Consider the following 72,089-nt stretch of genomic DNA (forward strand, 5'->3'; position numbering starts at 1 on the left):
AAATGAGTGACAAAAGAGGAGGAAGGAAGGACTATGTTGCAAATGAATGACAGTCCTTTGAAATCAGGGACAGTTGGGAGCTATGAATTATTCCTGTATTGAGGGGAGCCCCTGTGTTTCCAGTCTAGGATTGGTAAATTGTGCAGTGACACATCCCTGGGAAATCATTCAGGTTTATGTTGGGCATGCTGGGACTTGTAGTTCTGTGACACTCCCAGCAGTAGTGTGGGATGTGCAGGCAGCTGGGCTCAGACATCCTTGTTGTAGCAGGTTGGTGAGGAGCCGCCCACACAGACAGCCCAGGCTCCTTCCGTGTCAGCTGTCTTCCTGGGTCACCTCCTCCTCCACCTGCCTGACACCATGGAGAGACTTCACTTCCAGGGGGCCGCAGCGGCCATAGACGACTACATAGAGTACAGGAGGTAAGTACTGCACACCGTGCACTGTATGATGTATGGAGGGGGAGGGGAGGGAGCTCGTTCTGTCTCACTGTCTAATTCATTTCATAAACGACATTGGTTGCTAGGATACGACAACTACAACTCCAGTCACTCGGGGTTCAGGTCTTCAGCTGATGTGTCCTTCATTGTGCTCAGTCCCAGCAGTGTCTGGCCTCTCTGCATTGCTCTGTTACTGATTACATAGAAATCTAGGGGGGGGGGGGGGTCATTGGGGTGATTTATTGATGACAGAGTTATACCTTTATGACACACTCTAATCACCCTGTGTGGCACAGATTCTCCATTTTTAACCACTTAAGCCCCGGAAGATTTTACCCCCTTCCTGACCAGGGCCTATTTTGTGATTCGGTACTGCGTGACTTTAACGGACAATTGCACGGTCGTGCGACGCTGTACCTAAACGAATTTGACGTCCTTTTTTTCCCACAAACAGAGCTTTCTTTTGGTGGTATTTGATCACCTGTGCGTTTTTTTTTTTGATCATGCACTATAAACAAAAAAATAGCGTAAATTTTGCAAAAATAACAATATTTTTCACATTTTTTTTTATGAAATTCCCCAAAAAAAATGTAAAAATCAAAATTTTTTAACATTTTAGGCCAATTTGTTTTCTGCTACATATGTTTGCAAAAAGCGTATTTTGATTGGTTTGCACAAAAGTTATTGCGTTTACTAACTAAGGGAAAGATTTTTGTCATTTTTGTTGTTTTTTTTTAACGCGTAATGGCGGCGATCTGCGATTTTTTTTTTTTTTTTTTTGCGGGACTGCGACATAGCGGCGGACAGATTGGACCCTTGACTGCCATTTTTGACACTTTTGGGGTTACCAGTGACATTACTACAGTAATCAGTGCTACATATATGTTACTGTAAAATGACACTGGCAGTGAAGGGGTTAACTTTTTTGAGAGGGAGGGGTTAAGTGTGTCCCTAGGGGCGTGATTCTAACTGTGATTGGCTGTGGCTTGAGGTGTAAGAACAGAGATCAACGGTCCTACATAGTAGAACCGTATGATCACTATTCTTACACAGGGGAGAATGACAGGCGGCTTGTTTACATTAGCCGCCTGCCTTTCTCCCAGTGTAACGGACGATCGTGAGTGCCCGGCGGACATCGGGTCCGCCGGGCACACGCGCGGGGGGGTCCGTGACCGAGCAGGAGCGTGGATCCGGCGGCGCGCTCGCTCCCCAGAGCCTCACAGGCTAGTGACGTAACGATACATCACTTTGCCTGTGAGGGGCTGACCGCCGCAGTATATGTACTTGCGGCGGTCGGCAAGTGGTTAAATCCCTGATATTTTACCAAAGGGTCTCCTAAAAATGTGTAAAAAAAGAAAACTAATAAACAAAAAAAATTGTAAAAAATAAATATAGAAAGCACTGACACCATCCACTGCCCTACTGACACCAATACTCACCCTACTGACCCGCCAGTATAAATACACATGCACACACATATATGGAAAGGGAAAGGATTGGACGGCTGCACATGCATATGATGCATACAAACATTTATTGAAAAAACATCAATAAAAACATGGCACAATTGGCATATCGGCAGGGAAAAAGGGAGGTTGATGCGTCTCACACGTTAAACGTGCTTTGTCAAAACCATTTGACATATAATGGTTTTGACAAAGCACGTTTAACATGTGAAACGCGTCAGCCTCCCTTCTTCCCTGCCAATATGCCAATTGTGCCATGTTTTTATTGATGTTTTTTCAATCAACTTTTGTATGCATCATATGGGTGTGTAGCCATCCAATCCTTTCCCTTTTCATATGGCCCCTTTTACACAGGATTTCTGATCAGGTCCACCTGTCAGTTTTTCAGGCGGACCTGATCGGATGCTCCATGCACCCCTATGGAGCAGGGGATGTCAGCAGTGACATCTCCGCTGACACCCGCTGCTATCCGATCCGATGTGGTCCATGAAATCCAGGCGGATGGAAACCCTATTTTTCATCCGTCTGGAGGATCGGATTGGATGTCCGTTTTCAACTCCCATAGAGGAGAGCCAGGATCTGACAGGTCTGAATAATAAGCGGAGACGGAGCTGTCATCCGCCTGCTCAATCCCCGCTGAGCAAAACGGAGTACGCTGGGCAGAAAGCCCGTGTGAAAGGACCCTATGTGTCTGCAGCAGTGACAGGGCATGCACCCCATACTACAGGCATGGAAGTAGACACCACAGCTGTGTTCATTTACCTGGGGCAGCAGGACTTGTTTTTTTTTCAAATTGGACCCACACACATGTGTTTGAGCTTTAAAAATGAAGTATGGGATTTTTTTTTTTCCAGAATCATACTTGCCTAGGTGGATGAAGCATCAGTCCCCCGCCAGCTCTAACACTGAGAACTGAGAGATCAAACACCCCTGATCGCTCAGTTCTCAGAGCTCTATGCGGTCTATGTGAAACAAGCTTTGGCTGTACTTCTCCTTTAGGTTGCACACCTTAATGCAATTGGCTGTGCACACCTATGATGCCCCTGGACTACTTTTGGACACCACAGTTTACCACGACGCACAGAGCTTTTAGGGCTCATTCACGCAGCTCTATAAAACACTACATTTAGATCAGCACAGTTTTGTACACATCTGTCAGAATCGACGGGCGGTACACACAGCTGGTTCTGCAAAGGAAAATGTACACTATATAAAAGAAGTAGGGCACAGCTGCGTCCAGGGCCAGCAGAATTTACAAGTGTAAACGCATATACATGCATGAAGTCATTGGAAGAACACATCTAAGACCTTGTTCACACGAGGCCCATGTATGCTGTTATTAATAGGCTGTTTTTTCTGCTTCCCTGTCCAGCAGGTGCTATGTGCAAGAATCCTAGTCGGGTCTGTTAGGACGCAGCTGCTGCACAGTAGTGATTGGCTTGGGTGTGATCGGATCGTACCCGCCAGGAAGCCATCACTGAATACCAACAATCATAGGCAGTGAGACATTTCCCGTCCCACAGCTGCACATATACACACTGCCTATTATTGTCGGTGTGCCGTGACGGCTTCTTGGTGGGTACAATCTGAACACGCTACACGCCTGAGCCCATCATTATTGCACAGACTCAGCCTCTTAATGTGATAATGTACAGGTCAGTGGTTCCAAATCAGAGAGTGTGCCTTTGGGGCCACTCACCTGCATCCACACATCTGTCACATTAGGGTGAGTGGTTGAGTCCATGCAGTTACAGCGTCTTAATAGCTGCTTGCACGTAGCACTTGCTGGCTAGGAACACCCACAAAAATGGCCCGTTCACAATCTATGGGCCTTGTGAACGAAGCATAAACACAAGTACTTTAGGTGCGTATCTAAAGCCCCGTACACACGTACCGATGGTCGGCTTACAAATGTTCCTCTTTTCTCCCCGGGATGTCGGTGTCTGCTGAAAAGTGCAAAGACAGCACAAGGACAGCACAAGAATTTTGTCCGCCGACTGCAGAAGTGATGTCATGTAATGGTTAACTTTCCCTGTGTTTTCTATTTTCTGAGCATGCCCAGTCTTGCAAATCTGCGGTCTGTCGGCCGAATTGTGTACTGACAGGCGAACAATCGTCCGTTCTGGTGTCGGCATACAAATATTTTCATGTTTGCACGAAAGACTTTTGTCCGCGGATTGTGCGCAGACATCTGTCGGAGGCACCATACTAACACACGTACAATCGGCAGATCCTTCGTCCACCGACGTTTGTATGCCGACGATCGGTACGTGTGTACGGGCCTTTACACAGAGTCTTCTGCTAGATCTGCATTCCAAGCAGACTGAAGCCTTAGGCAGGCCATAGGTTATGCAATTTTCTTTCCTTCAACCGTGCACTGACTGTGTTGATGGGGGAATCCCTCCTGCAGCGCTTATTGTGTTATGACAGCAGGGAGCCTTCCTCACCTGCAGAATGCAATGATCACTATTGGCAACTATAGCCATCAGCCATGATCGGGCTAAAAAAACAAATACTCTGGATCATTGGATTGACTTACAGTGATTTTAAAGGACAAATTTTTATTAAAAAAAACAAATATGTTATACCCACCTGCTCTGAGCAGCCCCTGATTCTCCTCTTCTCTGATCCCTTGCTGGCGTTACGTGCCCCTCCCCCTTGCCGAATGCCCCTATACCAAGCCACTTGCTGTGGGGGCACTTGTGCATGCTCGCTCCCGAGCCGGCTCTCTGTGTCCATAAGCTCCCAGCCCACTGGCTGTGATTGACAGCAGCGGGAGCCAATGGCTCCTACTGCTTCATCTAGGCAAATAAAGAGGGAGAGACCCAGGAGAGCCTCAGGTCTCGTACACATCGCTGGATCAAGTTCGGGCTTAGGTAAGTATTAGGGGGGGCTGAGGGGGGAGCTGCACACTGAAGGTTTTTACCTTCATGCATAGAATGCATGAAGGTAAAAACCCTTAGCCTTTGCAACCACTTTAAATACAACCAGCCTGCCCATAGACAGATGAATATTTGGCTGGTTCAGCAGCATCCGTCTATGAATGTCTTTACATCTGTCCACTGAAAAGCTTTGTAGCAGAGGTGCATTGAATTTACTGTATATAACCTCATTCACATGGATGCAAAGAATGGCACGCTCAGATCCATACAACTTTTTTTTTCTTAATAGATGTAAATGCAGATCTCATTATAGCTAATATGCCCATGCACTTGACAGTGTTTAGCTACCTATTCTAGATTTAAGAAAAAAATAAATCCCAAATCCTGCCTTTAGAGACAAACCTATTCACATATTTTACACGTATACACATGTATGGCCCTGAGCCCATGCAACATAAGTTTCAGCATCTTTCCTCTGCTGGAAAGGCCCAGTTGCTGTGTAAAGCCTCCTATAGTGCCTTGAAAAAGTATTCATACCCCTTGACTTTTTCCCTATTTTGTCATGTTAACTTACAACCAAAAATATAAATGTATTTTATTGGGATTTTATGTGATAGACCAACACAAAGTGGCACATAATTGTAAAGTAGAAGGAAAATAATAAATGGTTTTCAACATTTTTTACTAATAAATATGTGAAAAGTCAATACTTTGTAGAACCACCTTTCACTGCAATTACAGCTGCAATTCCTTTTGGGGATGTCTCTACCAGCTTTGCACGTCTAGGGAGTTAGGGTCCTTTCACACGAGCTATCCTATCAGATCCGCCTGTCAGTTTTTTTAGGCGGATCTGATCGGATCCTCCATGCATCCCTATGGGGCAGTCAGCGGAGATATGTCCGCTGACACCGGCTGCCATCCGCATCCGATCCTGTCCGTGAAATCCGGACGGATGGAAACCCTATTTTCCATCCGTCCAGGTGATCGGATGGGATCAGATGAGAGCGGGCAGGCGGTCCGCTCTCATCCGATTCCCCCATAGAGATGCATGGGGCTCTGACACCTCCCTCTCCGCACACAGAGCGGAGGGGGAGGTGTCACCTGCCTGCTCAGCGGGGATCAGTGTATCGAATCCCCCACTGAGCAGCATGGATCCGCCTACGGAGGCGAACCGTGTGAAAGAAGCCTTACATTTTTGCCCATTCTTCTTTGTAAAATAGCTCAAGCTCTATCAGATTGGATGGAGAGTGCCTGTGAGCAGCATTTTTCAAGTCTTGCCACAGATTCTCAATTGGATTTAGTTCTGGACTTTGACTCAAAATCATGTGTTTTGTATTGCAACTTTACAGTGCGACTTGATGCGATTTTGTTATGAATTTGGCTATGATCAATGATCTATGTGATCGTTTTGTTTGTGCTCTACAAACTCACTAGACGTGCAGAATGGAAATGTGTTAAGTTTCTTCCTTTTTTAACAAATTCCAAATTTTCAGCTTCAAATTCTGTATGAAGAATAGTTGTTTGTTTAGGGGCAGACTGAGAAGCCGGCCGCTGCATCCTTAGGCTACATTCACACCTGAGCGTAGCGTTTTTCGCGCGTTTTTTACCGCGATTTTACCGCGATTTTTGCGGCGTTTTTTACCGCGATTTTACCGCGATTTTTACCGCGATTTTTGTGCAGGCGTTTTTAGATTGAATAGAGATCAATGGAAAACGCCTGTAATCTGCCCAAAAAGAAGCTCATGTACTTTTTTGAGCGTTGGGCGTTTTGTATACAGCGTCAAAACGCTCAGATGTGAACAGGGGCCATTGAAATGAATAGGATTTGTCTTGTTGGGCGTTTTGAGAGCTGATCCTAGAGCAGAAAAACGCCCCAAAAACGCCCCAAAACGCCTAGATGTGAACGGAGCCTTAATCAACAGGTTTCCCCACTGACGGCTGAATGTAAACAAACGAATGCCTGCAATGAAAAATATAGGAAAACAACAACCAAATTAAAAAAAAAAAATAGTGCGGGGGTCCCCCCCAAAACCCATACCAAACCCTTATCCAAACATGCAGCCCCGGCAGGTCAGAAAAGGGGGAACGAGCGACAGCCTCCCCCGAACAATACCAGGCCACATGCCCTCAACATGGGGGGGGGGGGGTTACTTTAGGGCAGGCGTTTTTTTGGCGTGGGGTTCCCCTTAAAATATATATCAGACCCCAGGGCTGTTTTTTTCATTTATTTTTTATTGCTGGCATTCTTTTCACAAGTTGCATGTATATCATGCAGGTGCAGCTTTTGAAGGTTTACATTGAAGTCTATGGCCCTCAAAACGCATAAAAGTCAGGAACTACTTTAAAGTCACTGGGACTTGAAGTCACACAGATATTAACGGTACTCATTGGGAAAAATGGGGTGCGACTTGTCATGCGACTTTGTGGTCCAAAGTCGCGTGACAGGTTGCACGAGTGTGAATGGAGCCCAAGGCACGTTAAGAAGGAATGATGATGCCTTGTCTAAAGCTCTGCTGGCTTTGTACACTCACCCGGTGCAGCAATATTACAACAAGCATTCAGACAAAGCCTTAGGGGAGATTTACTAAAACTGGTGTACACAGAATCTGGTGCAGCGGTGCATAGTAACCAATCAGCTGTTAACTTCAGCTTGTTCAATTAGGCTTTGAAATAAAAGCTAGAAGCTGATTGGTTACCATACAGAGCTGCACCAGATTCTGTGTGCACCAGTTTTAGTAAATCTCCCTCTTTGTGTTTTCCCCTGAATAATGTTCGAGGCCAGATACAGCGGCCATCGTAATCTGTGACTCTATTCTTTGTTCAGCAGCAATGAGCACTACTGTAAACTGTTTTCTTTTCAGTGCAGTCAATCCTGAGTTCTGCCAAAGTCTCCCAAGCTGTATTGGTTTTTTCTCCCTGTTTTTTCTTGTTTTTTTTATTTCTGTTAAAAGCTCACTCAAGTAAAAGTAGAAATGTTATGAAGCATTACATTTAACTGCACAGTATAAAAAAAGGTTTCATGTAAATTATTTTTTAAACTTATTTTCAGCCAGAACATTTTGTTTTGGATAGAGTAAAGGAGGTTAGAACCTCTTCCAGGCTTTTATTGTTGTATGCATCCCCGTAGGTAGACCCCTGCTCACTTTGTGTCTCAGGAACAGAAAATGATGGGAAACTTCCTCAATGGGGACAGTGAGAAAATCAAAAATATTTTTATTAGTAAGGTTGGGAAAGGTTAGAACCTCAATTTGGTTTTTTTTTTTAAACTGCTGCCTGTGTTTCCTTTCATTGAAACAACCCTTCTAATGCTCAAAGCCAAAAAAAGTTTTTTTTCTGGAGTTGGGATTTTAATAGTGAATAACATGCACATACTGTATATCACATGATCCTCTTATTTTATTTTGCTCTCATTGTGACTAATGTAGGACTTTTATGTTAATTGTTGTTTTTTTTTTTTTTTTTTTTTCAAGAATTGTTGGTGAAGATGATGGAGGAAAACTTTTTACTCCAGAAGAATATGAGGAATACAAGAAAACAGTACTTCCAATTCGAATACAAAACAGATTATTTGTCAGCTGGAGATCACCAACCGGAATCGACTGTAAACTGGTGGGACCTGAGACCCCCTGCTTTTGCACACACAGGTAAAGGTATCCAGTATCTAGTTCAGCCTTTCTCAACCTTTTTACCCCAGGGAAACCCTTGAAATAATTTTCAGGGCATGGGAAACCCCTGCTAAAACCAATTAGTGGGAAAATGGCTCTTACATTGGGGGTCAGTAAGAAGAATGCCCCCCCCCCCCCAGAGACAGTGAAAAAGATCCTGGATATCATAGTGCTTGCTCTGCCAACTGTCATTGACTTTGGAACTGTGCAGGCACAATTAAATGGGAGGTCAATCAGCCACAGCTAAAGGAACGCCTGAGAAACTCTAGAGGAACCCTAGGATTCCACAGAACTTCGCTTTAGAATGGCTGATTTAGATATTATATTGGGTTATAAAGCCGGAAATACATTGAGTGATTTTACTTCCTGCAACCACGGGTTGCAGGAAAAAAAATCGCTCAGTTCCCTCTTCAACACAGTCAGTGTTGATACGTAATCCCTCCAGTGGAGCTATTGTGTTCTCCTGGCGGAGGAGGGGAGCTGTTCCCGCTGGAACTATAACAGCCGCTAGCAATAATCGCATGTAAAATCCAACAGGCTGACTGTACCTAAGTTGATTGATCAATCAACTTGAGCCTGCCCATGCATGGTTCGAATCTCAGCTGAACCCCCCTAGATTCGAACTGTCTATGGCTGGCTTACATCTGGCCCGATTGACACACATGTTTGCTGTTTAGTTTATTTGAATTTACATCATGCATAGGACTGCAGAAACTTTCTTTGAAAAGTTTAGGATCATTTCTGGAGCACCCCTTTAGTATTAATGACTGTATAAAGTGCATATTTTACAAAGGTAAGACAAATCAAATCAATGAAATATATGGAAAAACATGATAACGACCCCAAACACACTACCAAGACACTGCCTTACTGAAGAAGCTGAGGGTAAAGGTGATGCACTGGCCAAGCATCTGTCCAGACCTAAACACCCTATCGAGCATCTGTGGGGCATCCTTAAACGGAAGGTGGAGGAGCGCAGGGTGATGTTGTCATGGGGGAGTGGAAGAGGACTCCAGTGGCAACCTGTGAAGCTCTGGTGAACTCCATGCCCAAGAGGGTTAAGGCAATGCTGGAAAATAATGGTGGCCACACAAAATATTGATACTTTGGGCCCAATTTGGACATTTTCACTTAAGGGTGTACTCACTTTTGTTGCCAGCGGTTTAGACATTAATGGCTGTGTGTTGAGTTATTTTGAGGGGACACTTATACAAGCTGTATACTCACTACTTTACATTGTAGCAAAGTGTCATTTCTTCATGTTGTCACATGAAAAAATACGATAAAATATTTTCAAAAATGTGAGGGGTGCACTCACTTTTGTGAGATACTGTAGGTTTTTCTTATTGCTCAGCTATATACTACAGTAAAATACCCACCGTTCTACCCCCACCAATAATCACATAAATATCACACACATCAAAATTGATATCAAATATTTACTGATAAACTGTGCAACCCAAAATCAATGTGCAGCAAATCAATGTGACCACACACCTTAGTAACAACATGTAAATATCATGTATTTGTATTGATTTATATATTACAATTCACATCAATAAAATTAAAATAAAACTCAAAAGCAGTCTCTCTAATTTGTGTCTCCCATATGACAAAACACCAAAGTGATTAATTGAATGTGCCTTTTCTTTTCCAAATCTTCACCTCCTCAGTGTCAAAGTGCTCAATCCAGCGTACTCTCCACTATTTGGAGGTGGAATGGCACAGTGAATGAATCACTTTAGTTATGTGATTACTGGCGAGGGTAATCATTAATCAGTAATGTCATTTCTGGTGGGGGATAGCGCTGAGTATTTTGATGCAATTTCTTCTGATTATCCAGGGGGGATGATTCAACCTAGCAGCTTTGCGGATTTGTATAGGGAATTCGGGTAGCGCAGGGTGATTTTTTGATATATTAAATATATAAAACAGTACATGCCGTCAGTTTGTGTGGGAGAGTAGATGCTATTGTACAGTGAATGCATACTACTAGCACACTGCTATTCATGAGATGTAACTTCATATCCTTTCCATTTTATAGCTAGGCAATATCGATGAGGCAGAGAGCTGCCCAGGGACGCTGATAGGGGTGTATAGCCAGTCCTCCTATATGGGTCTGGGCCCAGCAGTCATGTGGCAAGCAAAGGAAGAAGTTGGGATGTCAGTGAAGTTGGCAGAAGGAAAATGGAGCGGGATGATGCTGGTGAGGTTGGCTGGGGAGGTGGATCGGCAGGAGTGGACAGGGAGAAGGAAGGAGGACTCAACCCTTCCTACACTGATCACACACTGAGCAGGAAGACTGGTGAGTGCGGGACATGATCAGCGCATTATTTGGAATCTTTATCACATTGCCTGGGACTGATTACCAGTGCCAGGACAAGGTCATCTAGAGCCCAGAGCGAACATTCCAAACTGCGCCCCCCCCCAAGATGTATGAGCATTATGCGTCAGCAAAAATTCCCCCCACCCCAAAAAAAAATGAAAGATTGAACACAAATCTGCATGCCTAAGCATAGATTCCACCCCCCTGCTGAAATACCCCCTCCCAGCTCAAATCTTTGCACCTCATTCCTCAACCCCCCAACACAAATGCCCCCCACCCCTCATAGTACAAATAAACTCTCCCTCAAATTTTCCCTCCGAGTATACATCCTCTCCTCCTTTCTACTCCAAATCCCCACTACAGCACAAATTCCCCCTCCTAGTTTAAATACTCTCCCCCCCCCCCAAAATGTTTCCTTCCTAGCACTCCCCAATCATCCTTAATAGCACAAGTTCTTCCCCCCCCCAACAAAAAAATTCCCCGCCCCCCCACCATATCCACTCTAGCACAAACCCCCCAAATCCCCCCCTACTACCACAAATCCTCTTCTCTTACCCCAACACAAATCCCCCTAAATCACCACTCCCAGCACTTACACTCAAATTTCCCCTCGTAGAACAATTCTTACCCGCTGACGCCCCCCCAAATTACACCTCCAAACACAAATACCCTCCCCCATCTCCTCACAGTGCCCCCCACCTCACATGATGCCACAGTGCCCAGGGCAGCCACCCCTCCTCCCCACCCTTTGTCCCGGCCCTGTGAATCACTATGGGGTAAACTCATGTGGCAGACAGAAGAAGAAGCTGGGTTGTCACTTTAGTTGGCAGAGGGGAGGATTCTGAGGTGTGATGGAGGGAATGGCAGAGGTGAGCAGGGAGAAGCCTGGAGGACTGCATTGATCACATGCTGCGTAGAAAGACTGTTGAGCGCAGGACATGATCAGTATATATGGGATCTCCATCACATTGCCATTGTGATCTCCATGACATTATTGGGAAACCTAAGAAGGGAACCCATCTTTCCTTCCTCTTTCCTTCATTTTCCTTCCTCTTCACCTCTTATTTCCCACTCATCTTTCTTCTTCTGTAGTAACTGTACATACAACTACTAGCTGCTATATAGTTGAGAATCCCCTTGAACCACTTGATTCACCTTGTTAGGCTTTTATGGAGTCCTTGAATCATCAGTTCTGTTTGCATTTGTTTCATTAAAACCTGGTTTGCAGTTTTTCACTGTCTAATATGAAGAAGAAGAAGAGGGCGTCCCTCGAGGTCCAGGGTGTGCCTTCTTGGACTTGTTGAACGCACTCGGGTCTTGCAAATTTTATGGCCCTTCCTACCGCATTTTATCCTTTTGTCCTACTTATTCTTATGTAATATACAGCGCTGCATCCCTAATAACATGTTTTCATCCCGTTGGCTCTGTTCATTATTTCCCTGAAAAAAATAAACATTTTATGTGTGAAAAAATAGTTCTGATCAGCCAATAACCTTTATTGTGTTAAACCATAAATGCTTGATTTCTCTGTGCTTTAAAGCTGCTGCTTGTCTTTTAGGTACAAACAACATAAGACAGATTTTAAGGAGCTTCCTAAAGAGCACCCCATTCACTTGCCTTGTAAAGTCAGTAAATGCCAGTGCAAGTCTTATCACTATGTCCCTCTGAATGGGACGCAGCCTATTCGCTGCAGGTGCAAGCACTATGCTGATGACCACAGTCCGGCCGGATCCTACCACTGCACCAAATGTAAGTGTTTTATTCCTGTTATCTAATCTTATCCAAAGCCTTCATGGGGTTATGTAGTTCTGTCCATTTCTTTTTTTCCATAAGATGGAAAATCACTTTATAGGTATGCCAGCTTTTCTGTGTGTAAAATGAAAAAGACAAAAAATAATTCTCTTCCCTTCCTGATTATAGCAGGTTAGTAGGTTTCATGTTTTGTAACTATAACAATTTGTCAGAAAATCATTTATTTGTTTTTAAGTCTGCCTGTCTGAACTCCATATTTTTGAAATACAAAGAGGGATTTTTTTCTACTTTTGCAGTCAAATTTGAGAAAACCTCACTATGTTTGTAATGTGTTCTCATTTAGCATACCTAAAACATATATAACTTTTATTAAAAAAATGCTTTTTAGTTGTTCGTTTAAAGCAGGCCTTTGGGACCAACTGTAAGCTACTGTATTAATATACAATTACCATACAATACAAGCCCTGAGATCTTTAACCTATTGTTAGGACAGATAGTGCTCAGACCTAGTTTACAAATGATAATGAGATCTGGCAGGCCAGTGCAGACAGGGATATTTTTGGTAAACCTTAACTCCTCCCTAATATTACATAGTAGAGGGAAACTACAACTACAGTTTTACTGTTTGCAGAAAAGAGCATTTTTTTAAAGCCTGACTCCATGCAAAAAAAAAATGTTCCCCATGCAGTGGGGCTGTGGCCACGCTGCACAGGTCAAGTGGTCATTTTGTCTAGAGGTGAGCAGAAAGCTTATACTCACCCGATCCTCCGGAAAACAGTGCTCCCCAGCTGTCCAACTGTTTGTGGTCTATTGAATCCGCTTTGGGCATGATGACGTCAGGAACAGCCCACTGCACAAGACCGCTAGACTGTGTGGGGCAGGAGCCGCAGGGATCAGTCTTGTGCTCGGAAGATTGGAGATTCAGGTAAGAATATCTCTGCTCCTCTATCCCCTAGAAAAAAAAAGAGCCGTTAACCCATGCAGTGCAGGCACAGCCCCACTGCATGGGGAAAACATTTTTTGGCTGGAGGTGGGCTTTAAATATTTTAATTTTTACTGTGTGCTTTGTGAGTGTAACAAGTATATAGTGTAGGTGTTATCCCAATTTGGCTGCAAAACTGGAAATATACTTTAAAGTGGCAATAGACATTAGATTTGGTGATTACAGCCTCATGTGGTGACAGATCTCACGTCTGTAGACACTGACAGAGTATGCCAGACCACCTCAGCTCTCTGCTATTCAACAAAATAAGGAGGGACCTTGTTGGATAGTTGTCGCTTATTCATATTATTATTCCTTAAGATAAGCTAAAAGTCAGGGGCATCTGGGAGCGTCCTGGTCTTTATACACATACATGCTTCAGACATCTGATTGTGTGTGTTCACGTTACAGTCTGAAAATCATTTTCTGAACAACAGCTCTAAGGGCTGGTTCACACTGATGCGATGCGGGAACCCTTCGAACCACTGCGGGTTCCCGCATCGCACCTGACTTGCAGGCAGTTCACACTGCCATATGTGAACTGCTGGGAGTGTCAATACAAAGTTAATGACACCCCCAAATTAGTTTGCATATCGCAGTGTGAACTGTCAACTTGGACAGTAATCGGATCGTATGGGTGTGAACACCTTTGCAATCTGATTCTGATGTGGACCAAAAAAAGGGTTCTGCACGACTTTGGTCCAAATGCGATGCGAATTCAGCCATAAATCTGTATGGCTGACATCGCATTGCAAAGACATTGCATGTCATATGCACAGCAGTGCAGTGCGAATCACATACAATGTCTTCTATCGTACCAGTGTGAACCGGCCCTTAACTGGACATCCAACCAAACTTTACCAGACATGCTTTGTTTTTTATCTGATTGATGTGCAATTCAATCACAACAACCAAATCCACAAACGAATAGCCATAACTTTCCTTCTGATCGATTTGGGCTCAATTTAGATTGGCGTTGATTAAATTGAGTTCATTGGCTAAAGTGGAAAATGATTGATCGTTTTTCAGCGATGGGCAGCACTTAGATACTATGTTTATGAATTTGTATTTCGATCAATCAGATTACATGAAGGAAACAGAAATGCGTTCAATAACTTATGATCGTAAGTTACGGACCTATCTTAAAGTGGAACTATACTCACCTTGGCTCCACAATACGGCATCCCCGAGCTCCACGCTTGGCTGCAGACATTTTCGATTGGCCGGCTTCTAGGTCTCGATTGCCGACTGCTTTCAGTGGCCGGGTGGGGATGATGCATGCACGGGAGTTTAATCATATTCAGGCATTGGCAGATTTGTACATGCGGACAGGCAGGTAAGTAACTTTAATGCAGAAATGCTAAATTCCTGCCTCTTCGTCCATTTTTAATTTCGGCATAAAATTTCACTTTATCTACCTTTCTGAATCCACTCCCCCTTGTGTCATATTGATCAAATGGGTTGTTGACTATAGATCGGATGTTCTTATTGGCAAGATTTATCAGAAAATAAATATATTATTTATTGTCATGTTATTAGAAAATCTACCCTTCAAAGTTTCTATTCTATTTATTTATTTTTTTTCAAACAAATTTTATTCGAAGTAAGCATAATGTACAATGCAATAGGTTTCTATTTCTACTTAATGTTTAAAACGTGGTGATTCTACCAGTATTTCTGGCTGACCATGAGAAGCATGGAAGCAGATCTGTGCTGCCGTGGTCATTTTTCATCCCTGCGATCACGACTGGAAGTTACAGGACGCTGTGCCGAGGCAAAGCATGCCTGTATCTCTCATGGTCAATTGTTAAGCCATGGCCCTTCATTTTAGAAAGAGTGAACTCTTCCTTTCACATACACAGTGGGTAAGATCCCCTTCTCATCTGTAGATTACATCATGGACAGTGGGTGGGCGGGCGATGGGTGAAATTATGTCACACTGCAGGCTGACTGGTGAGTGGTTTAACAATAAACAGCAGGTGGTCAGGATTATGTGACGGCTAGATGGGTTTACATCATACACAGTGGGAAATAACTTCCCCGTCTGTGTGTGCGATGTTCCACAACCTGCAGCATTTTTGACAGAGGGGCTCCAAAAAAAGTGGATTGGCTATACTCATGCTCAGGTTAAAAAAACTGGGATTTATCATGTAAAATCTGAAATAGTGATTCTAATTTTAACCCATATAAAGCCTAGTACACACTAGTAGTTTATTTTTCTTTCTGTTCAACCCAGCAGGGCTGAACAAAAATAAACTGACAGCTCCAGAGGAGCCGCTGTACTAACGATCCGTTAGTACAGCGATCCCCCCTGCTGTGCTATTGTGTTCTGACAGGGGGACGGCCCCCCTGCTAGAACACTCCTGTCAGTGCTCTTAGTCATTTGCTGGTCGGCAGACTTTTTTTTGGTCATGCCCCATCGGCATGGGCTGGCTTTTGTTGGACTGGCTGCAGGACACATAGTTCCGGCATTCAGCCTGTGTGTACTAGGCTAAAGGAGCACAGATTTATGGAATTTATTTGGTTACTTTGGTTAACAAGAAGCATATCGATTATTTTGCCCACCAATATACAGTGCCTTGCAAAAGTATTCACCCCCGTGGCATTTTTAAATGAGTTTTGCTGTTGTGCTATGTTCTTTCCATTTGGTTATGATAGATTTGATGGTGCTCCTGGGGATCATCAAAAAAGGTGTGTGTATATGTAATGACAGATCGTGTGACACTTAAATTGCACACACGTGGACATCATTTCACTAATTATGTGATTTCTGAAGGTAATTGGTTGCACCAGAGCTTTTTATGGGCTTCATAACAAAGGGGATTTCTAATTTCTAATTTTATGTTTATATTTTTCTCATTTCACTTCACCAACTTAGACTATTGTGTTCTGATCCATCACATAAAATTCAGATTAACAAAACATTGAACTTAAGGCTGTAATGTAACAAAATAGGTAAGAAGTCAAGGGGTTGAATACTTTTACAAGGCACTGTATACCCTTAACAAAAATGCAGTATTAGGAGCATATGACCAAGGACATTCTGAAGGTCGTCTTTGACTCAAGAAAGTGTATAACTCTATTCTTGCATGACCTTACTTATCTGGGAGAAAGCCAAATGTATATGATACATTCAGTTGTGTATGGTTATTAACCACTTAACGCAAACTGACGTAGGCCTACGTCGGCTGACTTTAAGTGGTTGTACCGGGATGATGCCTGTAGCTAGAGATAGCTAGAGGCATCATCCCGGTACCGTTGTTTACCGTTGTCCGGCGGTAAGGACCGATGCGGCTCGGGAGCCCCTCGATCGTTACCACAGCGAGCGGGAGGGGATGCCCCCCTCCCCTCCCGCTATCTTCTGCAGCTCTGCCCAGGTCCCCCGTCCCACCGGGAGACCCGAGCAACCAGCCGGCGCGTCCGCCAGCTGGATGGAGTCCCGATCTAAGTTGGATATGGCTTCGATCAGGTCTCCGATGACGTAACCCGGAGGCGGTGTCCATGACGTTGCATCCGGGTTACTCAGCTGCTAAAGGCGGCAGTTTCAAAAAGTGAATGTATTAAAAAATGCCGTTTTCGATGTTTTGAATACATGAAAGTGCAGTGGAGGGGTCTGGGGTCTTTTAGACCCTCGATTCCTCCATAAAGAGTACCTGTCACTGCATATTGCTGTCACAAGGGATGTTTACATTGCTTGTGACAGCAATAAAGTGATCAGATTTTTTATTTTTTAAAAACCTGTGTTAAAATTAAAAAAAAAAATAAAACAAATAGGAAAAAAAAAAAAAAATTTTAGCCACCCCCGTCGCCGTGAGCTCGCGCATGAAAGAAAACGTATATGGAAGTCGCGCCGCAAATGAAATGGCTGTTGCCGCGATTGCCAGAGCATGAGCAATAATTTAAAAAAAAAGAGCTACACTCTAACACTAAACTGGTAACCGTTAAAAATTTTTAAAGCGTTGCCTATGGAGATTTTTATTGACTGTAGTTTGTCGCCATTCCACGGGTGTGCGCAATTTTAACCGTAACATGTTGGGTATCTATTTACTCGATGTGACATCATCTTTTACAATATACAAAAAAAATGGGCTAACTTTATTGTTATGTTTTTTTAAATGCAGTGAAATGTGATTTTTCGTAACTTTTCCAAAAAAATGGCGTTTGAAAGACCGCTGTGCAAATACAGCGTGACAAAAAATATTGCAATGACCGCCATTTTATTCTCGAGAGTCTTTGCTAAAAAATATATATAATGTTTGGGGGTTCTAAGTAGTTTTCTAGCAAAAAATACTGATTTTAACTTGTAAACAAAAAGTGTCAAAAATAGGCTCAGTCTTGAAGTGGTTAAGGTGTGGAAGTGCTTACAGCTCTGATCTCTTCACACAGGCTCGGGCTGCGCAGGATTTCACAGTTCTTTCACATGTGGTTGTTCCCAGCCAGCATTTGCTCATGACACTGTGGTGGAGACAAAAGAAGAACGTCTAGCTCAGGGAAAACCCATTGGCCAAGATGTCCCTTACGCTGCTATGGGCGGCCTGACTGGCTTTAGCTCTCTTGCTGAAGGATACATGAGACTAGATGAAAGTGGGGTCGGTAAGTAAAGATTTATTTGAGGTTAGGATACATTTGAATTCTAAGTGTGATGGGACTACAGGTCACTTTGAATGAAAGTATGTTGAAATTTTGAGAAGTAATGTAGAATTCTAGACAGAGAGCCAAATACACAGTTGAAATACATATACGGTAAGTAAACGGTTTTACCAGCTAAAGTGATTGTAACTCTGATCAACCAGTCTTGTGACCCATCCAGCTCCACCAGTGAGCACAGCCTGGTCTTAGGTCTCCATGCAGAATGCATTGCAGTTAAAGCAGAGTTCCACCCTCGGAAAGTTTTTTTTTAATAAAAATACCCCCGGGACAGTCAGGGCTAGTGCATTCCTTAATGGATAGCCTCTGAACTGTCCCGGGTCGCACTTGCCTTTTAAGAAGAAATACTTACCTTGAAAATGTCTTGTCCAGCGCTGCCGTCTCCGGTGTGGGCAGCTGAAGCCAGCGCGTCCTCTTTGGCATCCTCTTCGTCCCAGAATGCCCTGCATCGGCCCCGCTCGTCATGTCCGGTGCAGGCACGTCATTCCTGCACAGCTTCTGGGCATGCCCAGAAGCTGTTTAGCAGTGAATGACATGCCTGCACCGGAACTGACGAGCGGGGCCGGTGCAGGCGCATTGATTCCTGGGAGCGATGACGCTCAGCTCCCAGGAATCAATGCAAGCAGGAAGTGACGGCGCTGGCCATGGCCGAAGAGAGAGGAACAGGAAGTAAGGCGAGTATATTTTCTTCTAAAACAAGTTAAGTAAAGAAAAAAAAAATGTTCGAATTATCCAATTGTTTTACAGGTGACAGAGAGAAAGAAGATGGCGAAAAAAGTTGTATTTTAGGGTGGAACTCCACTTTAATCACTTGCCGACCGCCGCACGACTATTTACTGCGGCGGTCAGCCCCTCACAGGCAGAGTGACGTAGGTCTACGTCGCTAGCCTGTGAGGGTCTAGGGAGCGAGCGCGCGCCCCCGGAGGCGCGCTCCCGCTCCCGAGTGGTCACGGACCCCCCCCGCGCATGTGACCGGCGGACCCGATGTCCGCCAGTCACTCAGCGATCGTCGGGGGAGAGGGAGAAAGTCAGGCGGCTAGTGTAAACAAGCCGCCTGTCATTCTCCCCTGTGTATGAATGATGATCATACGGTTCTACTATGTAGAACCGTTGATCACTGTTCATACATCTAAAGCCACAGCCAATCACAGTTAGAATCACGCCCCTAGGGACACACATAGCCCCTCCCTCTCAAAAAAAAGTTAACCCCTTCACTGCCAGTGTAATTTTACAGTAACAGTGCATATATATAGCACTGATTACTGTAGAAATGTCACTGGTAACCCCAAAAGTGTCAAAAATGTCAGTCAAGGGTCCGATCTGTCCGCCGCAATGTCGCAGTTCCGCAAAAAAATCGCAGATCGACGCCATTGCGCGTTAAAAAAAACAACAAAAATTACAAAAATCTTTCCCTTTGTTAGTAAACGCGATAACTTTTGCGCAAACCAATCAAAATACACTTTTTGTGATTTTTTTTTTTTTTTACCAAACATATGTAGCATAAAACAAATTGGCTGAAAATGTTAAAAAATTTTGATTTTTACATTTTTTTTTTGGAGAATTTCATATAAAAAAATGTGAAAAATATTGTTATTTTTGCAAAATTGACTCTCTTTTTTTGTTTATAGCGCATGATCAAAAAATCGCACAGGTGATCAAATACCACCAAAAGAAAGCTCTGTTTGTGGGAAAAAAAGGACGTCAAATTCGTTTGGGTACAGCGTCGCACGACCGTGCAATTGTCCGTTAAAGTCACGCAGTGCCGAATCGCAAGGGGAAGGGGGTAAAATCTTCCGGGGCTTAAGTGGTTAAGCAATGCATTCAAGTCCAGGTCCTAACCCAGCCTGTTACTAGACAACAGGCAGCACACTGTTGAGGTAGTGTCAACTGTAATGGGTGGAACAAGAAGACATGAAATGTGGAGAAAGAAGGGCAACTTAGAAAGAAAGGGGGGGGGGGAGGAGGAGGCGGTGTGAGGCAAGACTGGAAACCCCCACTATAAAAGAATTTGGAGATTTACTAAAACTGGTGCAGCAGTGCATGGTGACCAATCAGTTTCTAGGTTTTACTGTCAAAGCTTAACTGAACAAGCAGAATTTAAAAGCGGATTGGTTACTGCTTTTATCCAAACTCCTTGAATGTCTGGTCTACAACCTAAACATACATGTTCGCCAGCACACCATGGATCTTGCAAAGCAGTTAAAAAAAAACTCACATCAGGATAAGTGCAACATTTCGTAGCCACGCAGAACCCTTTCATCAGGCATGGCATGTGATGATGTGATCACATGCCTGACGAAGGGGTCCTGCGTGGCTTCGAAACGTTGCACTGATGTGATGTGATCCTTTGCAATAAAAAGTTTTTTTTTGGATTGCTTTGCAAGATCCATGGTGTGCTGGCGAACAGGTTTGTTTATCTGTGATAGATCCAGTGTCCAGCTGGTGAGCGGTGCAGCACGCACAACAGATGTGCCAATACCTACAACCTACTTAGCAACCACCTCATAGAGAATAATCTTTCTTGATCCCCTTCAGTTTTGATTTCGCCCTCCACACTCCACTGAAACTGCTCACCAAATACTCACAATCTACTAATGGCCAAAACCAATGAACACTATTCTGTACATCTACTCCTGGACCTTCCTGCTGCCTTTGATACGGTTGACCACCCCCTCCTCCTCAAAAGACTCCATGCCTTTGGTCTCCATGACTGTACTTTTCGGTGGTTCTCATCCTACCTATCCAACCGCACCTTTAGAGTTACTTACAATTCTGCTTCTTCCTCTACTCTTTCTTTCTCTGTCGGGGGTCCCCCAATGTTTTGTTCTTGGACCTCTCCTATTCTCGATCTACACCTCCTCCCTGGGTCAGCCGATAGCCTCCCATAGCTTCCGATGCCATCTCTACGCTGATGATACCGAAATCTATCTCTCTACCCCTCAGCTTAATCCCTCATTCTCCTCATGTATCACTAATTTACAGACATATCGGCCTGGATGTCACACCACTTCCTCAAACTTAATCTATCCAAAACCGAGCTTATACAGTAATTTTTCCTCCACCCATGTGCCCCTTACCCTGATTTCTCTGCCAAGATTGATGGCACAACAGTAAAAAGAAGAAATGAGGATAGGTGATGCTAAGAGAGATGGGGAAAGATGGGAGGGGTGAAGGAGACAAGAAAAGGATGGTGGGGGGGAGTTGTTGAGGTAAGTAAGGATGGGAAAAAAGTAAGTAGGATGGGTAAAAATAAAGCGGGGTAATTAATAGTACATATTGACTACGTTGTCACAGAATGCCATAAAATATTTTGGGTTTTATTTCTTTCAGGTGCTCCTGACAGGAATTTTTTGGAAGCACCAGAAGATTTTGGATCCCACCCTTTTCTAAGAGCATATGGTCCTTCACCCTCAACAGTTGCTAGTAAGTACATCTTTAACAGTGTGATTTTATGTATCTGCTCTTCCATAAGAGCCCATTCACACTGCCGCGACTTGTCAGGCGACTTGTCAGCCTGACAAGTCGCGGTCGGTCGCGGTCCATTGAGTAGTACAGGACCCGTTCTAATAGGAGCGATACAAGTCGCTCCGACTTAGAAAGACGGTCCTGTACTACTTTGGGGCGACCTCGGAGCGACTTGCATAGACTTCCATTATGTGAAGTCCCTGCAAGTCGCGCCGAAGTCGCGGTGCACGCAACTTCACAGGTCGCCCCCCGAAGTCGTGTCGCCTCAGTGTGAACCGGCTCTTAAGATTTGTTTTGGTTTAGTAAAAAATTTGCAAACCCTCTACAAAGCAAAACACACATAAGAAGCCTATGTTGGAACAACTGTTGCCCAACTCAGAGGCTGCATTGTATTTGAATTATACACAACCTTGGATGTAGCATGTGGTCCGTGAGTCAGAGAATGACCGCTTCCATCAGAGGCATTTGAAACTTTTTGTTTAGTAACAAGACATATTCTGGTATTAACAGGATCCACCATCTGTTAAAACAGTTATGCATGTCAGTTCCACTTGTTTTATTTGATTTAAGCCTTTGTACAGTACAGCCCCTCTAAACACACTGGATATTTTGTTGATGCAAGCAAAATCTAATTTTAATCTGAAAGATAAATAGCATTAGATAATGGCAATTAGTTGCATGAGAAGATTTCCCTTGGGGATTTTTTTTGCAGAGTCCTACTGCTTAAGTATATTAATATTTGTGGTTTCATTCTAATAAAAATGGCAGGGGTTAAGTGGGAAGACATCAGGCTTCATGCCACCGGAAAAATTCACACTTTCAGAGCAACATAAACACTGTTAAAATGCATTATTTACAGAGTAACTGCAAACAGATGGTAATGTGTTTTTTACAGCATGTCATACACAGCATTAGTTACTAGTCTGCCAACTTCCTTGTCCTCCCAAGTGTTGCAGCCTGCCAAACACACCTTTGCAATGCTAAAACTGAACTCCAGTTAAATACACAGATTAAGTGTATATATAAGGGAGCTGTCTCACTAACACATACTGTTGGACAGGTTCATTTGGTTGGTAAGCAGACTTGGTGAGTTGAGCTGGGAATTTTCTCTGGTTTTGTCTTTCATGTGTTTGCCCTTCCTTGTGCTCCTTTCTGTGAAGGCCAGTTATAGATGTGGGCAGGGGCCATTTCTTTGTTACTGGTGTAAATATTGGTGGGGGGACACACTGGACACCTTTGCTGCCATTGTTCTATGTGCTGGGTGTCCAGGGTGCCCTTGCACCTTTAACCACTTTACCACCGGAGGATTTTGCTGTCTTACGTCTGGGCCACTTTTTGGCGATTTGGCACTGTGCTAATTTAACTGACAATTGCGCGGTCATGCAACACCGTACCCAAATGAAATTTACGTCCTTTTTTTCCCACAAACAGAGCTTTCTTTTGGTCGTATCTATACCAATATTTTTCACATTTTTTATATGAAATTTTAATTTTAACGAGTAATGGCAGCGATCTGCGTTTTTTTTTTTTTTTTTATTTGCGGGACTGCGACATTGCGGCGGACAGATCGGACCCTTGACTGACATTTTTGACACTTTTAGGGGTACCAGTGACATTACTACAGTAATCAGTGCTATAAATATGCACTGTTACTGTAAAAATGACACTGGCAGGGAAGGGGTTAAGTTTATTGGAGAGGGAGGGGTTAATGTATGCCTGGTGCTTACTGACGTGTGTGGGGGGAGGTGACTGAGTGACACAGGGACAGATCGCAGGTTCAGCTATGCTGAACCTTGCAATCTGACCCTGCCTGTCACTTAGGAGATCCGCCCGCTTTGTTTACACAAGCGGGCGGATCTCCAGACTTGATTCCCCGACGATCGGGTAAGAGCGCGCGCCGCCGAGAGGGGGGAGTGTCTGGCGACGTAGGTCTACGTCGCCAGACGATAACGAACCACTTTGCCGCAGTAGAGCTCTAGTGAGCAGCGGTAAAGTAGTTAAGGAGGTTTGGGCTACCTCCAGGCCCACCTGTTCCTTATCTATCCATTAGAATGCATGTGCTTCCACTTCTGACACCAAACTGTAAGGGACTTTTGAACTGGACGGCTAGATGGACTCCCTACGAATATTCGGGAACATGCTTTGACTCTCCCCTTCTGTGTGTCTCTGTGTGTTCCCGAATATTCGTAGAGAGTCCATCCAGCCATTCTGTTGAAAAGCCCCTTACACTCACCAGTTTTAAGAATTACACAGCTCTGCCACTGTGCAGTCCTTTCTAGCAGGGCAGGGGATTTGAATTTTCTATGCTGCAGTAGTAAAATTCCAAGCTAAATCTAACTAGTTTAAAAAATACATCTTTATTACACAGGTTAGTCAGCATAGGCGTTAGGAGGGGAGGGAGCATTTTTAATACTAGGTTTAAACTGAAATTCTACTTTAGGTAACACTTGGTCTTGTCCCTTCCCCAGCTGATAGCAATTAAAATAAGGTGCTTGCACTACTTACATAAAAAAATAAATTTACTGGGGTAATAATTAGTGATCGACCGATATCGGATTTTCGTTGCCGATACCGATACCTATATTTTGGCAAATTGAATATCGGTATCGGCCGATATTGGTTGATATTTTTGTACATTTTATTGTACATTGTATTTTTACCCTTGACAGGTACTGTTGTGGAGGGATCTGGAGGTCTAAAAGACCCCAAACCCCTCCTCTGCACTTAAAGGTGGGACGGGAGACCGGGCGAGCCACGGAAGATAGCGGGAGGGGGGTAACGCCCCCTCCCGCTCCTTGTAATGACAGAGCGGTTTCTCGGCTGCATCGGTTGTCATTACAAGACAGCTGACTGTCGGCTATGGACGCCAGTACCGGGGTGATGCCTCTAGCTGCAGGCATCACTCCGGTACAAGCACTTTCCTGAAATATCGGCAATATCGGTAACCTCAGGGGCCGATTCCGATATATTGGGGAAAGTGCAGATTGGCCCTTGATATATTGGCTTTGCCGATAATCTGTCAATCCCTAATTAGTTGTTTACAGAACAAGGTAACATTATTTTCAAACCTGTGCTTTCTATGTAGGACCTGATAGCTTCAAGAGTTTAAAGTGAAATTACACCAACAATTTTTATTTTTTTTAAATAAAATATGTTATACTTACCTGCTCTGTGCAAAACCAGCCTCCTCTTCTAGGGTCCCTCACCGGTGCTTTGGGCTCCCCTCTCCCCCTGTTGAGTATCCCTATAGCAAGCTTTAGAGCCTCCTCTGTGTGTCTATAGAACACACAGAGCGTGGCTCGGTTTCGCCCCTGCTCCCTCCTTCCTGGCTGTGATTGACAGCAGCGGGAGTCAGCGGGGAGGCAGAGACCCGGGAGAGCAGTGGCTCTCGTGCATATGACTGGATCGCAGTCGGGCTTGGGTGGGTCTGGGGGTAAATTGAATGCATATGCATGAAGGTAAAAAAAACTTTCTGCCTTTTAGAACCACTTTAATTGTTGATTTAGATTGTACAAAATTTTATTATGTACACTAGGGTTGATTTACTAAAACTGGAGTCCCGGTTCACAATCGCACCGCATTCCTGTTTAAATCACATGCGATTCTTTGCGGTGCAATTAGAGCCCATTCATTTTGCATGGCTCAAATTGCACGAAAAAGGTGCATGCCCTTTTTTTGGCCGCTCTGGAATTAAATTGCATGGGTGTTCACACCCATTCAATCCGATTCAGCCAATCGTACTGCATTTTGAGAACTGTTTTTGGGATGTCCTAAATCAACCCACTGCAGACCCAGACCGATGTGCAGAATAATTACTTTAAAATTGTACAGCCTTCTCCCCATTCCACCACCTCTCCTTTTTTCTTTTTTTTTTTTCTTATTTTTTTTTCTTATGTCCAGCCCTTGTGACACCACCTCTCCTTTTTTTTTCTTTTTTTTTCTTTTTTTTTTTTTTCATGTTATGTCCAGCCCTTGTGACACCACCTCTCCTTTTCCTATGGCCCGAACAGTCCATTAGAATGAATGACACTGCTTTTGAATGATGTTACTTTATTTCTTCATAAATTTTATACTTTACATGTGGTTGATGTTCAAAGTTCAGTTACAGTACTGTGGACTTTGATTTTCAAACCTGTGCTTTCTATAAAGGACTTGATGGCTTCAAGTGTTTAAAGTGAAATTAAACCTACAACTTTTATTTTTTTTAAATAGAACCACTTTAATGGTTGATTTAGATTGTACAAAAGTTTATTAGGTTGTGCGGGGAACCACATGGGATTCGGACACAAATCACACTGAATTCTTGTTCAATCACATGCGATTCTTTGCAGTGCAATTTTAGCTCATTTATTTTGCATGGCTCAAATCGCACCGCACCCGCACAAAAAAAAGATGCACGCTCCTTTTTTTTTTTGCCGCACTGGAATCAAATCGCATGGGTGTTCACACCCATGCGATCCAATTCAGCCAATCACGCTGCGTTTTGAGAACCGTTTTTGGAGTGTCATTAACTTAAAATTGACACCAGCAGTGGTTCGCATTAATCGAGTGTCCTTGTAATGCGGTGCATGAAATACACAGCAATTGCTGCAAATCCCACACCACATTAGTGTGAACCAGGACTCCAGTTTTAGTAAATCAACCCATTAAATTACATAATAAACTTTTGTACAATCTAAATCAACAATTTAAAGTGGTTCTAAAGGCAGAAAGATTTTTACCTTCCTGCATTCTTCAGAGTGCAAACTTTTGTGTAGCTCTGCATACAAACCAATTAAATATTAAATTAAAAAAAAAAAAAAAAATTTTACCTATGGAAAATAAAACTAAAGAAAAAGAAAACATTTTTTTTTTACTTGGTATGCAGTCTAACCGAGCTTGGAAATTTTGCCTTACAGTTTCCTTCATTAGTTTGTTGGAAAAATACAGCTGCAATGAAAGCAGTACAGGAGCTGCTATTGCTTAAAAAAAGAAGCAAAAAAAAAGCTAGTTGCAGACTTTGGAGTCACAGACCTGAAACAAGCATTAGGGAAGTGAGTGTCAGTGTTGAAATTTCTTCTCTTTATACTTGTTGTGGGTCAGAAAACATTGCAGCTGAATCATCAGCATGACAGCCAAAAAGGAGATGTCCGCAATGGGACCCTCCCTAATCCTTTCATAACATGTACTTTAAATCAGTAGACTGATAAAACTTGTTACTGTTCCATGGTGATGGGTATATTTTCTCTTTCCCCTTTAGGACTTCCCAGTGGAGATAAACAGTTGCCCGCTGTGATGAGAACAGAGGATGACCTTAGTTATTTTGAAAAGCGATACCAAGAAAGAGTAAGTAGAGCTGACCATACATGGCTTGATTAGGGGAAGCTATGTTTTTGGTTTAGGGGATTTTTTGCAGTGATTGGCTATTTCTGAGACTCTAGAGGGCCATAACAGAAACCTTACTTGGTATCGCTTAGGGAGATTTTCCAGCAAATGTCACAACGCTACCTTCCATGAAAAAAGTGGAGGACCCAAATTATTGCAATACATGCTCTGGCTCCAAGTGTCCCCCAAACACCTAAACAGAATGCAGATAGAAAAGGAGAACCAGCAACTTGCACATCTTTATGAAATTTTTTATTTAGCTACAGAATAGTGAAGATAAGAACAGTTTACATGTTTTGGCAAACAGCCTTAGTCATAGCTATGACTAAGGCTATTTGCCGAAACATGTAAGCTGTTCTTATCTTCACTATTTTGTAGGTAAATAAAGCATTTGATAGGAATGTACACGTTGCCAGCTCTCCTCTTACTTTACAGACACTGCAAGTACACAAAAATAACCTATTGATCTGCCAGAAATCCAGTGTACTCCTTACTTTCTGTTTGATCAGACAACATAATGCCTCTGTTGCGCTAAATGTATTAACACAATTTGACTACAGAACGTATCTCTTAACCTAAGGGTGATGTGTTTTGTAGCCCATCAAAGGAGAACTCCGATAGGGCAAACTGTACTGCTTGGGATTTCAGTGCAGCAGAGGCAATTTTGTCAGCAAGTTATAAGCACTAGATTTCTGGCAGGATCAACAGGTATTTTTCTGTACAGTTTTGAGAGGCAAAACATGGGGAAATGCAGATATTTAGGTGTGTTTTTTTTTTTTTTTTTAAACCATACATTTTGATGTTTTTAGTGAGGCTGCTGTAAGCTCTTTTTGACTCAGTTTCTCAATCCAAGAGAGAAAAGCCTGATGAAGTAAGTGCACTTTTAACTGAGTTTCAGGGCTTCTATCTAGGAATTGCTAAGGAACTTTGGCAGGAGAAAAGGAGCTATAAAAAGCTTACAACAGACTGTATGCACAGGCACTGTTAGATTGTATAGCAAGAGGAATGCCATAGATCACTTTACAGTGGCATTGAACCCAAAACCAAAAATGTAATATTTTGCAGATTGGCAATCATTAGATGTAGTGGCTGCATTAGTTTCTATTTTTAGCCTCTTTTCCCTGTGTTTTCACTTGGTGGTCTGACCAGTTACAAACCTCCTGCATTAGAGCGTCCCCAGTCTGGATGAAAACTAGCAAATTTAAATATACTAACAAATTGAAGCCAAAATCCAGCTAACACTTTATAACCAGTTACAGCAAACCGTTTTTTTTTTTGTTTTTTTTTTTGGGATAAAAGTCTTACACAATTGAATAAAAGCAGACCGTTGTAAGCATCCATGTCAGTGGTAAATGTTTTTTCTCATCCCTATAACTGCTACACCCTTATGAGAGCTTGTTCGTTTTAAAAACAGCAGACTTACTAGATGGAAGACCAGATAAAAAAAAAAGAAAGAAAGCCTAAAAAAAGAAATCAAATGCAGTCATCGCATCTAAAAATTTGTAAATTGCAATTTAATGTTTGCTTTTGGATTTAGCACCGCTTTAAAGTGATTGTAAAGCTTTATTTTTTTATTTTTATTACAATAACAAACATGTAATACTTACCTGTTCTGTGTTATGGTTTTGTAAAGAGCAGCCCCGATCTTCCTCTTCTGGGGTTCCCCATCAGTGCTCTGGGCTCCACCCCAACACCCTCCCCCGCATAGTATGCAGTAAGGTAAAAAAAAACCTTCAGCCTTTACAACCATTTTAATCTCATTCTAAGCATGCTGCTCACATGCATAGCAAGTACAAATACAAAGTTGCTATTTCATGATTTTGTCTCTCTTCAGATACTAGTGGCATAGGGGGTCCCACTTTTGTTGCAATAAAGAGCTTCTGTTCTTCTCACTGAGCCCCTGTGTTTCTGATAATCTGATAGTAAAGGTTGGCAACTAATCTACTAGATTTCTAAACTATTTGGATCATCTGCATTTTGATTTTTTTCATTCATACAGCTCAACAAAAGAAAAAAAAATGTATAGCCTTACATAGTTCATAGAGCTATTCATAGCAGTCCCTGTCTCAGGGAAAGGATGTGATTATCTGATGGCACAATTCTACCTGGAGAAAGTATATATATATATATATATATATATATATATATATATATATATATTTTATTTAATATCCATATTTTACAGTACATCAGGGTGCAAATGAGGATATGTGATGGTAAGGGCATCACCATTCTAAATTTCTTTTACTGTGATTTATTTTACAAAAAGATGACTAATTGTGTTTAATGAGAGATGCATGTTGCAGCCACCTGTCAGATTCAGGTCTGCCATCAATGAAAAATGGCAGTTGGAGAAAATTTGTTAAAATATTTTTGTTAAAGAATAAAGAAGGTTGTATTATATGAAACAAGCTGATACACATTTATGTGTAAAAAGTATATGGCTTGATTTTTACTTCAACAGAAATATCGTAAGTGAAAATGTTATATTGTAGAATAGCCACAAGATGGCAGTGTAGCAGTAGATTAGACTGTACTAAACAAGTCCACAGTGTGGGCTGAGAATCCATGATTTTAATATAAAGTTATAATAATTGGTTTAAAGTTGTTGTAAAGGCTTAAGGTTTTTTTTTTTTTTTTTTTCTCTGCATTATTAGGGTAGAAAAAACTTTTCATGATAAGTTTCCCCTCACCCCCCCCCCCCCTCACCCTAAATACTTGCAAAAGAAGAGAGAAAAGGAAAGAGAGTCGACAAGCAGGCTATGGTGTAGCACAATTTTGTTTTATAAAAATGTATAAAAAAAATGCACTCACAAAGACAGTGGGGGCGACAGGCCTTCGCCTTCATCTTCGTCTGTGGAGGATGTTCTATCTGGAATGGTCCAAGGGGAGCAGTGGCCAACACACCGGGGGGGGGGGGGGGGCGGCAGTCCAAGGAGAGACGAGGCTGAGAAGCCAGAAACCCTTGCGCAGATGAACCCAAAGCTGCGATAGACACTTGGGGAAAAGAATCCTACAGCCTGTGTAAACGACCTGTCAGCCTAACGATTGGTGTACCCAATAGGGACGCGTTACAGAGGCAAGCCACGTCTACGTTATCAGTTTACTCAGGCTGTAGGATTAGTGCCTAGGGTACTAGTACAAGGGTAGAATCTTTTTTTCTGTGATCCCCCTAAATATATACCTCAGTCCTATCTTGAGCCAGCACTGTGCCCGAGCTGCTCTCTCTCTCTCTCTCTCCTCACAGGCATTTGGGCATCAGCGGGAGCCATTGGCTCCTGCTGCTGTCAATCAAATCCTGTGAGGAGGGAGTGGAGGGTGACGTCGAGCCGCGCTGTCTTTGTCTTTAGACGCACACAGCCCAGTTCAGGATCGAGCCTGCATTAGTGCCCCATAGTAAGCAACTTGCTATGGGGCACTCAGAACGGAAGAGGAGCCTAGAGTGCTGATGGGGGACCCCCAGAAGCCAAACAAATATGTTATTACTATAATGCATTTAGACTGTACAAACAATAATTGCTGTACATTTTTTAGTGTAATATTGTGCTGGAGCTTTTGTTAAAATGCCATATGTTGGCAGTACATTTGAGGTTCAAACTGCTGCTCAACATAGAGCAATGGTTAGACACACCCCTGCATAGTGCTCCAGAAAACAATTCTCCTCTGGGAGCATGAGCGTTGTTATTTGGAGCACTATGTATGAGGTGTGCTGGACTGCTGTTGGTCTGGACGAGTGTGAAGCACAGATTGCTGCCAAAATTTTAACAAGAACTGCAGCATTATAGTACATTAAAAAGGAAAAAAAAGGGTTGCACATCAATTTTTACGCAGCCTGACTGCATTACAGTTTTAAAAATTGAAGGCTCAGTTGGGCTTTATATTTTTTGCAATATCAGTGGTGTTATATAGCTCATGTTGCATGTTTTGTAGTTGCAGAGAGAAAAGGAACAAAAAAGACAAAATACCAGACGTCCGAATACCCAGCGACCTTGAGTATGGAGGTCTCTAGCAAAATGTCTGCTTTTCTTATATTTAAAAATGTTTTTCCTGATTTATTCCTTTTTTTTATCCAGTATTTTATTTGTGTGTATGCAGGAATCTTGACTAACAACAATGTAGTTTTCTTAAGATCTTCATTTTTAATGTAAAGCGAAGAGAAGTGTGCAAAAATATAATTCAAATCCAGTTTTCTTTGATTTTATGTCTTATTTTCCACAACAGGACGCTTTTATTCTAATATTTGTATTTCTAGCAGGTTGATTTTCTAAAGTATAATGTTTGTAGAGACATTGATAGTAAATTATTAAACTTTCTTTTGTCATGTACAAATTTTCCCCTAAAGTTATGTTGCCAGTTGTGCATAGGAGGTATCTCTTCTGCAAATATCAGCAGTTTTAAAGCTCACTGGAGATCACAGTCCATACAATCCCAATTTCTATTACAGTGCTGTAGGATTCACATATTGCTGGCTGGGTTTTCATTGTTGCAGCTCAGGTCACAGAAAGGCATCCATGAGTAACAAAGAGTATAATGAAATAGTGCTGCACATTTTAAATAATTTATTACACAAAAGAGGATTAACCCATTACACTGCCAAGGTTTAGGGATGATTTTAGGCATGTTCAGATTCTAGTCCAAACTTAACCACTTAAGCCCCGGAGGATTTGGCTGCTAAAAGACCAGGGTTTTTTTTGCGATTTTTTTACTGCTTGACTTTAACGGACAATTGCGCGGTCATGCGACGCTGTACCTAAACGAATTTGACGTCCTTTTTTTCCCAAAACAGAGCTTTCTTTTGGTGGTATTTGATCACCTGTGCGATTTTTTTGATAATGCGCTATAAACAAAAAAAGAGCGACAATTTTGCAAAAATAACAATATTTTTCATATTTTTTTATATGAAATTCCCCAAAAAAATGTAAAAATCAAAATTTTTTAACATTTTTGGCCAATTTGTTTTCTGCTACCTATGTTTGGTAAAAAAAATCGCAAAAAGCGTATTTTGATTGGTTTTTCGCAAAAGTTATCACGTTTACTAACAAAGGGAAAGATTTTTGTCATTTTTGGTGGGTTTTTTTTAACGCGTAATGGCGGCGATCTGCGATTTTTTTTTTTTTTTTTCGGTACTGCGACATTGCGGCGGACAGATCCGACCCTTGACTGACATTTTTGACACTTTTGGGGTTACCAGTGACATTACTGCTGTAATCAGTGCTATGCATATGCACTGTTACTGTAAAAATGACACTGGCAGGGAAGGGGTTAAATGTATTGGAGAGGGAGGGGTTAAGTGTGTCCTAGGGGCGTGTTTCTAACTGTAGTGGGACATGGCTATTGGTGTAAAAACAAAGATCAACGGTCCTACATAGTAGAACCTTCTGATCTTCATTTTTACACCAGGGAGAATGACGGACGGCTTGTTTACATAAGCCGCTCCGCCTTTCTCCCTTCACCGGAGCGATCGTAGTGTGACCGGCGGACATCGGGTCCGCCGGTCACACTCACTGACTTGTCAGTGAACGAGCCGGGGCAGGCGCGTGCCTCGGCGGGCGCGCGCCCACCCGCAATTGGCTCGCAAGTCAGTGACAGGCGAGTGACGTACCCATACTTCACTCTGCCTGGCCGGGGCTGACCGCCGCAGTATATAGTCGTGCGGCGGTCGGCAACCGGTTAAGTGAGTGAACCTAAAAGGAAGCTGTCACCAAGACTTGGCCAAGCATCTGCACCTGGGACATTCCCCGCCCTGCAGCCACATACAGTGCATCCAGAAAGTATTTACTTTTTCCAGGTTTTGTTATGTTACAGCCTTATTCCAAAATGGATTACATTTATTTTCCTCAAAATGCTAAAGACAATACCCCCATAATGACAATGTGAAAAAAGTTTGTTTGAAATCTTAGAAAATGAATTAAAAATAAAAAACGAAAAAAATCCCATGTACATAAGTATTCACAGCCTTTGCTCAATAATTTGTTGTAGCACCTTTGGCACCAATTACAGCCTCAAGTCTTTTTGAGTATGATGCTACAAGCTTGGCACAACTATTTTTGGGCAGTTTCTTCCATTCTTCTTCGCAGGACCTCTCAGGTTCCATCAAGTTGGATAGGGAGCGTCGGTGCACACCATTTTCAGGTCTCTCCAGAGATGGTCAATCAGGTTCAAGTCTGGGATCTGGATGGGCCACTCAAGGACATTGACAGAGTTGTCCCGTAGCCAATCCTTTGTTATCTTGGCAGTGTGTTTAGGGTTGTTGTCCTGTTGGAAGATGAACCTTCACCCCAGTCTGAGGTCTAGAGCGCTGTGGACAGGTTTAAATCAAGGATGTCTCTGTACATTGCTGCATTCATCTTTCCCTCGATCCTGACTAGTCTCCCAGTTCTTGCCGCTGAAAAATATCCCCGCAGCATGATGCTGCCACCACCACCACCATACTTTACTGTAGGGCTGGTATTGGCCAGGTGATGAGCGGTGCCTGGTTTCCTCCAGAAATGATGCTTGCCATTCAGTCCAAAAAGTTTAATCTTTGTTTCATCAGACCAGAGAATTTTGTTTCTCATGGACTGAGAGTCCTTCAGTTGCCTTTTGGCAAACTCCAGATGGGCTGTCATATGCCTTTTACTGAGAAGTGGCCTGGCCACACTATCATACAGGCCTGATTGGTGGAGTGCTGCAGAGATGGTTGTTCTTCTGGAAGGTTCTCCTCTCTCCATAGGGAAAAAGCTGGAGCTCTGTCAGAGTGACCATCGGGTTCTTGGTCACCTCCCTGACTAAGGCCCCTCTCCCATTTATGCTCAGTTTGGCCGGGCGGCCCACTCTAGGAAGAGTCCTGGTGGTTCCAAGCTTCTTCCATTTATGGATGATGGAGGCCACTGTGCTCATTGGGAACTCCAATGCTGCAGAAATCTTTCTGTACCTTTCCCCAGATCTGTTCCTCAAAATCCTGTCTCGGAGGTCTGCAGACAATTCCTTGAACTTCATGGCTTGGCTTGTGCTCTGATATGCACTGTTAGCTGTGGGACCTTAGTTACACAGGTGTGTGCCTTTCCAAATCATGTCCAGTCAACTGAATTTACCACAGGTGGACTCCATTCAAGTTGTAGAAACATCTCAAGGATGATCAGTGGAAACCGGATGCACCTGGGCTTAATTTTGAGCGTCATGGCAAAGCCTGTGAATACTTATGTACATGTGATTTTCAAACAAACTTCTTTCACGTTGTCATGATGGAGTATTGTTTGTAGAATTTTGAGGAAAATAATGAATTTAATCCATTTTGGAATAAGGCTGTAGCATAACAAAATGTGGAAAAAGTGAAGCGCTGTGAATAGTTTCCGGATGCACTGTATATACAAGGGGTGTGTATACTTGCTGCCCAGTACAAATGACCGCTTCCTAGCAGGCTTGCCACTTGGGTTCAGATTAGAATCCAAGCTCATTACTACCAAGGATGGGTCCCACATGTTATGGCAATGAAGAGGTTTAAACAAGCTTGTAACTGTGATAGCAGCCATAAGCTTTTTTTTTTTATTTTGTATTTCAGCAACAGCCTCTAAGCTGCTGCACATTTCAAATACTTTTTTGCACTAAAGAACAATAAAACACCCAAAATATAGTGTGATAGGATGGCTGAAAAACTTGAATAACCACTGCTGCGTCTCTGTTTCTAGAACTCCTGTCCCACTCTGACTGGTACATGATACTTGTTTTCATGTTTCATGAGTATTTTCCCTTTCAAAGAGTTTGTGGTATGTTCTTTTTAGGTTTTAAATTGAATGTATTACTTTGATTTGAATCTCCACTTCTCCCGCTTCCTAGTTTTCGGAGAGTGGGGTTCTTTGCCACAAATTCAATCAGAAAATGTATCACGTGTCTTTAGGTCCAATTAAGAGCACTGTAAGAAGCTGCTGAATATAGCTGCAATAAATGATATAAAATTCACTTCAAAGTTAAAATAAACTGAATGTACATTTTACTTTAACAAAGTTTCAGCGTCACCTTCAGCAGCCACCTATAATAAAAATGCATGGAGAGCATGCAAAATAAATGCCTGCAGTTAATTTTTTTTTTGCAAAATGTTAAACTGGAAACCTATTATCAGTCATCAGCCAGAACTTAATGACTGATGTTTTGTGCAGCAAGGATTCGGTGGATGGCGCAATAGGACAAGGTCTCTGGCACCCAATGTGAACATGCCAAACTGAAACGACACCCTCCTTCCCTAACTGAGATGGAACATACATGTACAGTGATTAGGCCAGTGCAGGGGCAGAGCTTACAGCTGCAATGCTCCAGCCCTAGGTGTGCCCTCCTTTGATCCATGCAAACGGTTTGTTTATTCACAATGAGACTGGTGAAACAGAGACATTTAAACTATGATAACCAAAATGTGTTCTTCTGTCTGTGAATTAAGGTGGCGCAAAACCTTTTACTGTAGTTTAAAACAGTGGCGGCTGGTGCTCAAAATTTTTGGGGGGGCGCAAAAAGAAAAATGTAATAGGTATTGCTTCGCGTCAAAAAATGCAGTAAAAAATTGCATGACTTTGAGGTCATGGTACAGGCATGGAACAGGTGATGGTATAGGCATGGCACAGGTCATGGTACAGGCATGGCACAGGTCATGGTACAGGAGGTTGTATAGGCATGGCACAGGTCATGGTAAGGGCATGGCACAAGTGATGGTATAGGCATGGCACAGATATGGTATAGGCATGGCACAGGTGATGGTATAGGCATGGCAGAGATATGGTATAGGCATGGCACAGGTCATGGTACAGGCATGTCACAGGTCATGGTACAGGAGATGGTATATGCCCCCTTTCAATGCAGAGACCAGCGTACATGCCCCCTTTCAATGCAGTGACCAGCGTACATGCCCCCTTTCAATGCAGAGACCCGCGTACATGCCCCCTTTCAATGTAGAGACCAGCGTACATGCCCCCTTTCAATGCAGAGACCAGCGTACATGCCCCCTTTCAATGTAGTGACCAGCGTACGTGCCCCCTTCAATGTAGTGACCAGCGTGCATGCCCCCTTCAATGCAGTAACCAGCGTGCGTGCCCCCTTCAATGCAGAGATCAGCGTGTGTGCCCCCTTCAATGCAATGAACACTGCCGTGCCCCCTTCAATGCAATGAACACTGTGCCGTGCCCCCTTCAATGCAATGAACACTGTGCTGTGCCCCCTTCAATGCAATGAACACTGTGCTGTGCCCCCACAATGCAGAGTTCAGCGTGCCTGCCCCCTTCAATGCAACTGTGATGTGCCCCCTTCAATGCAATGAACATTGTGCCGTGCCATGCCCCCATCAATGCAGAGTTCAGCGTGCGTGCCCCTTTCAATGCAGAGCCCCACAGCATTGTCCCCAATCATTGCAGAGCACCACAGCATTGTCCCCAATCATTGCAGAGTGCCACAGCATTGTCCCCAATCAATGCAGAGCGCCACAGCATTGCCCCCAATCATTGCAGAGCGCCACAGCATTGTCCCCATTAATTGCAGAGCGCCACAGCATTGTCCCCAATCAATGCAGAGCGCCACAGCATTGTCCCCAATCAATGCAGAGCGCCACAGCATTGTCCCCAATCATTGCAGAGCGCCACAGCATTGTCCCCAATCATTGCAGAGCGCCACAGCATTGTCCCCAATCATTGCAGAGCGCCACAGCATTGTCCCCAATCATTGCAGAGCGCCACAGCATTGTCCCCAATCATTGCAGAGCGACAGCATTGTCCCCAATCAATGCAGAGCGCCACGGCATTGTCCCCAATCAATGCAGAGCACCACAGCGTGCCCCCCAATTAATGCAGAGTTCAGCGTGCGTGCCCCTCTCAATGCAGTGTGCCACCCCCCCCCCCCCCCGAGACCAGTGCGCTTACCTGGAGCAGGTCCCGGACTCCTGGCGGGTGGCTCCTTCTCACTCCGGCTTCGGCCGGTGGCTTCCGGCGGCGTGTCTTCTCGAGTCCTCCTCCCGCTCCCGCCTCCTCCTCGGCTCGGCCAATGGCATTGGGTTTGCCATGCGGCCAATCAGGAATCCGGTATTAGACTGATTGGAGGAGGAGTAGGAGGATCGGTGTGATAATAGCAAATTTTCATTCGCTATTGTCACACAATGGGTGGGCTCGGGACGCACTGCTCTGCGCCCCAGGAGCACCCTTTCCATCGCCCTATTAGAGCCTCTGGCTCTAATCAGGTGATAGAAAAAAAAACCCATTGCACTCCATGCGTCCGGCGCCCTGCATGCAGATTAGGGGGCCGGACGCATGGATGGGGGGGGGGTGGCGCCCCTGCGCCCCTAACACACCAGCCACCACTGGTTTGAGATCTAAGATTAAAAAAGCGAATGCTTTTTATTTTATTATAAGGCCACAATTATGTTTTAGTACAAATAATGGAGAAGTTATTTGAAGGTAACTATTTTTTAGCACAGTTATCCTTTTAAATAACTTCAGATAAATCTTCACTGTGTAGGCCACACAGCTGCCTCACGTAAAGTCTCCTGGCTGGACTGCACATGCCCAGTACAATTCCCATACATTTCAATGGAAGGCTGTCATTGTGACGGTGCTAACTGTCACTGGGAGTGAGGGACAGATACTTGGGGGGCGCTGAGAGAATGGTTTGGATGGCTTCAGATGGGAGAGTGATATTTGTCAACGGTGTCTCTCAAGTAATGTGGAGATTCGATCCCACTTTGCACTGTGAGACCTGTGGCCTGTTGCCATGGAGTCTGTGACACCTAGATGTGTATTCCATGTGTTTCAATGTAGTAGACGGACAGACTGTCATTGGCAGTCTTGTCCTATTGTCTATCTATTGAGCTGGGGTGTGGATTGTGTTAAGTCTGCCTGTCCAATTCTTAAATGTTAATGACCTTGCATTGTTCTGTCCAGGTGGCTAGATAATTAGTTCAGGTTAATTCTGTTTCTGTATACAATTTCATCTGCATATGATAATGTAATCAGGCAGAGGGGAGGGATTATGTACACTGTATGGGAGTGACTGAGTGTAAAACTCTGTTTTTATTGGATTGTGAATTTTATATCCTGTTCCCCACAAGGTCCACCTAGGCAGTAACCTCGTGGGGGAAAACTGTATAAAAGAGCAGCTGTACCATTAAACCAAGAGTTCTACTTCCCCCTCAATCTATAGTCCTGTCTCTTATTGGGGGAATCTGCTACAAGGCATTGCTATGCTCTTCATACTCCCTTGAATATTCACTAAACTCTTGTAAGAGTTTGTTCCTGTTCCTGCTTCACCCTCTGGGGAAAGAGGTTCACCCACTGGAAGCTGGAGCCTTGTCGTAGGTCCAGGGTGGGTAGGAGACGGTGAGACCCCAACCAAGCTGCGTCGGTTTGTGGAGTCTGCGTTGGTTATGGTTTCTGTTGGACTGCTTGGAGCCCTCGGGAAGCACTGGGAGCATCTGTCAATGGAGGTACCAACTGGGGGTGCCAGTTGATCCGTTACAGTCATCAAAAGTGTCTGTGGTGTGACAGACCTACTTTGCCTGAAGAGGCTGTGTGGTTTCCTGCAAGTGACCTACAAGGGACGGGTAAGTGTACCGAAGGTAAACGTCCCTTTTGTTCTTTCATTTGGTGATCTCAGAAAGAAATGAATGTGTTAATAGGTTTTTTTCCCCTCACCAGAATCGGTATTGAAATTAAAGTCATATTTCTAGAACAAACAAATTCTTTCTAGGGAAAACCTTTGCTTTAGTTTTCTTTGCTGTAAGTGTCTAAATTAGCCCTCTCAGGTTCCTATGCTGATGAACCAGATTTTATCAGCAGGAGGTGTGTAATATTTTACTTGCAGCACCTTATCCCAGTAAAACTGGATACACACTATACAACTTTTGTTGTTCGATTTCCTTTACCTCCAACTATGTAGTGCAAGAGTCTGCCTGATTGCATACAAATTGAAAGTGTTAGGGTTAACCTCATATTATATAGTTTTAGTGAATCTAAGGGAAAAAATCTAAAGAGTTGTATAGTGTGTATCCAGCTTTAGTCAATTAATTTTAATCACTTACTCTTTCTTCACTGTCTTACCTTTAACATTCCCTTTCTGCATATGTTTATGGAAGATTACATTATTATTGTTACAAGTACTTCTATAGTGCCGCCAATTTATGCAGCAACTTACACATATATATTTTACACATGTTCTTAACTCTACTCTTCTCTTTATGTTTCTGCTATTTTTTTTTTCAAAAACAGCAAACAACCGCAGATTTAAATCCAAAAAATCTATCTGCATAAGAATAAAGTGAATAATTTCATTTTTTCTGCCTGCACCCCCAAAATGCCACTCTTCTGAATTAACATCCTGAGCTGATTTCTCCACAGCAATCAGTGGTTCAAATGATAGATAAATTGGCAATTACACCACCACGGAATGGTGCTGTGGGTGTATAGGTGGTGGTAAAAGGTGCCACATCCTAATAGCTAGAGTGTATATAATTGGAAAGAATTATGGACTTTCTAGGCATCAATAATAAAAATAAGACTATTTATAAAAATTGCATAAAACACAAATAAACATGATATAGATACAAATAAACAAAAAACTTTCACATCCAGCTCTGACCACTGGGCTAGGGCTGATAAAATGACATTTGTCCCCTGGGTTACTTTAACTTGGTGATTTTCCCAATAAATGTTATTCCTGTTGTAGGATAACAACGCACACTTGCTGCTCTCCTGATTTAAATTACAAACACTTCCCTCCTCCTTATCTTTAATATATCCAGTTGTGCTCACAAGTTTACATACCCTGGCAGAATTTATGATTTCTTGGCCATTTTTCCAAGAATTTGAATGATAATACAAAAACTTTTCTATCACTCATGGTTAGTGTTTGTCTGAAGCCAATAGTTATCAATCAACTGTGTTTACTCTTTTTAAGGCCCCTTACACACTATCCGTCCGTCGGACGGATTCCGTTTTTCTCAGCAGGGGATCGAGCCGCCAATTCCCCGCTGAGCAGCAGGAGGACAGCTGTGTCTCCGCGCTGTGTGCGGAGACACAGCTGTCAGTTCCCCATGCATCTCTATGGGGGAAATCAGATGGGAACGGACCGTCGGTCCGTTCTCATCCGATCCGATCCGCTGTACGGATGAAAAATAGGGTTTCCATCCGTCCAGATTTGACGGATCGGATGTCAGCGGACATGTCTCCGCTGCCATCCGATGCCCCATAGGAATGCATGGGGGGGACCGTTTAGATCCGCCAAAAAAACTGACAGGCAGATCTGAACGGTCCGCCTGTGTGAAAGGGGCCTAAATCATGATAACAGAAACTACCCAAATGACCCTGATCAAAAGTTGGCCTGATAACATGCACACAAGTTGACACAAAGGGGGTTTTAATGGCTATTAAAGGTAACCATCCTCATCTGTAATCTGTTTGCTTGTATTTCTAGTGTGTATAAAAGGTCAATGAGTTTCTGGACTCCAGACAGACCCTTGCATCTTTCATCCAGTGCTGCTCTGACATTTCTGGATTCTGAGTCATGGGGAGCAAAAGGATTGTCAAAGGCTCTGTGGGAAAAGGAAGTTGAACTGTATAAAACAGGAAAAGGATATAAAAAGACATCCAAGAAATTGAGAATGCCAATCAGCAGTGTTCAAACTCTAAATCAAGAAGTGGAAAATGAGGGGTTCTGTTGAAATTAAACCACGGTCAGGTAGACCAACTAAAATTTCAGCCACAACTGCCAGGAAAATTGTTTGGGATGCAAAGAAAAACCCACAAATAACTTCAGGAGAAATACAGGACTCTCTGAAAACATGTGGTGTGGCTGTTTCAAGATGCACAATAAGGAGACACTTGAAGAAAGATGGGCTGCATGGTCGAGTCGCCAGAAGAAAGCCATTACTACACAAATGCCACAAAGTATCGTGCTTACAATACGCCAAACATCACAGAGACAAGACTCAAACCTTCTGGCACAAAGTCATTTGGAGTGATGAGACCAAAATTTAGCTTTTCGGCCACAACCATAAATGCTACATTTCGAGAGGCGTCAACTATGATAAAAGATACACTATTCCTACTGTGAAACACTGAGGTGGATCGCTGATGTTTTGGGGATGTGTGAGCTACAAAGGCACAGGAAATTTGGTCAGAATTGATGGCAAGACGAATGCAGTATGTTATCAAAAAATACTGGAGGAAAATTTGCATTCATCAGCCCGGAAGCTGCGCATGGGATGTACTTGGACATTCCAACATGACAATGATCCTAAACACAAGGCCAAGTCGACCTGTCATTGGCTACAGCAGAAAAAAGTGAAGGTTCTGGAGTGGCCATCTCAGTCTCCTGACCTCAATATCATTGAGCCACTCTGGGGACATCTCAAACGTGCAGTTCATGCAAGACAGCCAAAGAATTTACAGCAACTGTACGCTTTTTGCCAGGAAGAATGGGCAGCTTTACCATCTAAGAAGATAAAGAGCCTCATCCACAAATACCACAAAAGACTTCATTGCTTGTCATTGATGTTAAAGGGGGCATTACACGGTATTAAGAATTGGGATATCTAAACTGTTTCTGTTGTCATTATGATTTAAAAAGAGTAAGCAGTTGACTGTTAATAAATGGCTTCAGCCAAACACTAACCATGAGTGAAAAAAAAGTTTTTGTGTTATTCATATTCTCTGAAAAATGGCCAAGAAATCATCAATTCTGCCAGGGTATGTAAACTTATGAGCACCACTGTAGATGGAGTTGCTTTGTAGTTCACTGAAGATAGCAGAGAAAGCTTTTTAACTTTGTTTGAGATTCCCCTTTAGTCTACAGGAAGTAAAAAGGATGCAAGAATTCTGACAGGGTCAACAACTATGTTTCTGTACTTATGTTTTATTGGGTCCAGACCTACTTGGATATACTAATGCAAGGAGCTAAGTAAATAGCCATGCTCACAACTTTGGAGGTAAACAATTAATCCAAAAGCCTTTTTTTTTTTTCAAAGCTACTGTATAACTAAAGGCTTCTCAGTACTTCTGGGGCTAAAGAGCCACACTCAGGCTGATTGCATCCAATGGCTAATACAACTGCTCAATAAAAATAACCTTTACTGTGGCATTTGTTTTTAGAAATTTAGGCTAGCAGAGGGAAAAGACAAAGACATATAGTCACTCACCAGTATTGCCTGTAGGGGGTGTGTAATTCTCACGCTGTCTGATAGTAATGCTCACCTAAAACCTTTAATGCTGCAGGTACTATTATTGGTAACCTACACAATCCAGATCAATATAACAGGGGGGAGAACCGCGCTTTTAAAGGTGCATCTGTGCTACAACTATTAATGTGTTATTCCAATATATAAATAAATTATTCAAATAATATATCTAAAGTGATTTAGTGCTTCAGTGATTATATGTGTATATACATAATATGTGTTTCACCATAAATTATTATCATTGATTAATAAGTGTAAACAAACCTTATGGATTCAATAATCAATATGTACATACAATAAATATTAGTGATAAATCAAATAAAGTGTTCTGTGCTTATATACTGTTAGTATTTAAAATCAATAAATAATCAATATTTATATACATAGGTGGTTCAAATATTCTAAATAAATAAAGTGCATAAGTGTCCCCAATAGTGTTAAACGGTGATCAAAAATCTTCCTTCTAAAAGGCATGCAGGTGCTCTTCAGTGCGGTGGCACTAGCTAGAGGCATCATCCCGGTACACTACCGCAAAGTTTACGGACGTCATATGACATCCACCCGGGGAGAAGTGGTTAAGAAAATGTTTGTATTCAAAACCATCACACAAAGCTGTGGAACCTGGCGGTAATGAGTCCAGAAACTACACGTCTGGGCAATAGAAAAACTGGTAAACTCTGAGTCCTATTTTATGTTCCGACCCACCCCCAAAAAGTGAAAATCAGCTAAATAGAAAAACCCTATTAAAATACACTGTAGCCATGTTTTTTTAACTGTCACTGTACTTTTAAAAGCATTTTAAGGTCTTTAAACACACTTTTAAAACAATAGAAACTCATTTAAACACATAAAAGATACTGAGAGACAGAGCAAGAGCAATGGAAAACACAAAAATAATGGTTTAATTAGTAAAATAACATTACAGAAAAAAAAACACAATATACCGGGACCGCAAAAACTGAACTGCGATAGAGCGGGGATTTACTGTGTATATATATCTATGTGACAACACTGAAGAAATGACACTTTGCTACCATGTAAAGTGGTGAGTGTACAGCTTGTAGAACAGTGTATATTTTCTTTCCCCTCAAAATAACTCAACACGCAGCCATTAATGTCTACACCGCTGGCAACAAAAGTGAGTATACCTCTAAGTGAAAATGTCCAAATTGGGCCCAATTAGCCATTTTCCCTCCTCGGTGTCATGTGATTTGTTAGGGTTACAAGGTCTCAGGTTTGAATGGGGAGCAGGTGTGTTAAATTTGGTGCTCTATCGCTCTCATTCTCTCATACTGGTCACTGAAAGTTTAACATGGCACCTCATGGCAAAGAACTGTCTGAGGATCTCAAAAAAATAATTTTTGCTCTACATAAAGATGGCCTAGGCTATAAGAAGATTGCCAAGACCCTGAAACTGAGCTGCAGCATGGTGGCCAAGACCATACAGCGGTTTAACAGAACAGGTTCCACTCAGAACAGGCCTCGCCCTGGTCGACCAAAGTAGTTGAGTGCATGTGCTCAGCGCCATATCCAGAAGTTGTCTTTGGGAAATAGACGTATGAGTGCTGCCAGCATTGCTGCAGAGATTGAAGGGGTGGGGGATCAACTTGTCAGTTTCCAGGGGGCTGCTGCACACAGAAGGTCTTTTACCTTCATACATAGAATGCATGAAGGTAAAAAAAAGAACTTGAGCCATTACAACTACTTGAACCTTTGTGGCAATTCCTACACTTAAGGAGCATTGGACACTGGCAAATAAAAAGGGTAGGTTAGTGTCTGTAGACCAGCATCATCAAACGTACCCACTAAAGTCAACAGGACTGCACCGCAATTGTCAGCTACTTTGTGGTTGCGGGTCGCTGTCTCCATACAGCTTCAGCTAAAAAATTAACAATAAGGGCATTCAGGAACTCGCAGGATTGCCTCTTGAACAACTAAAAGCTGCTGCTGCTCCACTGCCCTCTGAAAAGCTTTCCACTGCTGATAGCTTTTTAGAGGGAAGGTAGAGACTGTTGTTTATCAAACCAGGACAACTGATAGTGTGCATAAGTAACTTCTTCTCTTTTACCCACACAATCACATTTAATACCACCTGGCCAAATATAATAAAATTTAAAGGTATATTGTGATGTTGGCACACATAAAAAAACAAGGTCTTTCAAGCAGCAGCTGCCCATCGCATAGCCAGCTTTTATTAGGGTTCCCTGGACTTTTCAATAGCTCTGCAGTTTCTTGCTTCATTTTTTTCAACAAGATTTTGCAGGATTTGTCCTTACCAGCAGCCTTATATAGCCTACCCCCTTGCAGGTCTATAATGCTATAAATCCATCAAACTCAGAGAGACATCACTGCACATCTTACAATACCCACATGTGAAATACAAGCATAGCTATAGCTAGACATCATACTGCCCTAGACACGCCTGGTTTGGTACAGTCTTTTCCCCTTGTGTCATGATTAAAGCTGAACTTGGGAGAAATTCAAGATTGCACTACAATGTTTTAAGGCTCATTTTTACCTAGGGAGAACATTAAAGTTGATCTGCAGGTATGGGTATTTTTTCATAGTTACATGGGTCTAGCTACAGTGATTACTAGCTTCTGGGTCCTTCGTTGAACAGCTGCCCTGCTGCTTAGTGAACAGAAGAGGTCTCTCGCTCAGCACCCTTCAGGGAACAGGTTGCACTTTCTCAGTAAATGCAACACATTCTCTGATTGGATGAGGTGGAGAGGCAGGGGTGGTGACTTCAGGATTTCCACCCCATCCAGTAGAAGAATGCTTTACATTCATTGTGAAAGTGCAAGGTGTCTCCCAGATGGTGCCCTTGCTGCACGAGCGACCTCCTGTGTTCACTTTACAGCAGAGAAGCACAGGTTTTGGAAGCTAGTGGTTATCGCTGTAGTAGCAGTGCCTACTACTGTACAGTAATTTCTAGCTTCCAAAGGGACCGACCAGGTGTGGGACACGCATACTAATATTGGTCCAAGCTGGTCCAATGCAAAAATATCCATACCCTGGCCTGAATTCAGATTTAAAAAGAAGCTTTACTTGATCCCTTGCTCCCAAATGCACAATTAGTCTCCTTAATCCACTTCTTTTTTCTGCTCTGTTGGTTGCAGGCACTCTGATGCCATCACATACAATGCAGGACAAGCAGACCTTCATTGTAAGTGAGCATGCCGATGGCCCTCTAATAGAGTTTAAGAGAGAAGAGGAGAGCACCAGTTGCTAAGGGAGGAACTTTTTGTTTTTGGATTACAGGGAAAATTTCACATGCAGAGCATCTTTCACTTATGATAAGGAAGGAAGTTTATGAACCTAATACGTAAGGTGGAGTCAAAGTGATGTCATCACATGTGCACTCAGTTCCATGGCAGCAATTGCATGTTTGCTCAGAATCAGAGCCAGTGACAGGTTTTTAAAAAGAATTTTATACAGCAAGCACTATACTATTGCTGTATGCTTTATTTTTTAGCACAATACCTGGGAATGTTAATGGTAATTCTTTAAAGAAGATTATTTCCTGCTGCTGTCAGAGTCAGTGAGCCAATAAAGAGAGAGAGGGGGGACGGTGCTGACCCCCGCCTCCGTGTCTGAATGGACACACAGAGCAGCTTGGGTGTTTGCTGTGGGGGCAATCGGCTGGAGGGAGGGGCAAGGAGTGTCGGCGAGGGACCCGAGAATAGGAGGATATAGGCTGCTCTGTGCAAAACCATTACACACAGCAGGTAGGTATAACATGTTTGTTATTTTTAAACAAAAAAAAAAACAAAACAAGACTTTAACCACTTTACCACCGGAGGATTTTGCTGTCTTACGTCTGGGCCACTTTTTGCGATTCGGCACTGTGCGATTTTAACTGACAATTGCGCGGTCGTGCGACGCCGTACCCAAACGAAATTTACGTCCTTTATTTCCCACAAACAGAGCTTTATTTCGGTGGTATTTGATCACCTGTACGATTTTTACTTTTTGCGCTATAAACAAAAAAAAAGTGTAAATTTTGAAAAAATAACAATATTTTTCACATTTTTTTTATATGAAATTCCCCCCCAAAAAAATGTAAAAATCAAAATTTTTTAAAAATTTTGGCCAATTTGTTTTCTGCTACCTATGTTTGGTAAAAAAAAATCGCAATAATCGTATTTTGATTGGTTTGCGCAAAAGTTATTGCGTTTATTAACTAAGGGAAAGATTTATGTCATTTTTGGTGTTTTTTTTTTAACGAGTAATGGCGGCGATCTGCGTTTTTTTTTTTTGCGCGACTGCGACATTGCGGCGGACAGATCGGACTCTTGACTGACATTTTTGACACTTTTGGGGGTACCAGTGACATTACCACAGTAATCAGTGCTATAAATATGCACTGTTACTGTAAAAATGACACTGGCAGGGAAGGGGTTAATTTTTATTGGTGATCAAGGGGTTAATGTATGCCTGGTGCTCACTGACGTGTGTGGGGGGAGGGGACTATGTGACACAAGGACAGATCGCAGGTTCAGCTATGCTGAAGCCTGCAATCTGACCCTGCCTGTCACTTAGGAGATCCGCCCGCTTGTGTTTACACAAGCAGGCGGATCTCCACACTCGATCCCCCGACAATCGGGGAAGAGCAGCGGCGATCGCCGCCGCTCCTCCCCTGACCCGACTCCCGCTGTGACTGAATACAGCGGGGGCGAGCCTCCGGTGGCGCGCGCGCGCCGCCGAGAGAGGGGAATGTCTGGTGACGTAGGTCTACGTCGCCAGACGTTATCGAGCCACTTTGCCGCAGTACAGCTTTAGTGAGCAGTGCGGAAGTGGTTAATATCACTTTAAGTACAAAAGGTGTAAGAAATGGGAATCACTTAACATATGTTTAGAAATATGCTGTGCTCATTCATATACCGGCCAATGAAGAAGGTCAAAGACTGGCACCCAGAAGTAAATGCCAGGACTGGCTAGGGTAACTGTAGACTGACTGAAAAAAAAGGTAACTTTAGCTTCACTTTAATAGAAGTTTATACTTAGGACTCATTCAAATGGGCATATGCAAATTTTCTGCACTGAATGCAGGTTCTTGCTGGCAGAGCTACTGCGTAAAATACATCTAAAGTACTCTTGATTGGATGTGTTACAATTATTCTAGGGACTTTATGCGTGTATGCATCTACATACACTCATGTACAGGCTTGAATTTGCACAACTGTATGTTCTTGGATAAAGCTGTGTCCTACTTTTTTGAATGCCCCTTAACATTGCAAAAATGTTTTTGTTTGTAGATGCAGCTGTGTGTATTTCTAACCTCGTTGACTCCTATAGTGCTGAGCTTAGATGTGTACCAAACACTGTGCACATCTAAACCTGGCGTTTTAGATGCCCATGTTAAAGAAGCCTCCTAAGGCCCATTGCCACCAACACAGGCCCTCTGGACACTTCCCTAATATTTATTTGTTTCTACAATAGCTATATACATGCCTTTTTTCCAACAGGTCTTTGGTCTTGGGTTATTTTTTGGAGTTCTGAAAGGTGCCTTGTCATGATCTCATTCCTGCAGCATTATTCTGTCTGTCCAGGGAGAGATGAAGCACCTCCAGGGAGCCAGGCCTTGAACCTCGGGGCTCAAAAAAGAGGCGGGGGGGGGTGCATGGGAATGGTTGTGGGTGTGGGCACCATTCAACCCAGAAGAGGGCTGGAACTAGATTGAAGAGCAGTGAGTCTGTGTTTATCAAAAGTCAGCAGCTACAATTTTTGTGGCTGCTGACTTTTAATAAACACAAAAGCCAGTGGAACTCCGCTTTAATAAAAAGTCATTTTTTATTATGTATTTTATATTTTATTATTTATTTTATTTTTGTATAGAGGGGGCCCTTCTGTCAGGGATACCAGGGCAGTTGCCCTTTTTGCCCCCTTATAAATCTGGCACTACCTGTGTCAACCGCCCTTGGGCTTGTGTTTATGACAGTTTGAGGCTCTTTTGAGATCATCCAGAATTCACTGACAGATGCATTTGAATTGTAGAGTATGTTACATGTTAAGGGGGGTACACACTATGAGAAAAACAGAAGAAAAATTCCATATGAGGAACGATCCTTCAATTTCCTTTTACTGAAATTTTATTGACATTTTTCCAAAACAATAAGAAAGATAAAGGAAAAGGAATTGGCAGCACTCCAGGTTGAGTCAAAATCCAGATTTATTGACTGGACATCCAAATTATGACAACCGTGACAAGGTAGACGCGTTTCACACACTGACTGTGTGCTTAATCATTACCATTGATTAAGCACACAGTCAGTGTGTGAAACGCGTCTACCTTGTCACGATTGTCATAATTTGGATGTCCAGTCAATAAATCTGGATTTTGACTCAACCTGGAGTGCTGCCAATTCCTTTTCCTTTATCAAGTTTTCACGGAGGCGAGCCAGGGCATGCACCGGTGTGAGTCATCAGGCAATTACACCACCTTGAGCAGTGAGTCCTTGTCTCTTCAATAAGAAAGATAGGGAAAAAAACAGTATAAAACAAGATTAAATAAATATTCCTGCGAGCTAAACCGGTCTAGTGAGCTATATCCCCCTTAGAAGACACGGTGACCCTGTGTCGAGCACGTAGGGGAGGGGCCCGGACGGTATCACAGCTAATTCCAGATAGGAAGGAAGCAGCACACAGAGGATCCCCATCCCCACCAGATCGCCATCACTTCTTTTATTGTTATTGAAGATGCTTTTATGATTGGTGCACTTAAAGCACCTACAAAATGTGAGTACTTTTTTGTTCTGTTTATTTAATAAAATGTATCTAAAAGTTATAAGCACTATTGGAGTCCCCCAAATCTTTTACATGTAACAACCTATGATAATAAGAGGGATATCTACTAAGGAGAAATAACCCCCCTAGGAGAGCAGCAAACCACTGGTTCCGTGAAAGATGACCCTAAATAGGGCAAACTGCGCTGTATGACCCAGCTTAGCCGCTGAGTCGCACGAGTGGAGGTGAGAACCCAGACTCACAGGGTGTTGCGGTGGAGGTCACTCTAGATCAATATTGGATACACGCTCTAATGAACTATTCTCCAGATATCAATGGGAAGTGCAATATCTAGCACTGGAAAGCAGCACTTTTTGCACCATTATTGGAATTTTTTTGGCAATTTTTTAAAAAACTTTAAAAACTAAAAAAAAAAATTACCTTATTGACGGTACTCAAAACCTCTTTCTAGTAGCGGTGGAGCTTGGGGCACCTCCAAAGGAGGTGGATAAGGTCATCTCTGTCTTTTTTACATCTAGAATATAGGGGGTCTGCAAACACACCCATATTGTGGAGCTTAGCTGGAGTGTAACGTGATCTCAAGACATATATATACTATATACAGTTGAGATAGTCTTTGCGATTACAGCTTGTACCGCCTCCTCCCATTGGTCTCCTGACAACTGACCCAGGTCTTTCTCCCAATGTTGACGTGTCTTAGGTGTACGTTTAGTAAACTGAGAAGTTTTCTCTCAGTTCACTTCTCGGCAGTTCTCAGAGAAAAAATATCTTCTCTGGCACCCAGTTTAGAAGGCGGAGAACTTTACTTCTCACAGGGTGATCAGAGGAGATGTTTTTTCTCTGAAAACGGCCGAGATCTGTGTATAACTGGGTGGACTGCCTGTAATCTCACGAGATATTGTGAGATTACAGTGCCGCTAAATTTAAAAAGTGAAACCAAAGTTTAAAAGAACACGTAATGACATGTTCTGACACATAAAAACTAACTGAATATCTATATATCTACACACACATATATATATATATATATATATATATATATATATATATATATAAAATATATACATATATTGTATGTATGGGTGTGTATATACATACTGTATGTACTGGTATGTATATATATATATATATAAGTGTGTGTATATATTTGTGTGTGTGTGTATATATATATATATATATATATATATATATATATATATATATATATATATATATACATACATACATACATACATACATACATACAGTATATATATATATATATATATATATATATATATATTTTTTTTTTTTTTAAATATTCATTTTGAACCCCCTGGTGCTGATATATAGGAAGAAAGAAGTCTTCCTTTAATCGCACCAGCCAGTGGCGTAGCGTGGGTTGTCAGCACCCGGGGCAAGGCAAGTAATTTGCGCCCCCTAAAGCGCGGGAATTTAGCACTTGAGCTAGAGCAGAGTCCCTAAAGATCCCCCTTTAGGGCAGGGTCCTTATAGATCCCCCTTTAGAGCAGGGTCCCCAAAGATCCCCCTTTAGAGCAGGGTCCCCCATAGATCCCCCTATAGAGCAGGCCAGGTTCCCCATAGATCCCCCTTTAGAGCAGGGTCCCCCATAGAACCTCCTTTAGAGAAGGGTCTCCATAGATCACCTTTTAGAGCAGGGTCCCCATAGATCCCCCTTTAGAGAATTGTCCCCATATAATCTATGGGGACATTTCTCTAAAGTGGAGAATCTATGGGGACCTTGCTCTAAAGGGGGATCTATGGGGACCCTGGCCTGCTCTAAATTGGATCTATGGGGACCCTGGCCTGCTCTAAAGGGGATCTATGGGGATCCTGCTCTAAAGGGGGAATCTATTGCATAGATCCCCTTTAGAGCAGGGTCCCCATAGATCCCCTTTAGAGCAGGCCAGGGCAGGTCCCCCATAGATCCTCCTTTACAGCAGGTCAGGGTGAGGTGAGGTCCCCCATATAGATCCCCCCTTACAGCAGGCCAGGGTGAGGTGAGGTCCCCCATATAGATCCCCCTTTACAGCAGGCCAGGGTGAGGTGAGGTCCCCCATATAGATCCCCCTTACAGCAGGCCAGGGTGAGGTGAGGTCCCCCATATAGATCTCCCACCTTAAAGCAGGCCAGGGTGAGGTGAGGTCCCCCATATAGATCCCCCTTACAGCAGGCCAGGGTGAGGTGAGGTCCCCCATATAGATCACCCCCCTTACAGTAGGCCAGGATGAGGGGGATCTATATGGGGGACCCTGCACCTCACCTCACCCTGGCCTGTTGTAAGGGGGAGATCTATATGGGGGACCTCACCTCACCCTGGCCTGCTGTAAGGGGGGATCTATATGGGGGACCTCACCTCACCCTGGCCTGCTGTAAGGGGGAATCTATATGGGGGACCTCACCCTGGCCTGCTGTAAGGGGGGATCTATATGGGGGACCTCACCTCACCCTGGCCTGCTGTAAGGGGGGGATCTATATGGGGTACCTCGGACCTCACCTCAACCTGGCCTGCTGTAAGGGGGGAGATCTATATGGGGGACCTCACCTCACCCTGGCCTGCTGTAAGGGGGGGATCTATATGGGGGACCTCACCTCACCCTGGCCTGCTGTAAGGGGAGATCTATATGGGGGGAACCTCACCTCACCCTGGCCTGCTGTAAGGGGGGATCTATATGGGGGACCTGTCCCCCATATAGATCCCCCTTACAGCAGGCCAGGTTGAGGTCCCCCATATAGATCCCCCCTTACAACAGGCCAGGGTGAGGTGAGGTCCCCCATATAGATCCCCCCTTACAGCAGGCCAGGGTGAGGTGAGGTCCCGTCCCCCATATAGATCCCCCCTTACAGCAGGCTAGGGTGAGGTGAGGTCCCGTCCCCCATATAGATCCCCCCTTACAGCAGGCCAGGGTGAGGTGAGGTCCGGACCCTGGCCTGCTGTAAGGGGGGATCTATATGGGGGACCCCAGACCTAACCTCACCCTGGCCTGTTGTAAGGGGGGATCTATATGGGGGACCTCATCTCACCCTGGCCTGCTGTAAGGGGGGCGATCTATATGGGGGACGGGACCTCACCTCACCCTGGCCTGCTGTAAGGGGGGATCTATATGGGGGACCTCACCTCACCCTGGCCTGTTGTAAGGGGGGATCTATATGGGGGACCTCACCTCACCCTGGCCTACTGTAAGGGGGATCTATATGGAGGATCAGGTCCCCCGTATAGATCCCCCCTTACAGCAGGCCAGGGTGAGGTCCCCCATATATATCCCCCTTTACAGCAGGCCAGGGTGAGGTGAGGTGAGGTCCCGTTCCCCATTTAGATCTCCCCCCTTACAGCAGGCCAGGTTCCCCTTAAAATAGATCCCCTTTACATAGTCTTCTCACAGTCACTCAGTCAGACAGTGACTAGTACAGCCAGAGCCAGTACACTACTCCTACCTTTTTTACACCTGTCCCGACCGACCCCAGGCTAGATTTTCCTCCTGGCTGCTGCAGCACCACTGTCACCAGGCTCTCTGGCCTCGTCTGACCTACCTTCTTTGCTGACTGTCCTGTTGTGACTCCTGTCCTGTCGTCCTCCTCCTCGCCTCGCTGGCTTCTTCTGCTGCTCTTCTGGCCTGGTGTGGTTCTTCTCTCCCCGTCTCCCGCGCTGCGCTGGGCGGCCGCTGCACTGGTTAGTCCCTCCCCCAGCCAGTCCATCGACGCACCGCACGGCGCACGCCTGGCCTGTCTCCCCCCACCACCACTCCACAGTGGGCGACGCCAGCTGGATCGGATTGGGGAGCCGAGTGGAGCTGCCAAGCCGAAGCAGTGACAGTGACAGTGAGCCAGGGGCAGAGTCGAGAGTAGGCTCAGCGGGCGGCGGCCAGCCAATTACAGAGTGAGTGACATCTGACATGACATTGCGGAGCGGATGCGCCCCCCCCAGATGTTGCGCCCGGTGCGGCCGGCCCCCCCTGCACCCCCCACGCTACGCCACTGGCACCAGCTTCTCCCCCTGATTCTCCACCTCTGAGCTGGAGAATCTGAAATGGAGATATTTCAGAATAACGGCTGTGAGATCTTCAGATCTCACTTTTCTAAACTGGCCGTTTGTGACAGAAACGGTCATGTACTGTGATGAGAAGCGAAGAACATGTTCTCTCTTAGCTACCTAAACCATAACTCATCAGAGATCAGTCGTGATCCTGAGAATCATGGCTCTTCTCTGTTTATTAAAAGTACACCTTAGTAGGGTATGCATCCAGATAGTTATTCAACAACATGTTGTATCATTATGTTAAGGCCCTTGGCATTAGTGACTGAGGAAATTAGATGAAAGACTGGAGTAGGTGAGAGGACCCACTGAGTCTCTTGACCCTGGGCTCTAACGGCATGCTGCAGTTGGGTGCAGTAGAATTGCATGTAAGGGGGAAGGAAAAAAGTCTCACGCATTACTAAGAGAGGCAGCAAGGTCCCTTGCTGAAAAATTAGAGCTAAATGGGTATACAGTGCATTGCAAAAGTATTCGGCCCCCTTGAACTTTTCGACCTTTTGCCACATTTCAGGCTTCAAACATTAAGATATAAAACTGTAATTTTTTTTTGAAGAATCAACAAGTGGGACACAATCATGAAGTGGAATGAAATTTATTGGATATTTCAAACTTTTTTAACAAATAAAAAACTGAAAAATTGGGCGTGCAAAATTATTCAGCCCCCTTAAGTTAATACTTTGTAGTGCCACCTTTTGCTGCGGTTACCATTTCATTGTAGATTTTGCTTTATGTTTTGGATCATTGTCTTGTTGGAAGACAAATCTCCATCCCAGTCTTAGGTCTTTTGCAGACTCCATCAGGTTTTCTTCCAGAATGGTAGATTAAATGTATTTTAAATGTATTTGGCTCCATCCATCTTCCCATCAATTTTAACCATCTTCCCTGTCCCTGCTGAAGAAAAGCAGGCCCAAACCATGATGCTGCCACCACCATGTTTGACAGTGGGGATGGTGTGTTTAGGGTGATGAGCTGTGTTGCTTTTACACCAAACATAATGTTTTGCATTGTTGCCAAAAAATTTCGATTTTGGTTTCATCTGACCAGAGCACCTTCTTCCACATGTTTGGTGTGTCTCCCAGGTGGCTTGTGGCAAACGTTAAACGACACTTTTTATGGATATCTTTAAGAAATGGCTTTCTTCTTGCCACTCTTCCATAAAGGCCAGATTTGTGCAGTATACGACTGATTGTTGTCCTATGGACAGAGTCTCCCACCTCAGCTGTAGATCTCTGCAGTTCATCCAGAGTGATCATGGGCCTCTTGGCTGCATCTCTGATCAGTCTTCTCCTTGTATGAGCTGAAAGTTTAGAGGGACGGCCAGGTCTTCGTAGATTTGCAGTGGTCTGATACTCCTTCCATTTCAATATTATCGCTTGCACAGTGCTCCTTGGGATGTTTAAAGCTTGGGAAATCTTTTTGTATCCAAATCCGGCTTTAAACTTCTCCACAACAGTATCTTGGACCTGCCTGGTGTGTTCCTTGTTCTTCATGATGCTCTCTGCGCTTTAAACGGACCTCTGAGACTATCACAGTGCAGGGGCATTTATACGGAGACTTGACTACACACAGGTGGATTCTATTTATCATCATTAGTCATTTAGTTCAACATTCGATCATTCAGAGATCCTCACTGAACTTCTGGAGAGAGTTTGCTGCACTGAAAGTAAAGGGGCTGAATAATTTTGCACGCCCAATTTTTCAGTTTTTTATTTGTTAAAAAAGTTTGAAATATCCAATAAATTTCCTTCCACTTCATGATTGTGTCCCACTTGTTGTTGATTCTTCAAAAAAAATTACAGTTTTATATCTTTATGTTTGAAGCCTGAAATGTGGCAAAAGGTCAAAAAGTTCAAGGGGGCCGAATACTTTCGCAATGCACTGTACCTAGCACCTTCCATCTAATGCACTGTTGCAATTTGGCCAGCTCATCATATGACAGAATGCCCCATATAAGGCTATAAGAAGTAAACCCCTTCACCCTCTGCAACTGAGATTTATTCCAAATTTGTTGTAAGAGGTTGTAGGTGGGATAGTTTTCATGGGGTTTAGCAAAAATCCCCACCTCCAGACCTTCCTCAGGTAAATCGTAGCATACTATAGGTAGCAGATGAAGGTAAGCCTGAGGGGGCAGATAAGGGAGAGGGGAGGGAAAATACCAGTAAGATAAATGAGCCACTATATAATATAGCCAAGGGTTAGGGAGTACCAATCCACCTGCATCTTTAGGGTTTTGTAACTGCTCTAATTGAATTCTGGATGGGTGTTTTTTCCAAATTAGGGACCAAAAGATAGAATTAAATATTTGAAAAGATTTGAAGGGGATCACTATTGGAGAATTAGATAAGAGATACAGTAATTGGAGCATAAGGCCCCTTTCACACAGGGGAGTCCTTCGGCACACTCCGTTTTTCTCCGCCAATCCCCTGCTGAGCAGGCGGATGGCAGCTGTGTCTCCGCGCTGTGTGCGGAGACAGAGCTGTCAGGTCCCGCTGTTCTCTATGGGGGAATCAGATGTGAATGGACCGTCTGTCCGTTCTCATCCGATTCGATACGCTGGACGGATGGAAAATAGGGTTTCCATCCGTCCAGATTTGACACATGGGGCATTCGTTCAGATCTGCCAAAAAAACAGACAGGCAGATCTGAACAGTCCACCTGTGTGAAAGGGGCCTAAGAATCATTTTAATTAAATTGGTTCTATCCGCTACTGGTAATTTTAATTTGCTCCAGGTAAACCTGGCTAGCAGAGGATGTACATTGAGGCGACAGTATTCTATTAACAAAAAAGACTCTACTGCACTCAAAAGTGATGTGACGGTGGTGGACATTGCTTTGGATTTCTCAGGCTCTGGGTAAATGCACAGACCTCGCTGCCCTCCAAGGGTCAGGGGACACTCCATGGAAATGCAAAAAAAGGGTCCCAGCCGAAAAACTGGTTGGTGGGGGTAGTCATTCACCGACTCACCCCAAAAAGGGCGTTTGGGGAACCTATGGGAGTAGAACCATCAAAACAAAATGGAATGGGAGTAACCATTCACAAGATAAGGCGATACCCACGCGGTGTAAAGGGTAAAAAGAAATACTTTATTCAAAAATTGAGAATTAATAACATATTGTCACACATATCTACAAACACAAATCACAAGACATGACATTAACATGATTAAAAGAACATCCCAATGACAGTGCAGGTGAATGATTACAGGGGATATGTCTCTCACAGCTGTAGAATAAGCAAATATTAAAACTCCCGCTATGCTGTGAAACTCAATAGCAATATGATAGTTAGCATTAATTGCATGACTTGGAATCAATTTGAAAATGTGAATTGAAAACCACAGTAAATGTATCACATTTCAAAAAATAAGATTCAATATTGCAGATGTGGATCGCTCTTCAGGTGTGAATCGCTCTGCAGAGTGCTATATTTCTGATAAGGCAACATGAGCTGATCCAATTAATCAGCATAGTAAGAGGACACACCTAATGAAACATTTGCTGGTGTAAATACACAGTCCAACCAAAAGGAGATTCTGAGACTGACTATGGGTGAATGGAAAAAACAGTATATTCCACTGATGTCAGGTATTCCAATCAAGGAGTATAATGAATGGAAGTTTAAACACGCATCCACATTCCAGTGCAGATATCAGAACTCCCACTATGTAGTGAAGCACAGTAGCAATGTGATGGTTGGCATAAATTACATGACTTGAAGTCAACTTGAAATATACTCACAAACAAATTAGTCCTAAAAGCATTTCAAATTCCACAATAGACACAAAGCACCCAGGTAACCGGGACTGTGTCCAGCACGCTGGGGACCTTCCAGATGGCTGACGCATTTTGATTGGGGATCCTCTCTTCTTCAGAGCCGATCGGTGATGTTGCATTAACAGATTTAATATAGCAAGTGAGACCAGTCACATGGTCTATTATGTTGGAGGTAATGTGGACCCCTAACTATTTGAACAATGCTATTGCAGGTATGGGGTAGGTCATTGATAATGATTGCCCTAATCCACCATCCAGTAGCAATAGGGTGGACTTTGTCCAGTAAATAGTAAGGTCGGGGAAGTCCCCAAAGATTAAAATCCTGTTCATGACACCCGCCAAGGAGGAAGTGGTATCCCCGAGCAGGCCCGGACTGGGACAAAAAAATAGGCCCGGGCATTTTAGATTGAGCAGCCTTTTTTTTTAATTTAAACCAAATTACAAATAATGACAGCTACCAGTTTCTCAATGTCTTTTAGTTCTATTTAGCCTGCTACAGTCACTGCTCACTGATTGCTAGAGGTTACTGCACATTTTTAGCACTAACCCATTGGTGGCTGGGGAGGGGGAAGGTGTAATGAGTGGCAGTACTGGGGGGGGGGGGGTGAATTGAGTGGCAGTGCTGGGGGAAGGGGGTGTGTGTGAATTGAGTGGCAGTGCTGGGGGAAGGGGGTGTGTGTGAATTGAGTGGCAGTGCTGGGGGGGAGGAATGAGTGGCAGTTCTGAGGGGGGGGGGTATGAATTAAGTGGCAGTGCTGGGGAGGGGGTGTGAATTGAGTGGCAGTGTTGGGGAGGGGGTGTGTGAATTGACTGGCAGTGCTGGGGGATGGAATCAGTAGCAGTGCTGGGGGGGATGGAATCAGTAGCAGTGCTGAGGGGATGGAGTCAGTGGCAGTGCTGGGGGGATGGAATCAGTGGCAGTACTGGGGGGGGGGATGGAATCAGTGGCAGTACTGGGGGGTGTAATGAATGTCAGGGGGGATTGGATGTGATCAGTGTGGAGGGTGATTGAATCAGTGGCAGTGCTGGGGGGATGGAATCAGTAGCAGTGCTGGGGGGATGGAATCAGTAGCAGTGCTGGGGGGATGGAATCAGTAGCAGTGCTGAGGGGATGGAGTCAGTGGCAGTGCTGGGGGGGATGGAATCAGTGGCAGTACTGGGGGGGTGTAATGAATGTCAGGGGGGATTGGATGTGATCAGTGTGGAGGGAGGATTGAATAAGTGGCAGTGTGGGGGGATAGGATGAGTGACAGTACGAGAGGAGGGTGAGATGACTGGTAGTGCTGATGGGTTGTTGGGGTGAGTGGCAGTGCTGAGAGGGATGAGATCAGTGGCAATACTGGGGGGATGGAATAGGGGGCAGTGTTGGGGGGGGGGGATGGAATTAATGGCAGTGCTGGGGGGGATTGGATGGGATCAGTGGCAGTGTGGAGGGATGGTGGAATCAGTGGCAGTGCAGGGGGGGGGGTAGGATGAGTGACAATATGTGGAAGGTGGAATCAGTGGCTGTGCGGGGGGACGAGATGAGTGTCAGTGCTTGGGGGAATTGAATGGGATTAGTGGCAGTGCTTGGGGAGTGGGAGGAGTGGCAGCATGGAGGGAGGGGATGGGAGGAGTGGCAGCGTGGAGGGAGGGATTGGGAAGAGTGGCAGCGTGGAGGGAGGGGATGGGAAGAGTGGCAGCTTGGAGGGAGGGGATGGGAAGAGTGGCAGCTTGGAAGGAGGGGATGGGAAGAGTGGCAGCATGGAGGGAGAGGATGGGAAGAGTGGCAGCATGGAGGGAGGGGATGGAAAGAGTGACAGCATGGAGGGAGGGGATGGGAAGAGTGGCAGCATGGAGGGAGGGAATGGGAAGAGTGGCAGCATGGAGGGAGGGAATGGGAAGAGTGGCAGCATGGAGGGAGGGAATGGGAAGAGTGACAGCATGAAGCAAGGGGATGGGAAAGTGGCAATGTAGAGGGGGGATATAGGAGGAGTGGCAACGTGGAGGGAGGGGATGGGAGGAGTGGCAGCGTGGAGCGAGGGGATGGGAGGAGTGGCAGAGTGCAGCGAGGGGATGGGAGGAGTGGCAGCGTGGAGCAAGGGATGGGAGGAGTGGCAGCATGGAGGGTGGGGAGGAGTGGCAGCGTGGAGGGAGGGGGGAGGGGAGGAGTGGCAGTGTGGAGGGGAGGGGAGGCAGTGTGGAGGGAGGCAGCATGGAAGGAGGAAAGGGGAGTAGTGTCAGTGTGGAGAGAGGGGAGGAGTGGCAGCGTGGAGGGGAGGCAGCATGGAGGGAGGGAGGAAAGGGGAGTAGTGTCAGTGGGGAGGGGAGGAATGGCAGCATGGAGGGAGGAGAGGAGTGGCAGCATGGAGGGGATGGGATGAGTGGCAGTGCTGGTGGTGGGTGGCATCAGTGGCCACGCTGGGTGGAGGGATGGGATCAGTGACAGTGTTGGGGGGGGGTCAGTGGCAGTGCTGGGGGGATCAGATCAGTGACAGTGCTGGGGGGGGAATCAGTGACAGTGCTGGGGGGGATCAGTGACAGTGCTGGGGGGAATCAGTGGCAGTGCTGGGGATCGGATCAATGACAGGGCTGGGGGGGAATCGGATCAGTGACAGGGCTGGGGGGGGTCGGATCAGTGACAGGGCTGGGGGGATCTGATCAGGGACAGGCCTGGGGGGGGGGTCAGTGACAGTGCTGGGGGGGATCAGTGAAAGTGGTGGGGGGATTAGTGACAGTGCTGGGGGGAATCAGTGGCAGTGCTGGGGATCGGATCAGTGACAGGGCTGGGGGGGAATCGGATCAGTGACAGGGCTGGGAGGGAGGGATCGGATGAGTGACAGGGCTGGGGGGGAATCGGATGAGTGACAGGGCTGGGGTAGGGGGATCGGATCAGTGACAGGGCTGGGGTAGGGGGATCGGATCAGTGACAGGGCTGGGGGGGGATTGGATAAGTGACAGGGCGGGAGGGGGATTGGATCAGTAAAAGGGCAGGGGGGAAATCAGTGACAGGGCTGGGGGGGATCGGATAAGTGACAGGGCTGGGGAGGGATTGGATCAGTGATAGGGCTGGGGAGGGATTGGATCAGTGCTGGGGGGGATCAATGACAGTGCTGGGGGGATCAGTGGCAGTGCTGGGGGGGGTCAATGACAGTGCTGGGGGGATCAGTGGCAGTGCTGGGGAGATGGGATCAGTGACAGGGTTGGGGAGATGGGATCAGTGACAGGGCTGGGGGGGGGGGTGATCATATCAGTGACAGGGCTTGGGGGGGAATTGGATCAGTGACAGGGCTGGGAGGGGGGATTGGATCAGTGACAGGGCTGGGGGGGATCGGATCAGTGACAGGGCTGGGGGTCAGATCAGTGACAGGGCTGGGAAGGATCAGATCAGTGACAGGGCTGGGGGGGATCGGATCAGTGTCAGTGCTGAGGGGGGAGGGGTCAGTGACAGGGCTGGGGGGGAATCAGATTAGTGACAGAGGTGGGAGGAGGGGATCGGATCAGTGACAGGGCTGGGGATTGGATCAGTGACAGGGCCCGGGAGGGAATCGGATCAGTGACAGGGCTGGGGGGGGGGGGGACTGGATCAGTGTCAGTGCTGGGAGGAATCGGATCAGTGTCAGTGCTGAGGGGTGGGGGTTAGTGGCAGTGCTGAGGGGGGTGGTCAGTGGCAGTGCTGTGGGGAGGGGTCAGTGGCATTGCTGTTGGGGGGGGCTTAGTGACAGTGCTTAGGGGGGGGTCAGTGGTAGTGCTGAGGGGGGGTCAGTGGTAGTGCTGAGGGGGGGTCAGTGGCAGTGCTGTGGGGGCGGCAGTGGCAGTGCTAAGGGGGGTCAGTACTCACTGTGTCTCCAGTTCCGTGGTATCTGGCAGTGGTGACAACTAGGCTTAAACCCAAAAATTGGGTCTCCTGCAGCCCCTCCCACTTCACAGGCCTCATGGATCAGCTGACCTCTAGTCTCCACCTCCCAGCCGCGGGCTCCAGGGACAGCCCAGCTGTGTGACCTCGAATAGGCTGGGAGAACAGCGCTGGGCTCCAGGGACAGCCCACTGAGCCCAGCGACCACTGCTCCCTTGGGCCCCACATGTAGCCCGGAGGCCTGCGGGCCGGCCCACTGGGCAAGTGCCCGGTGTGCCCTATGGCCAGTTCGGGCCTGTCCCAGAGAAACAGTAACATATAGTCTGCATAAAGCATTATTTTTCATGTAAGTCTCCATACCAAAACCAGGTGAGCAATGGATTGGTTTGGATCATGGCCTCCAGTGGTTCAATGGCAATTGCAAACAGTAGCAGAGATAGAGGGCACCCCTGCCTAGTTCCCTGTCCCAGTGTGCAAACATACAAAACTCTGTCTGCAAACCTATCGGCCGCAATAGGGGCATAGAATAAACAGCTTGACTCACTTAATAAATCTATTCCCGGAGCCAAATTTGGACAGCACTACCCACAAATACTGCCATTCAATCCTGTTGAATGCTTTATTAGCGTCTAGCAATAGTAGGTATAATGCCAGAAAAGAGGAGAAATATACTGTAAAGCGTAATTCTGTTTATTAAAATTATACTAAAAAACACAGTATTGCACTGGAAACCTTAAGTACACCGCCACTTGCTTGTCACTGGCTAGGTCTGATCGTCACCACTCGCAGTCATCAGACGTGTTTCGTCCCTCCCACAGAAGTGACATGTTAGGCATAATATCATCTTTTATTGTTTACCAAAATGTTGGGTATTATATTGTTTGTGAGCACTAAAATTCATTAATTAATTCCAGTCACCTATGGTAAAAATAAAAGTCAGCAGCTACAAAAAGTGTAGCTGCTGACTTAAAAAACAAACACTCACCTGTCCCAGGATTCAGCGGTGAGCTCACCCAAGGCGGTCTTACCTGCTGTCTTCCATCCTCCGCACCGCCATCTTCAGTATGGGCATCCGACTGTGACAGCTTGCAGCTTCGGTGATGTGGTGGAGTGGTGGATGCAGTCTTCTGGGACCTGTTAGTGTCCCAGAAGACTGCAGGGGGAGGGAGGAAGGAGAACTTCTGTTGCAGGGCACCGAAAGGAAGTGGGAGGCGGGTACCTGTCAAAATCGGGTACCCGCTTACCCCCCCCCCCCGGCTCCTCAAAAGTGCAAATTGTGCAAGAGCAGCGGGGGATGATTCCTTAAAGCGGAACTTCCCCTTTTGGGTGGAGTTCCACTTTAAAGTGTATCTTTTCTTGAAAATATGAGTTTGATAAACCCTTGCGAAAATATTGTGCAACATAAAAAATTGCAACAACCATTTTATTTTCCATATTTATAGTGTTTGGGGGTTCGCAGTAATTTTCTAGCAAAAAAAAAAAAAAAAACTGAATTTTTGTAAAATCTTACCTGTAAAATTCCTTTCTCTGAGTCCTCCGACAGTCGCCGCCTCTTCATATTCGTCACAATGGGGTATTAGACTTTGCTCCGTAGGAGTAGCTAGGCAACAGAATATGTCAATATTAAAGCTTTTAACATATCCCACCCCCAGGGGGTGGTCCCCTCAGTCTATACCCTCCTGCTTCCTGTTCCATACCTCAGTTTCAGTAGAATAGCAGTAGAGTACATACACAAACCCCAAAAGAGGGGCGGGGGCGGCGACTATCGGAGGACTCGGAGAAAGGAATTTTACAGGTAAGATTTTACAAAAATTCAGTTTTCTCTTACGTCCTCCGACAGTCGCCGCCTCTTCATATTCAACACAACGGGGACGTCCCAAAGCAGTGCAAACATGAGAGGTGGGAAACGCAGCCACGCCTAAGGCAACGCAGTCTCCACATCAGAGAAAGTAACCTTACCAAGGGAAGGAAACCAACTGGGCAACATGAAAAAAAGCTTGCTCAACAGGAGCAACAATCCAGGAAAAACAAATAACCTAGGGATAAAAAACATCCCAAACAGCCAAGGGCCCAAAAAACAAGGGACCTTAAGGTACTGCCGCACTAAGAACCTTGCGGCCAAAGGAAGCATCTGCCGATGCCTGAACATCCACTTTGTAGAACTTTGAGAAGGTGTGAACGGACGACCAAGTCGCCGCCTTAAACACCTGGGCCACAGAGGCCCGATGATGACAGGCCCAAGACGTACTCAGAGATCTGGTAGAGTGCGCCTTCACAGGCATAGGAGGAACCTTCCCCTTCAAAGCATATGCCTGCTCAATGGTCTGTCTGATCCATTTGGCGATGGTAGAAGCCGACGCCGCCATGCCCTTCCGAGGTCCCTCAGGAAGGACAAAGAGAGAATCCGTCTTGCGAAAGGATTTTGTCGAATTCAGGTAAACCCTGATCGCCCTGACAACATCCAAGGAATGCAAAGCCACCTCCTTCGGATGCTCAGGCTTCGCGCAAAGCGAAGGCAAGACAATGTCCTCATTGAGGTGGAATTCCGAAATCCTTTTCGGAAGAAAAGAAGGATTAGGTCGCAAGACCACCTTATCCAAGTGGAGTACCAGATACGGAGACCTGCACGACAAAGCTGCCAGCTCCGAAACTCTGCGAGCCGAAGTGATCGCCACCAAAAAGGCGACCTTTTTAGACAACAGAGGTAACGAGATCTCCCTGATCTTTTCAAAGGGAGCATGTTGCAACACGGAGGAGAACAAGGTTCAAGTCCCATGGAGGCAAAGGCTCCCTCCGAGGAGGGACCAGGTGTCGCACCCCTTGAACAAAGGTGCTAACCAGAGAATTAGACGCCACAGGGCGCTGAAAAAGAACGGCCAGAGCAGAAATCTGACCCTTAATCGTGGCCAACGCCAAACGCTGGTCCATGCCCGTTTGAAGGAAAGCCAACACTCTCGAAACCGAATATGAGCGAGGGGAGTACCCCCTGGACTCACACCAGGTAAAGTAGGCCTTCCAAGTACGGTAGTATATCTTCCCCGAAGAGGCCTTTCTAGCATTGATCAAAGTATGAATGACCTCCGGAGAGAGACCCCTATCCTTCAGGACCTCGGTCTCAACAGCCAGGGCGTCAAAGCCAGCGACTGTAAAGCAGGATGGAATATCGGTCCTTGCGACAGAAGATCTTCCCGAAGAGGCAGACGCCATGGAGCGTCGACCGCCAGATTCACGAGGTCTGCGTACCAAGACCGGCGGGGCCAGTCTGGCGCCACCAGAATCACCGTTCTTGGTTCCGAGGACAACCTGTGAAGGAACCGGGACAGCAACTGAATTGGTGGGAATGCATACATCAGCCGATACTGATGCCACTGAGCCACTAACGCGTCTGACGCGTCTGCCCGAGGATCGCGCGTCCTTGCCACGAACCTTCCCACCTTGTTGTTCAGACGAGACGCGAACAGGTCCACATCCGGAAGACCCCACTTCGCGCACAACATCTGGAAAACCTCCGGGTGGAGTGACCATTCCCCCTGATCCAGAGTCTGACGGCTCAGATAATCAACCTGCCAGTTCTCCACCCCCGGAATGTGAACTGCCGTTATCGCCGGGACGTGTGTCTCGGCCCAAAACAGAATGTCGGCCACTTCCCGAGCCGCTCGGGCACTCCTGGTGCCCCCCTGGTGGTTGATGTAGGCCACCGCTGTGGCATTGTCCGTCTGAACCCGAACCGGACAGCCCTGTAGCCTGTCCGTCCAACGTTGAAGGCAAAGATTTATCGCCCGCAATTCCAGAATGTTGATCGGAAGGGAGGATTCCTCCTCCGACCAAGTACCCTGGGCGGACAGAACGCCCAGAACACCGCCCCAGCCCGACCTGATCAGGCTGGCATCCGTGGTGATCACCGTCCACGAAAATGAACGAAAAGACTTGCCCCCCGACATCGCCGTGGACTGCAGCCACCATAGAAGATTCCTTCTCGTACGAAGACTCAACGAGATCTGAAGATCCAGAGATTGTGGTCGCCCGTCCCACCTGGACAGGATCTCCGCCTGGAGATCCCTCGTGTGAAACTGGGCGAAGGGAATCGCCTCGAAAGCCAAGACCATCAAACCCAAACACCTCATGCCCGCCCGGAGGGATGAGCACGGAACGTCCCGAAGGGACCTGACTTCGTCCTGAAGCGTCTTGAGCTTGTCTTCCGGCAGGAAGACTTTTGCCTGAACCGAATCCAGAATCATACCCAGATAGGGAAGATGAACCGACGGGCACAGCGTCGTTTTTGGGAAGTTTATCGTCCAACCAAACTCCTGCAGAGTTTGCATCGTGACGGACAGGTCCTTCATCAGACCCTGACTGGTCGCAGACCGGACCAGAATGTCGTCCAGATACCCCAGGATTGAGATACCCTGGGCTCTCAATAAGGCAAGCACCTTGGTGAAAACTCGCGGAGCCGAAGCGAGACCAAAGGGTAACGCCACAAATTGATAATGATCCTCCGCAATGGCAAATTGAAGGTACTTTTGGTGACCCTCGAAAATGGGGATGTGTAGGTACGCATCCTTCAAGTCGATGGAGGCCATGAATTCTCTGGAACCAGGGCAGCCACCACCGAGCGCAGGGATTCCATGCGGAACTTGCGAACCCGCACAAAGCGGTTCAGAGCTTTTAAGTCCAGAATTGGACGAACCTTGCCCTCCTTTCTGGGCACAGTGAACAGATTTGAATAAAACCCCCGAAATCTGTTCCGATGAGGCACCGGAACCACCACTCCCTGAGCCCGCAGATCCCGCAAACGCTCCGGAGACAGTTGAAGGTTTGAGGGAAAAAACCTGTTCGCCGGCCGAGAGAGGAACTCGATCTTGTATCCAGACCGAACGATCTCCTGAACCCACCTGTCCCGAACGCGGGCCAGCCAGGGTTGAAGAAAACTGAGCAAACGTCCCCCCACCCCAGAACTGGGTGAGGGCATCCCTTCAGGCCGCGTTGTTATGGGCAGCGGATCCAGACTGGCCGGACTTCTGCTTACCTGCCCACGGTTTCTTTTGGGAGCCTTGACCCTTGAAGGGCTTGCCCTTATAGTGCGACCGAAAGGCACGAAAGGACCCCTGAGAGGGCCTAGACGAGGAATTCCGCTTTACACGGAAAGACTTATGCTTGAAAGACTGGGGCAGGAGAGTACTCTTGCCCCCCGTAACCCCTTTTATCAGGGTAGCCTTGTGAGATTGGGGCAAGAGCGTGCTCTTACCCCCAGAGATCCCCTTAATCAGCGTATCCAGTGAGTCGCCAAAAAGGCGAGATCCTGAATAGGGCAAATTAGCCAAGGTCTTGCGAGACGATTGGTCCACAGACCAACATTTTAGCCAAATCAAACGGCGTGTCAACACCGCCACGCTGTGCACACGTGCAGCCAAAGGAATTACATCCAATTCCGCATCACACAAATACATGACACCCTGATGGATCTGATCCACCATAGCCAACGTCGTCGGCGGGGCAGAATCAGCCACCAGGACGCGCCTGAGTACCTGCGTCCAATCCGCAACAGCCTGAGCTGCCATAAGGGAAGCAAAAATAGCTCTTAGCATGGAACCGGTAACCGAGTAAGTATGACGGGCGAGAGACTCCAGTCTCCTGTCCGTAGCGTCCCGGAACACCGGGGTATCCTCTGCCGGAATCGCAGTGGATTTATTCAAAACCGCCACCGCGTGATCCACCGGAGGTGGTACACACCAACGTTCATCAGTGGCGGGTGTGAATGGATAACGCAGCTTGAACCTACTTGGCACAGCAAAAGGCTTTTTGAGATTGCGCCATTGTTCACTAACAGCGCGCTGAAAATCCTCAGTGCAAGGAAAAACCTGTGATGTTTTGCGCCTCCGCTGTGTCCCATAAGAAGCCAGAACAGCAGGTGGACATGGTTCATCCTGTAGATGCAGCGTTTGTTTGATAGAAGCAACCAATTAATCCATGATTGCAAGCTCTTCAGACGAGCCAGGGGGAGAATCATCAACCCCCTCAACCTCTGCATCCCCCTCTGACCCTGCAAAGTCCAGGGATGAACGGGACCCCGATAAGGGGACCCCAGCCATAGCAGCCCCATCACCTTCGCCCTCTGAATCAGAAGAGATTGAAACTCTGGGCCTTTTAGTGGATTGAGCAGCCACAAGCATCTGCACCTGAGCAGCCAGGTTAGCCACAACGGTGGCCAAATCGCCCCCCTCAGGGGAAACAGCAGCAGCCCCTTGTCCACCCAGTAAGGTGGGAGGAAATTTTTCCTGAGAATCCATGCCCCCAGAAGTGTGCAGGAGAAAAAAGGGTAACTGTCCCTTTAAAAACGCGGCTAGCGCAGCCCACCGCACACACACACCAGCACAATGTGACCCCCACAGGGAAAACTACAAACTCAGGCAAGGAAAACAGGACTAAGGAGGATAAAAACCTGGAGAGAACACTGCTGCTGCTGTATCGATCGGTGTGCCCAGGGAAAAGGAAGTGATGCAAAAGAAGCCGCTCCTATAAAGCCTATGGAAGGCTACAAAAAAATGGCTGCCGGGGGAGGAGGTAAATGCAGTGCTACATGAGGTCGTAGCGATCGCCGCCAAAATGGCGGCGCTTGGCGCCAAAAACGACGCTCCCAGCTATAGAAGAAGCCCTCATTGCCTGTAGTCATCAATAAAATGGCGGACCGCAGCAGCGGCCACCGCATGTTGCACAAAACACGATCCACAGCATGTCCTACAACACATAGCATGTCACACAGAGAAATCACACAGTTATGCACACAGGACAGTGTATCACAGCCCCCCTCCTTGCAGCCCACAGCAGCATCCAGACAGGGAGACCCATAATGTGAACAGACATGCAGGGTTACACAGTCCCAGACTGACACCCACTAAACAGACAGGTCCCCACACAGAGTACACTTACCTGCTGAGTGGCGTGGGGAACCCGCACAAGCGATCAAGCCACTGCACATGTGACAGGGAGAGTCGCAGCCAGGACGCAGGAGGACTGCGGTGCGAAACCGCATGGCGTCCAGTGAGGTAGCCATCTCACCATAGCATCCCTGCAGCGAACAGGGATGGGTCGTTCACATGTGCCAGGAAAAATACCTGACTGAACGCTCGATGGCAGGCTGGGAAGCCACTGGCCCACAACCTGCGACCAGGGGGGCCAGCCCGAGACCCAGCCCGCATGATCCTCTTCATCAGAAGAACTAACTAATGCTGACAAAAGTAACAGCTAAGTAAAGAAAGAGAAAAAAAAACTCAAATAAAATCAAAAAGAAGATAAAGGCTGAGACAAAATGCCCCAGCACAGAAACAGCCAGCTTACTCCTGAAAGCTAGACATTGAAACTGAGGTATGGAACAGGAAGCAGGAGGGTATAGACTGAGGGGACCACCCCCTGGGGGTGGGATATGTTAAAAGCTTTAATATTGACATATTCTGTTGCCTAGCTACTCCTACGGAGCAAAGTCTAATACCCCATTGTGACGAATATGAAGAGGCGGCGACTGTCGGAGGACGTAAGAGAAACTGGATTTTTGTTTTACCGTAAAATCCTTTTCTCTGAGGTTCACTGACGGACACAGCTTCAAGTCTTTAGACCATTGGGCTTTATGCTGTCTCTCTTCAGGAGTAGGACTAGGCGGAAACCTTTTTAATTATGCCCCTGGGGCAGTCCTAGAGGGTATACATTCACTTCCTGCTATAGGACTCCAATTTGTAACAAGCAGTGTCAGAAGAACACATAACGCAACCCAACTGAGGGGCAGGTGCTGTGTCCACAGAGCCTCAGAGGAAAGGATTTTACGGTAAGAAAAAAATCTAGTTGTTTTCTCTTTCGTTCACTGACGGACATAGCTTCAAGTCTTTAGACCATTGGGATGTCCCAAAGCAGTATTAATATGGGGGGCGGGAAAAACACAGCAAAACGTATAATTCCCAACAGGGCTAAACATAGCCATCCAGGTAAAAACAGGAGCTCAACCAGGAACAAATGGAGCTCACAACCAGGAAAAAATACACCCTCAAGAGGTGGGAGCCTCTGCAACCGCAGGCTGCAAAACTTTGCGACCAAAAAGGGCATCGGAAGATACAAAAGATACAAGTACATCCACCATATAAAACTTTTGTGAATGTGTGTGCAGACGACCGCGTAGCCGCCTTGCACACCTGAACCACTGACGCCCAGGAGGCACTAAGTGCCCTTGTAGAGTGCGATTTAACAGGGAAAGGGGGAACTTGACCCTTAACCACTTAAGCCCCGGAAGATTTTACCCCCTTCCTGACCAGTGGGTTTTTTGCGATTTTTTACTGCGTGACTTTAACGGACAATTGCGCGGTCGTGCGACGCTGTACCTAAACTAATTTGACGTACTTTTTTTCCCACCAATAGAGCTTTCTTTTGGTGGTATTTGATCACCTGTGCGATTTTTTGATCACGCGCTATAAACAAAAAAAGAGCGTAAATTTTGCAAAAATAACAATACTTTTCACATTTTTATATATGAAATTCCCCCCAAAAATGTAAAAATCAAAATTTTTGGCTGTGGCTTGAGGTGTAGGAACAGTGATCAACGGTCCTACATACTAGAACCGTATGATCACTGTTTCTACACAGGGGAGAATGACAGGCGGCTTGTTTACATCAGCCGCCTGCCTTTCTCCCTCTGCACCGACGATCGGCGAGTGACCGGCGGACATCGGGTCCGCCAGTCACACGCACGGACTTGCTGGGGAACGAGCCGGGGCGGGAGCGCGCCTCCGCGGGCGCGCGCTCGCCCGCTATTGGCTCCCAAGCAAGTGACAAGCTAGTGAGGTATATATACGTCACTTTGCCTGGCCGGGGCTGACTGCCGACGTATATCGTCGTGCGGCGGTCGGCAACCGGTTAATGGAATAGGCCTGCACCCCCATCTGCCTGATTGCTTGGAAATGTTCGCCGCAGATGCAGCCTGCCTCTTACGAGGTCCATCCGAAAGAATTAAACAAAGAATCAGATTTCTGAATCGGTTCAGTCACCATCAGGTACACCTGAATCGCCCTGACCATATCCAAGGAATGTACAGCAATTTCCTTAGGATGTTTCAGTTTAGGACATAAGGACGGTTAACACAGTATCTTCATTCAAATGAAACCCCGAGACAACCTTAGGAAGGAACACCTGACAGGGTCGCAACACCACTTTGTCCCTATGAATCACCAGGTAAGGTGACCGACAGGAAAACGCAGCCAACTCCGACACCATACGTGCAGAAGTAATAGTGACTAAGAAGGCTACCTTCTGCGACAAAGTGAGCAGAGGAAGTTCTCAAATATTTTCAAAAGGAGGCTTTTGAAGCACCAACAGTACCAATTGAGATCCCATGGAGGTACCAGGGATCGCACCGGATGAGCCAGATGGCGAACTCCTTGCACAAAAGTGTGAACCAAGGACGGTCTTTGGAAAAAATGGCCAATGTGGAAATCTGGCCATTGATGCCCAGAGCCAAACATTGATCTACACTTAGTTGTAGAAACTCCAACAGGCGAGACACCGAAAAGGAACTGGGAGAAACCCCCCAAGACACACACCAAGTGATATACGCCTTCCAAACTCTACGATAAAAGTTCCTGGAAATAGAATTCCTAGCTTTAAATAGCGTAGGAATCACGACTCTGACTGCCCTCCAGGATGGAAGATTGGTCCCTAAGACAGAAGATCTTCCCTGAGAGGAAGTTTCCAAGGGACGTCTGCTACCAGCTTTACCAGGCCTGCGTACCAAGACCGGTGAGGCCAGTTTGGTGCCACCAGAATGACTGGAATTCCTCCTACCTCAATTCTGCGTAGCAGTCTTGACAGAAGTTGTATTGGAGGAAAGGCGTAAATCAGACGATACTGACCCCAAGGGGCCACCAGGGCGTCTGCGGCATCGGCCAGAGAATCCCAAGACTTTGACATGAACCTCTGCACTTTCCTGTTGAGACGAGAGGCTAGCAGGTCCACATCTGGGACCAAAGACACAGTTAATGAAATACCTCCGGGTGAAGAGACCAATCTCCCGGATCCAAAGTCTGCCGTCAGAGAGTCCGCTTGCCAATTCTCTACCCCTGGAATGTGCACAGCAGAGAGGGCTGGAACATGTCGTTCTGTCTACCTCAAGATACTGGCTACTTCTCGGGCCACCAGGGCATTCTTTGTGCCCCCTTGATGATTGACATATGCCACAACCGTAGCATTGTCCGATTGTATCCTCACAGGGCATCCTTGCAGACGATCCTTCCATGGAGACAGACAAAGTCTGATCGCCCGAATCTCCAGTATGTTGATCGGCCTTCCCAAGACACCTTCCCATCCGGAAAGACTGGCATCTGTGGTGATTACAGTCCAATACAGGGGAAGAAATGATTTTCCCAGACATAGGGCCAAGGATAGGAGCCACGATAGTAGAGACTCCCTCGAACCCTGACTCAACAGGATCAGATTGTCCGGTGACAGCGGATCCTTGTTCCATTAGGACAGAATCTCTCTGTGCAGAGATCTGGAGTGGAACTGCGCAAATGGAACCGCCTAGAAGGTGAAAACCATCAGACCAAGCACTAGCATGCAAACCCTGAGTGATGACCGATGATTGGACAACAAGGGCCTGAACCACATCCTGTCGCTTCAGAAGTTTTGTCTGAGGAAGAAACACCCGGGCTGATGCTGAATCCAGCGTTAGATCCATGTAGTCCAGCTTGGTGGACGGAGTCAGTGCCGATTTCTGAAAATTCAGTGTCCACCCGATCTCCTGTAAAGTTTGCACCGTAATGTCCAAGTCGGCTTCTAGAGCCGAGGAAAACTCTGCACGCAGAAGCAGATCGTCCAGGTAACCCAGTACCGCAATCCCCTTCTGTCGTAGCAAGGCCAACACTGGGCCAAATCCTTTGTGAACACCTGAGGTGCTGAGGCGAGACCAAAGGGTAACGTCATGAATTTATAATGCTCCTCGCCCACGGCAAAATGAAGAAAACACTGATGCCCGACATATATTGGAATATGAAGGTAAGCGTCCTTGAGATCGATAGAGGCCAGAAGATCTTCTTGATGAAGGATAGATACTACTGTGCAGATGGACTCCATCCGAAATTTCTGTACCCCCGGAGACTCACCACCTGAGCTGGAGGACGCTAAAAGGGTCTGCCACACTGCTGGAAAGAGGAAGGAAATGCCGACCTGACACCAGAGGCCCCTGGAACTCCAGCCCTACAAGAAAATGGTCGCCTGTTAAACTCTATGGGGAAACCAAAAACATGGGCGCTGGACTACACAAATATGGCCACCGAAGCTGAGTATACAGAATCCACGGCAAAATGGCAGCACCACGTTGAGCTGCACAGGACACTGGACTCCACGGAAAAGACACAGACCCCAGGAGGGGACCCTCCCAGGGACCCACCCTGCTGCACCCAGGTACGGACACCCCCTAAAAAGGGCAGACAGCGGCATCAACCACTGCTTCTCTGGCCCAGCACCATGCAAGCCCCTCTACCCAAATACACCCATGCCC

General features: G+C 45.5%; 1 protein-coding gene across 1 annotated transcript; it reads left to right on the forward strand.

Annotated features, from left to right (window-relative positions):
* The first annotated feature begins 264 nt into the window (after nt 1-264).
* On the forward strand, nt 265-31,041 carry FAM221A (family with sequence similarity 221 member A). The gene is made up of 7 exons (XM_082258513.1): nt 265-422; nt 8,259-8,432; nt 12,338-12,528; nt 17,900-18,106; nt 21,491-21,583; nt 26,865-26,950; nt 30,920-31,041. The coding sequence occupies exons 1-7, from the start codon at nt 361-363 to the stop codon at nt 30,980-30,982; spliced, it is 876 nt and encodes a 291-aa protein (XP_082114639.1). The 5' UTR covers nt 265-360; the 3' UTR covers nt 30,983-31,041.
* Nucleotides 31,042-72,089: the final 41,048 nt, after the last annotated feature.

Source organism: Pelophylax lessonae (genome assembly GCF_965119305.1).
Source record: "Pelophylax lessonae genome assembly, chromosome: 5".
NCBI classification, from domain to species: Eukaryota; Metazoa; Chordata; class Amphibia; order Anura; family Ranidae; genus Pelophylax; species Pelophylax lessonae.

What these genes read in the sequence shown, in the direction of transcription:
- FAM221A (XM_082258513.1), top strand. Translation starts at nt 361, where the DNA reads ATGGAGAGACTTCACTTCCAGGGGGCCGCAGCGGCCATAGACGACTAC. An exon ending in TTCACCCTCAACAGTTGCTA is followed by an intron (nt 21,584 to 26,864) that starts GTAAGTACATCT and finishes TTTCCCCTTTAG; the next exon opens with GACTTCCCAGTGGAGATAAA. An exon ending in AAAAGCGATACCAAGAAAGA is followed by an intron (nt 26,951 to 30,919) that starts GTAAGTAGAGCT and finishes CATGTTTTGTAG; the next exon opens with TTGCAGAGAGAAAAGGAACA.